This window comes from Lepidothrix coronata, unplaced genomic scaffold (genome assembly GCF_001604755.1).
Source record: "Lepidothrix coronata isolate B3197 unplaced genomic scaffold, Lepidothrix_coronata-1.0 Scaffold26, whole genome shotgun sequence".
NCBI classification, from domain to species: Eukaryota; Metazoa; Chordata; class Aves; order Passeriformes; family Pipridae; genus Lepidothrix; species Lepidothrix coronata.
Window position 1 is genome coordinate 393374 of NW_016690206.1, and position 72089 is coordinate 465462.

The following is a 72089-nucleotide window of genomic DNA, read 5'->3' on the forward strand; positions in this document are numbered from 1 at the left end:
GATCATTAGGTAAAATCATGTTGGACTAGGTAAACTAATCAAATACGATTTGAAATATTCTTTGTTGAACAGCTTAACTCCATTGGTGATTTTGCTGATTTGTTATGATGCTGATTTTTACTGTCAGAAAGAGGATGTGGAAAGTTTGGGATTAGGTTTGATGGTAAACACTAAGTAATTTGATTGTCTTCTGAAAAGCCATTCAGTTTGTGGCATTAAAAATGGGAAAAAAATAGCTCATTTTGTTTTACTGTAATATATGCTAGTTTAGGAAGGCTTCAGAATGTAAAAGTTTTTGCTTAGCTACTACATTTACAGAAGCATTTGCAGTATCTCTGCCTCTCTAAATCAGGAGACAGGGATAAAAGGCAAAGTGTAACTTCTGCTTAACTGATCTTTTGACCTCAAATTGTCAGACATCTGGTTGCATGTGTTAGTTGAGTGCATTCTAGCAGGAACCAAAAAAGAAATAAATTTTGGTTGAAACTTATTAAAACTTTGCTATTTAACTGCTTATCTGTGGAGAGGGAGGCAAAGAAGATGAGAGAAGCAATGCATAAATTAGGAGTAAATTAGGAGTAAATTAGGAGTTAACCAGGTGATTGCTTTCTAAGTTTAAAACCATTTGGGAGTGCAAAAGCAAATTATAAGGAAGGGAATAACCTACAGTGAGCAATTTACTCAGAGAAAAAGGACTAACAGGATATAGACGTCAAAGGAAGCCAAAATTAAAAAAAGAACTTAATTAAACCGAGTTCCATAGTACTCTTTTATTGCTATTTGTATTGAAAATAAATATACTGGCTGCTTTTAAGAAGCATGTGAAAATCTAGCTGTTTTTTCTGTTAAGTTTTCAGACTGAATTAACTTAATAAGGCTGTAAAGTGGTGGACAATAAGGTATGAATTCCATACAGTGTAGTGCTAATTAAGTACTTTGTTGGTTGCATGGCCAGAACAGCTACCACTGCTGTGGTGAACCTAAACAGGGAGAGCAAGGTATTTCATTGCCATGAGCATGGTATTTGTTTAGTGTTGTTTCCCCATGGATTAGAAAAGTTGATAATGTGTTAAGATGTTCAGACATAATTTAATTACAGAGTTGCAAATTGTACTTCTCCATTAAATCATCATCAAGTCCGAGAAATCAATTTTTTTTTTAATGAAATGGTTTGGTGACAGCTGTGAAGAGACTGATATTATTTCAACATTAGAATTAGAAACACAATCTCCAGAGACACTATTATCAGCAACAAAATATAGTTGTTTTATAAACTGCTTTTCACAAAGAATTCTCAAATAATAATAATAAAATAATGTAATATGTATAAAGTAATTATAATAGGATAAAATATCAAATGCGATAGACCTGGAAAACTATTAAACATGAATGGGCAACTCTTTGCAATAACTATGTGGTCACCACGATTTTTCACTATGACTTCACACCTACACGTAGAAATTGTTTTACTTATTCACCAGATAACAAAAACAAATATTATATTGACTCTCAACAATTTAATTAAGGGGGAATGTATATATCCTGTCAAGTTCTTCTGGATTCTCTAACTGACCAAGTAAGAAAATGAGACTAGCAGGTATAGAACATGTCTCAAAGCACACTCTTTCTATTTACACTTGGACATATATAGGAGTCTAAATTGCACTTGAGATGTAAATAAGACTTTTTGTCAGTGATGGTCTTAATACTTGAATTAGTTCTGGCATCTGAATAAACAGAACTGCTAATCTTAGACAGCAGATTATGTTAATCTCATAGCCACATAAATCATGTAATGAAATCAATGGTTCAATAAAATAAGGTAGAAAAAAATAAAGGAAATTAGAGACCATTCTCTGAAGCAGCTTACTACTTTTAAAATCCAGCACTGGTCAAACTTTTTAATGTTTAATACATTACATCTAACAGTAGAACATGTTGAACTTGCATAAAAATATAACAATTAAAGGAATTATTCTTTTTCTGTTACATATTTGTCATAATTTTTGAGATGTTGACCTGTTCTTTTTTCTACCTTTTATTTCTAACTTGAACACCTATGTAACGTGTGACTTAATTATCAGGAATTCAATTTTCTTCTCTCTCTGATTTGAAGAGTTTGCTTCCAAAGGTTTTTGTAAGTGACCATTGTGTGTAAATGTTACTACACACAACCTAGTATTTCCCATGCTGAATGTAAAAATTTAGCAGCAGTTATTGCTATTAGCTGAGCTACTGAGGCATAATAAAAATGAAAGAAGTACTCGTAATATCAATAATAAAAGATAAGACCTTTTCTTTGAAAAGTAAATTATATGCGAGAGAAAAGACAGTTTAGCTACTAGTGACTGTACCACAGTTAGGTACAACAGAGCACTTACGTGACAAGTGACCTCTGTTGTGTAAACTCATGTATGACCTTTAATTCTGATGCTATAAACTTAGAGAATCTCAGGTAAGACCACACTAGTGGCTCTCTGAGTGTGGTCTTACCTGAGATTAGCAATAGCAATGGTCACTCTGCTCTACTTGAAGCTGAGGGAGAACAAATTTTGGAATATATGTTGTTTAATTTTGGTTTCATAAATTAATGATGAATAGGTAGAAGTAACTAGAGGATTTCTAATCTGAGTAAGCGGAGAATGTGTGTGTGTGCATGTGAAGATATACGAACATCATATTTATGCTCTGGTGTGGAACAACAAAACCTTGAATAAATAGTTTAGTACAAAAATCCTCTTAGTAAATAAATTTATTTTTTAAAAAAGCTATAAATTTTCTACAGATTTAATTTTCTACTTTAACTTAAAGGTCATATGAAAGCACAGGTTAAAATGAAGCTTTTCATAGAAACTTCTAAAAATTTGTCTTAGAGGAGATGCCCGTGAATACCTGCAACCTTGGGATGTATAAACTGGATTTCTTTCCAAGGAAACTAAACTACAAGCTCCAGGTGGGCTTCAATTGCACTTCAAATACTGGTGGAAATGTGAGTGTTCAGCCCAAAAACCGGTCCTGCAGGCAACATTTAACAATTTTGTTTATTGTCCAGCAGAGTAAAATCCGGTTAAAAGTGAAAACCTTCATACTTCATGCAGTCAATATGTTGAAGTTTCAGAACTATGTGTTTTGATCTACTAATTAACTACTATTGTGCCATATTATTTGCTTCTGTAGACATCTCTTGCACACAAAAAACATCTTATTCGTTTTTTTGATTTAAAGGATGAAAAACACTCTGCTACACACCTTTTTGCTATTTGTAACATTTACTATCTTTTTCTTAGAAAAGACACATTAAGTCTAATTTCCTGGGGGATGGGGTATAATAATTATTCACACATAAAATGTCTTTTCCTAAAGGAATTATACATAGGTTTTGGTTTTTTTTTTTGTGTAAAGTTATTCCATAATTACTTGGTTTCATTTATAGGTCCCAAAATATTCATGGCAAAATAACTCTAAAGGGTTGTTGAGTGAATTCCCAATAGTATGCTTCTGGAATATATTATTTTCTGAAAAGTAGTTTTTGTGCCAAACTACTGGAGGGAGGGAGACCCAGGCCATAAATCCCCCAAAACATTTGCTTTAAATTTAATAAACTGATATAAGAGTAAATTCTATTGCTGTATCCTGTAGCTAGCTACCTAAATCTCCTAATTCTGCAAAGCTGTGCTACCTTTTGAGCCTTTGGTTCATTCCTAGCCAGGAGCACTGAGAAAAGTCTTTTCTTTGACAGAAGTGGTAGAATGCTAGCTCTTGGACACCACAGAATTGTAAATCCTTTCTAACCATATCATCTCAGTGTGACAGAATAGCTAATACTTCTGATGTCATAGATTAGCTGTAGGCCACCAGCAATCCAAAAGTTCTCTTATTTCTCATCTGAAACTTAAACATGATTTTTCCAGCATTACTTGAAAGTATTTGAGATTTTTTATTTCAAATACCAAAAGTTTACCATTTCAAAAAAAAAAAATCAATACTCATTGTGATGATTATTATCAAAACCTGAATACATGAAAAAAATTGACTTTTTGAACAAGACCATCAATGATACAATCAAAAGTAAAATATGACATAAAGAGATGAAGGCAAAGGATGTACAGAATAGTTGCTAAAGTCTACATTAGTTGAAAAACAAGATTTGTCAAGAAAAACTGTGCACCTGATAATTCGTATGTCTGCATCTCAATGAATTAGTGTATCACAGGATTTCTGGGAGAAAACTTGGTTCATTCTTTCACCATATTCTTGAAATAACTGTTCATCAGAGTGTACTACCACTTTTGGCAAAGAAAATAAACTTTTCTTTCGGCTCAAAGTGCTAGATCAGCTTTGAGGAATTAGGAACCAGAACAGAAATCCAGCTCTTGTGGATGTTTACTTATCCATTTCCCCCTTCAAAACCCATCTACCTTTAGGGAGCTAGTTTAGGATACAGATGTAAGAATTGGCTTTATATATTTACTTCAAACAATGTATTTTAAACCCCACCTTTCCTGGTATAAAACTCAACCACCTAATAGTCAAAACATGTGAAGAAGAAATTAGCTACTGTATCTAGTTTGAACTAGGAACTGCTAGAATAAGTTATGGATCTGGTAAACTGGTATTATAATTCTCCAATTAAGCGCTTGATTATATCAAACCTTTGTAAACCTCTCCTAGATTTTAAAAATTGCTGATGCTTAGTATATTTTTGGTACTATGGAAACTGAAGTAGTTGATTACTACAGATAATCCACCATAATTATTTTTATCACAAGAAATAATCAGTCCTGGAACAAAATTACAATGAATTTCCTGTAAGTAAATGATGTACCCTACTAAAATACAACTGTTATTTGTTAGCTGCACTAATTTTCTGAATTTTTTAAAGTTAGTACTCATCTATGAACTTTCTTAATTTTCCTAGAAATATATCACGCTTTCATGATGAAAACTGAGCTGAGATTTAAACCCTCTTTAATTCACTTTCACATGAGAAGCTATTTCAGAGAATTCAGGTAGGAACTGAAAATCCCTGGTGTCACAAAGGAGACAGCCAACTTCTTATTTAGGTTAAAAAAAAAAAAATCAACATATAACTTTTCGAGGCAAGACTACCATCTTGTGGCCTTTGTGTACAATGACTAGCTGAAGGCACAGATTTTACTAAAAGATATTCACAGGAAGAAATAACACTCATTTCTACTTCTATTTGTTGCTAACAGTGTAAGTCTTTGTGCAGGTAAAGCTTATATATCTTTCAATGGAAGTTGTTTTGAATCAAACAAAGACTTATTTGACTTTATATATGACTGGCATAACAGATGCAGAATAATATTCAAAAGCACAACACAAATGCTTTGTATAAATCAGTGCTGATAAAGATGTGTCCTGTTAAAGGAGAATTACAAACCAACACAACTGTGCTACAGTCTCAGTTTGACACACATGAGGTAACTGGACTCTGCTTTTTTTTCCTGCCAAATAAAGACCAGGGGAAATATGCAGCTGTTTGTCCTCATGAATGCTGAAATTTGTTTGGGATGGACTGCTATGGCTATCTAAGGTGGCTGATTTAAGGTGTTTACAACTTGTTTTTACTGGATTTATATGTATTTAATGTGTTATTAGAATATAACTTTCATTTAAAGTGAAACTTCTGTCTATGGTATTTCATCTGTATTGTGCATGAGACACCTGCCTTCTTACTACAAATGAGATCAAAATTTAGTGTTATTTAATGAAAACTTGGGAAAAAACTGTCTTGATCACACACAGAAAAATGCTTAGATTTATGCTTTACAGGGCAACTACTGCTTTACTAGATAACATTCACTACAGTCTTACGAACTATATGCATGCAGCTGATACATTTTACCATGTCATGTGTCTGAAAACTAATATTTGCAGGGCTTACTTCTAATTAATAGCTTATTAGAAGATATGCACATTTTTTAATCTTACAAAAATGGGTATTGCTCTGCTATCACAGCATATACTGTTTTCTGAGTTGAATGGCCTTTCAAGAGAGGAAGTTCAAGCTTCTTGCTCACCTCAGCTCTGCTACCAAGTGCAGGCACCTGGGCGGTCCAAGGGCAGATTGTTCCAGCAACAGCTGAGGGAAAAGGAACCTTTGTGGCCCTTGGGCTTTTCCCTGTCTTTTGTCATGTGGTCAATAGGAGATCCAGCTGGTCCTTTGTGTTCTATTGGTTACAGATGTCACCTGGCATCTTTTCTGGCTTCTTGTGGCTTTAGTGTGAAGCTATGGGAAGAGTCTGGCTATCCTCTCGAGGATGGTGAAACACAGTTGAAGAGAGCAGGATGTGGCTCCACTGGCCTTTCTTCTCCAGAGACACTCAAGTTAGTTGTGCAGATTTTCCTTGCATATTCTGTGTTCTTTCTGCCTGCTCACCTGGGCCTCTTAGGCATTTGCTGTAGCTTGCTAAGGTCCTTGTTGGTGTGGTGAGTACTAAACTGGACCACTCCTGCTGTGGTCCGACAAATGTTAGAATTGTCTTTGCCCATACTGCTGGCTTGAGTCTGATTACCAGTATGGAGGGAATGGTGAGTAATGGAACCAGTGTGGAACACCTGCCTGAGAAAAAAGTGCTTTGAAAAAGATGGGTCCAGGCTGTAAGGAGCCTCCAATAGCTATTGGAGACTCTATCAAAGTCTTATTAAACTCCAGATAATGAACTTCTACTGCTTTCATTCCACTGAATGACTCATTTCATAGTAGAAAGTTATCAGGCTGACCAGGCAAAGTATATTGACAGTTTTTTTAACATTTACTTTACAGTACACTAGAAAACCAGAGCTGGTATAAAGATCTTGTACTTGATCCAGATTCTAATAGTAACAAAAACTGTTCAACTTTTGGCTGCTGTTTACACTTTTCGTCTTGCTTTTCTACACTGAACCAAAGAAATATGGGAGAACTTCCTGAAAAATAATTATCACCAGTTTTCTGTCTGTCTTATTTATGAAGAGAATTGTAATCTTTAGTATGACTGTGTATCTTTTTTTTTTTCCCAAAGGTTTTACTGCTGCTCAGTGCTTGACATGACTGATTCAAAAAACATCTGTGGACAGCCTGCCATATACTTCAGTCTTTCACTATGATTTAAAAATGTAAGGTAATGTATAGTACCAGAAACAAACAAATAATCCAACACTATTATTTTCTAAGGCTTAAAAAGCACTTTATGTATAACACAAGGGTAGGAAATGTATGCTTAGCCATGTCGCTGGAATATAAATGTTAATGAAATATGTAATTACAGTGTTAATGATCATTAATTCTCAGAGGCAAATGATTATTTGTGGAAATGCATTGTCACATTAAAAATTAACAAAACAAATTAGTTATAATTGCTGGAAAACTGGCATTACTTGTTCATAATACAGTAGAATCTGAGACTTCATATAGTTACCTTACTAGAACTAGAGAAAAAATTGCTTCTCTAAGTAAAATATGATGTCTATAAATCAAATAAATTGTTAACTACATTTTGTAGTTTTATTCTAGTCGAAAAATATTCTTGATCATCATGAGTATGTATTTTGATACCTTTCAAGACAAATCATAATTGTAATTTTTTTTAAAATAGGTTAAGCTAAAAATAAAAAACCCACAACAAAGCCATCAAAATAACCCACAGAAAAGAAATAATTAATTTTCTTCATAGATTTTTCATTAAATGCTTTACTGTGTGTTTTCTCTGTAGCTTTTTATCAGTAGTTATTTTTCTCCACTGAAATGTAGAACTGCCCTAGTCCCACATGATTTTATGTTGAATTCAGTAGTATCTATTTAACTGAATTTCCTCTACAGATACAGAGGAAACATCTTGGGTTATTGGAAATGCATGACTGTATGTGCTTTTTATAGAAATATACCATTTCCAAGCATTTAGCTATGTAAAGTGGATTTCAGCTTCTCTGGAGTACTTCTCATTTACCCCAGGGACTGTATCTTGCAGGAGTAGTACTGAGCAATACATCAAAAATATCTTTTTATATCTGTGCCAAACAGATCTTATTAAAATAAATAATTTACATGTTCTCATCACTCTTCTGGGAGCATGAACCCCCAACTGCACTAAAAAAAATAGCTTGAAAAGTCATTTAATACATCTAGGTATCCAGAAAAACATCTAAATTAACATCCTCTAAAATTGCAGTTGTTGGAAGACACACTTGGTGGACTATTTTTCATGTACCCTTCCTAAATCCGAGAAGTAAAGGTTACACACTTAAACACACATAATTTTTGGAAGTGTTCATCTGACTAAAACATTACCCTTTCCAATAAAAATGCTTTATATCAGAAAATCATAGAGTCAGGTTGGAAGGGACCTCTGCTGAAAATAGGGTCAACTAGATCGAGTTGTGCAGGACTGTGTCTAGTTGGGTTCTGAGTACCTCTGAGGATGGAGACTCTGCAGCTTCAGAGGACAACTGATTACAGTGTTTCATCACACTCATCATTAAAAGGCTTTTTCTTATGTTTAAAAAGAATTTTCCATATTTCAATTTGTACCCATTGTGTCCATCATCATTGCAGGAATAGAAATATTTTCTTCCATACAGATGTTTTTGGTTGGTTTTAAAGATGATAACTGTTGCAACCTACCTAATTTAGAGTGGACCACATGTTAATGAGTGAGCCCTGTATCTGTTCTGATTGATAAGACACATAGACATTTATACGCTAAGTTGTTAAAATGACACAAAGCAGTTATCATGCATTAGTTTTTCATTTCACCTTCACTCAGATTGGCTTTATCTTCAGCTTGTGTTCAGTAAAAATAAACCCGTCATGTCCACAATATTTAAATCTTTTTAAACCATCTGTTCTTCTCTGACAGAGACAGTAAGTCTATTGCAAATGTGTTATATATTATGGTACTTTCCCTGTTGTTCCTCCAATCTTTTCTTGTGCCTTCTAAAATTATTTCTCCCTTCTCATATCCTTCTAAAAATCCTTGTGCATAGAAAATATCACTGGTACACAAAAATAATAATTTTACATTTCTAGATACTTAAAGACTAGTGAAATTGAAAGCATTAACAGCAAGCCACAGAATCTTCTTAAAGGAAAATTTATTGATTTTTTTTCTTACAGAAGTCTTTTGATAGGTCCTGGTTATTTTTCCTACAACTGGTCTAAGAACATGCAAAGAGATTATCAATCTCCAGTAAGTAAAGTACTTCGCTGACTGTTCACAACATGACATCATTGAAAAATGTAATTTCTGAATCATATTTCAAAGTTAGTTAACTTATAATAGACTCACATTTCCAAATTAGCTATCACCCATTATTGTGTCTAAACAGGTCACAAATTGCCTTACAACCAGCACATCTTGTCTTTTAATGACCATTCTAATAAACTTTTCAGCTCTTCTGACTGTCAGCATACTAATCCATTGAATAGGACTAAGTTTTATTCCATTGATGAAGTCTTCAGAGTTAAAATGTCATATATGAAATTCCAGAAATACCATCAGAACTAATAAGCCAATGATAACATTGACCTGATCAATAGGGTGGAATTATTTTGTTTACTGTGATTAAAGCCAATATCAAAGCCAACTCTAGACTTTTTTGGTCTACTAAATTTTTTAATTTCTTGGTGTTCACTTAATTTGATGTGTTGAAAACACATCTATCCCATAAAATAGCATTTAAGTAGTACAGTGCATTTAGAAGGAAAAAGTAGAACTTTGGTTTTGGGGTTAAAATTCTTTGTTCTGTTTATTATCATAGAAGCAATTATTGTAGACTGTGCAATCACCATATGATGGAATTTTATCTATAGGGATGATGTAGAGTTTTGTTATCTCACAATAATTGTACTAGTCTTTTGCATCCCTGCTCAAGCTGTCCTTCCTATTAATTTCTATCCAAAAAGGTTGCTTCATCAGATGACTTCTGTCTCCAGATCTGATCATTTCACAGCTGCACTTGATTGATGTTCCTTTCCTATTCCAGGATTAAAACTTTCTAGAACTGTTTGCAAATAGTAGAGATGGGAAAGTAGTGGTAGAAGGGTTGAATTGACAGGTGGGCTAAAATATTTCTGTCGCTGCCTGGCGATCAGGATGCTTTGTGGTAACATGTATTCCTTTTTCATATCTCAAATTCATACATCAGTTCATCATTAGTACGTCCCTGTTTCCTAGTTGAAGCTGGATGAGTGGATGTAAATTTTGCTTCTCTTGTGTATCTTTCTGAACTGTAGATGTCACTCTAGGGCTGGCCAATTGTTGTGTGCTTTTTTCTTATCAAAGTAGATTATCAAGTGGAGGAGGAAAGTGCTGAAGATTTTACTTGTTTACACCTGAAATATTTATATATTTGTATGTTAATGTGAACATACAGGAATTGCAGTAAAACTCTTGCACTGAATTATGAGTTATGGAACCCAGAAAAAACATCAGTTTTTCAGTATATTATCTGACTGAATATCTTAAGTATTTTTCAGGAAATATAGTTCTGATGAATGCTAATTTTATTGCATTCAGGAGACTTCTAAAAGCCAGATAGATGGTTTAAAAATTTTATTTTGTTTTAATCCCTAACAAAAAGAATAATATTGACTCTATATGCATTTAGACAGGTACTTTATGACAACTATCATGTGAAGTGTCTAAAGTTGAAAGCCATCTGGTAATCTGTTAGGCTGGCTGGATGTCAGCCTTTGCATTCACTTATGCTCAGATTCAGTACTGTGTTTACACTAAATTTAAAAATTAGAGGTCCCAAGAAAGTCAATTGCATTTGATAAATTCAGAATCTTCTTGTGGACAAAACTGGGATCCAACCGACGTGGGGAGCCAGCAATGTACTGTTAGTAAATTAACATGGTAACAGTCTGATGAAAATACAGACAGAATTTTTATTAGTCCAGTTAAAATAACACTAACACATGACAAAGTATTACAGACAGGCAGGTCCTGACCCGAGTTGTTAGGGCAGTATAGAGCCTTGTGCTTCCCTCTAGTGGCAGCAGATTTTAATTTACGGAACTATAGATGAAATGTGCAAAAAGTCATCATGACGGCAATAGCTGGCGTTGTGCTCAGCACCTGGCTGCATCGTAATTTAGACAGTAACTTCTGTAGCAATCTGCTTCACTGCTTGAAGGAGGAACTGACTCCAGAGGGGATTTCAAAATCTTAAAGGACTGCTTCTCCGAACCGCTCCTGGAGAAGCACCTTTCTCAGCTCACTGCACAACAGGTCACGGCCCCGAGGGCACTGCCAGCCTTCCCTGTGCCTGCCCAGCCCCCCGGGCTCTCCTCACCCTGCCCACAGCTCAGGGCCCCACGACAGCTCCCTGGGGCTGTGAGCCCCCTCCCAGGTGACCCTGAAGCAGCAGGGCCAGACTCCAACTCCTGCCCTGACCAACCATGGGCTCTGCTGAGGCAAGACCACCTACTGGCTTAAGTCTTGGCCCACCCGCAGCCTGTCCCTGTCCCCAGGGAGGTGCCCGATGCAAGGGCTGGGACCTGGTGCCCCTGGCTGCCCTGCTCCTGCTTGGGGATGGGACAGGCCCTGGCTGCCGGGCCATGCCATCACCCACCTAGGAGAGGCCCCGGAGAGCTGCTGGACCCAAGAGGGATCAAAAAAGGGCGTATATTCTAAGGTCCAAGATGAGATGGGGCCTGAGTCATGGACAGTGGTGGAATGATGCCCTGGGACAGGCCAAACAAGAATAGAAGGTCTTGGTAGTGCCCTCAAGAGCCTGACTAAACTACCCTGGAAACGCCAGCTATTTAAATACGATGTTAAAACTTGGGTGTTGAGGATACTAATGCTGTTGCTTTCAGGTGTGACTATGCTGTGTCTTAAATTATTAAAATTGCCATCGATGAATTTTAGGATGCATTTGCTTTTATTTTATTCCTCTAAAATTTTGTCTAGGAGTGAGTAATGTTCAGCAGTATAAATCCCTGCAGAAGATCTGTGGTTTTATGGGTACAGTGTTCCCCACTCTACACTATTCACTTTCTCATTCCCATACCTAGAATTGCTTTCTGAAATCTGCCAAGAGCTTCAGGTGCACTGTTAAATGGATTTCAAGGCATTTGAGAAGATAAGAATTCATAACAAGTTTTGAACTCTAAAAAAGGTAAAACAAAATTTGAAACCTCTACTTAAACTGGAAGAAATGAGAGCTTTGACGGGCAGGTGACATGACCTTTTCTTAAATAAATTTTTGGACAAATGGGATCATGAAAGGATGCAAAATATTAGAAAAGCATTTTTTTTTTTAGAATTCTTTATACTAATACATTGGAATACTTATTGTAATCACCCTAGTGCTGGATTAATATGGTAGAATTGAAGTTTCTAACTTTTGTGTAGCCAAGCGGATGACTTTTCTAGAAAGAAAATATGCTTTTGGAAAATAACTGATATGAAATATACATATGTGGAAAATGAGTGAAGGTACTCTCCCATTTGAGTACACGTTTACGGACATTATTTATCTGAGACAATTAGCACTGATTTCTAATGAGGCAGATAAAATAGCGGCCTGAAGGAGACCTGCCATATTACTTTTCCTGGTCTAAGTGCCCTGAATATTACTTGTTCAATTGCCGTATGAATTCAACAACTTTCTCTTTTGCCTCTAAATCAGAAGACGTGGTAGATATGACTTCATTTCTTTAACAATACTTCTGAAAGAAAATCAGTGTATTTAATTATTTACTTCATATCATTTGCACAGTGGCATACTTTTTTTTTCCTCCCACACTGGTCATTCTCCTTATAGCCAGCATCAACTCATTTCTTCTCAGTGCCTCTGTCGAATATAATCAGATTTTTAAACAGTCATTTGAATCCTTAAAAAACTGGTTCTACAACTCCATATGCTGAATCATTGCCTTAATTTTTTTCCAGTACATCTTCAAAACTTCTGTACTTTTTGAAAGTGATTGCTTTCACATTCAGCTTTTTGAATAGGAAAACGGAGGGGAAAACTGCTGCAAACCAGAAAACTGTCTTTCTCAGAATAGTCTGCAAATAGAAACTCTTTATTCAACCCATATTTGCTCCTTCGTGGTCAGGACCCATAAGGAATTGTTGAGGGCCCTTGGTTTGACTGCCTGTGCTCCAGACCATCTGTGATCCAGCCCAGCTCTGGGACTTTGGGCCTGCTGCTGGAGAGGCCTGCTGCCATGAGAAACAGGTGCCTGGCTCAAATAAATCTTACTCTATTCTCAGATGATCATACTGTATACTTTCTCTGGATGTTCTAATTTTTCTGACCTTTGGCTTTTTTTAGACCAAGAAGACAAATCATAAAATGAACTCTATGGTTTTGTTTCAATGTGAAATCTTTTACTAGAATGTAAAGGTTTCATGAAAAAAAAAAAATTCTACTTAATTTTTTAAACTTTTAAAAGTCGTAGTCTGTGTTAAATTGCTTTTCAATGTAACTTTAAATATATCTCCATCAGAGACTTTTCCTGACAGTTTATCAAATCAATGTGTTAGGTAAAATATTTGCATATAAATTTTTTGCAATGTTGCAGCTTTTTACTGTGTCCAGTGAAATTCTGCATTAATATGATTCTTTCTGAGTGTAGGCATTTGTACATATACATATACATATTAACTACTCATTGTGGTGACTCTTGAACTGATATGACAATGTAAACCATGAGAAGTCTTTACATAATTTTATTAAGTTATGTGTAGAGACACCTTTTCTGAATAAAGAAATCAGAATGGCATTTAAAAGCAGTGATGTTCATGACATATATGCATCAGTCTTCCATATATTATCTACAAGTACAGTAAGATGCTTAGTTTCCCTTAAGGACAGAAACAAAATGTCTGAAAAATCTCAAAATAACACAGTTGTATTGAAAAAAAGGTTATAATACTTTGTCATATTCACACTAGAACTGTTGAATGTTTTAAGTACCTAATTGGCTGACAACATTTATTTCTTCAAGAACAATTTAAAAATAAGGACTATTTAGTTTTGTGGCCTAAAAAAGTTCTATAGTTTTTACATTAAGCATTGGGTGATCAAATATCAAACAGTGTTGTTCTACTATTGAATGATGATATTTAATTGTGGGGATGGAGGTTCCCACAGTTCTCTGGATTTAATTGCAAATTTTGATGTTTTTTTTTCTTCACCCCTTAAAACTTCAATTGAAATAAAAATAGGATTTTACAAAAGTGCAGAATCAAGCTTTGTTTAGGGCAGGATTGTCTTAGCTTAGTGATATCAGCTCCAAGAGGTATGTTTGCCTGCCCCCATAATATGGGTCTTGAATGTAACAAGCTTTATGACAGGACACTTATAGAGCAGAAAGTTTCCTATCATGGGGTCATCATGAATATCAAGAAATACTCAAATGAAACAGAAGTTGTTTATCAGGTTGGAGGGGTTTTTTTGAGAACTTTGGAAAACTTGACTAGGCTTTTCTATTACAAGAGTCATGTAAGTATCATGAAAGGTAACCCTTTGTCATAAACTAAACTACAACTTTTGAAGCAAACGGTACTAAGGATACTAGATAGTAACATTATTTGGTGTAAAGATTTGATGCAAGCTTTTTCCCTTGGATTGACATTTAAGTCACTTAAGCAGTGCTGTGTTGTTTATTTTTAGACAAAGTTGAAGATTTATTACTGTGAGAAAACAAATGAAGGAGTAGCATGCACAAAAGTCAATAATTTAGGAGATACGGTGTTAAGACCACAGCAAGTAGAATTAACCTGTGACATTGTAGCTGCAGTAAACAAACTGCAGCAATCAATAATGACATTAATCAGCTTCAGATAAGTAAACAAACAGATTTGTGTCAGATTTCAGGTCAAAACCCGGTCAAAGGATTCCTCATCCAGCGGATGAACAAATGTGTTGGTGTTCAATCAAATCCAGACTGAGCAATTGATGAGATTAATCCATGTGCACTTAAAAGATGGGTAGAGAGTTCTTCAGCATGGAAACATGCACCTCATATCTAAGTTGACTTTACTAGAAGTACAGGACTAAGTATGGATGTTGTGCTCTGAACTGGTAAGGTCCATGGTTATGGAAGCCTCTGTGGTTTCAAAGGAGAAAAAAGTATAGTGTGTCAGCCATGTTTCTCCCTTCCCTCTTCTCCATTCATTTCATGGTACATAGGAACAGAAAGAGTGAAGAGAAAGCCCAGGACATTGGTTATGAATGTGACTGTGCATATGTAAAGATCAATGGGGAAGATAAGGTAACTCTCACTTAATAACTTTGAAATGGTATTCTGTAGTACTTGAAACTATAGTTGCCCTGCCAGCCTGTTGAAACCACCACAGATATTCCAAGATGCACTTTTCAATAAGCATATTTTTGTTTCCTGCCCCCCTTCATTCTACTCCTGTAGTATTAGTGAGAATGTAACTGGAGAATACTACTGCAAGCAACTGAAAATTGCTATCGGCCTTTCAGCTTTGTATTTGTACTGTGAAATAAGTCAAGCTTTCTTTAGATGCCACATAATTAATACCAGTGGGTTGTCTTTTCATACTGGCATTTCTTTACTTCTCCTACCTAAAGATTAGAAAGTGTTTCTGCTTTTATCTCTGCTATTCTGGAAAAGTCACAATCCAAAAGCAGAGATTTAATTGACAAATATACAGTAATGCTATTTCAATATTATCAGTGAGTCTTATATAATTTTCAGTCTGGGAAGAAAAGTACAGATAGGAGTTTTAGCTTTGTCTTTGCTTCTCACTGTCTTGCTCTATTTTTAATTTGCAATAAATTAAAATAATTTTCCCCAAGTTGAGTCTGTTTTGCTCATGACAGTAAGAGTGTCAAACACACGTGTCAAAGCAAGAATATAAGAACAGGGTAAGCATGTGTGATACATACCAGAGTATGCATCCTTGTGTTTAGTAGCCCTCAATGAACAAATCCTTGGAGGAAAAATCAAATTACTTTTTCAATCCTTACAAGCATTTGTTGTCTTCAGTCCCCTTTGGCTGTTTTCCAGATTACTTATCCATCATCTGAAGACTTTTGTTTGTAACTGCCATCCATTAGTTTCATCTGATATCACCTAATTCTTTTTGCTGTAAGAGACAGTGACAAATGGATTTCTACTTTTTTTCACTGTCCCTCATGACCATGAAGACCTCTTTCATATCTCCTTTAGTCATCTGTTCCTCCATTTCCACTGTTCAGTGCACAGAAACCATTTCAAGTCCCTCTTGTAATCCTTTCTCTGTACATCTTCAGAAATTCCTTTGAATCCTTTTTCAGATGGAGGGGTTCAGTACCCATAACTGCACACTGTAACCAGGATACTACTGAACCATGGATTCATAGTGTGCCACAAATCCCCTTTTTTTCCTTTTTCTTTCTCAAGTTTCTAGCTTTAAATTGCTTATATTTGATAGCTTTTGAGTAGTGAGTAAACATTTTATATCTATCTATTATAGTTCCAGGTTTTCATCTGAGCTGTCAGTCATATGTAACATTTTCCAATGTACAGCATTTTACATTTGTTTACAATTAATTTTATCTGTAAGTATTAGAACTTCTGAAATTCTTCTCTTGGTCTTGATTTAGTAGCTTAGCATCAATAACAAAACTTGTCACTTTATTATTCACCCCTTTTGGCATTATATTACACCGTATGGGTTTCCTCAGAGATCCTTCTGATGAGATGCTACTGTTATCTCCCTCCACTGGAAAAATGTCATGTCCCATTTTTTCAATGTTTTGATTAATTATTCATCCATTCTGCACCATGACACTGCCTACATAGGTCTTTATGGCATAAAAGTACTGTGAGCAAGTAAATTTTCACAGTCTGCAGAATGGAGTAAGTCGTGTTACAACTCTTGTCTAAGCTGGGCTAAGAAGTTGTGCTCTCCAAAACCTAACAGAGTTTCTGTTTTAAAGAACAGAAATCTGTTTTGACATCATGCTATTCAGCTGATGCACTGACTGTGGTCTATTAACTAGTTGAAGTGCCCCATGTTTTCAGATGTGTAGGAAAATATTTTCTGTAGCACTATAAGTAAGATCTGTTAATCCATTGTTTCTGAAAAAACAGAAAGAATTAACATTTTTTTTTCTTTATTCTAAGATTTAAACTGTTAATCTGGCTGTTTCTAGAAGGAAGGGTGTATTAAAATGAAGAATTTTCTAGACTGTGTATGTAGTTGTGTAGCAGTAAAGTTAACAGGAAAATAGAACAGGAAGAAGATAACAGTCTTTCTCAACAGTAGCTAATGTATGTGACAGGAGGCTAATGTTTCAGTCAATTTTTGGCATGAGATCATTTTTAAATAGATTACCAAGCATAGTTACTGAGGGACAGTAATGTCTCAGTTGCCATGCAACTATGTACATTGCAGGAGAAAAGAACAGATGTTCGTCCTCTTATGCAAAAAATATAGTTAATGAAGAACATGTTTCATGAGAAAAATGTTGAAACATGTAATTACTAATGAAGGCATAAATAACTATACCATGGCCTTTTTGTGTCACTTGTATTTAAGTTAAAATCTTAAACAAAACATAACACAGTTATGTGTTACAATACGTAATTGTGCAGTACAATATGTGTTACAATACCTAAAAGGTTATCCAGTTCATGAAACAGAAAAGCAACAAAAATATAAACTTTCTGTTCAGAAAGTGTACTGCTATGTTGTTGACATTTGATATTATGAGATATTACACAAGTTGAAGTTTGCTATGGACCTGTAAGAATATGAAATTAGTGAGTTGAATCTGGCCGGTCAACGCCTTGTGTTCATCCAGAAAAAAATTGTCAGACTAAAAAAGTCTGTAAAACAATGTATCACTGTGCCATTGCCAGCAGTTGTCATGTGTGATGGTATCTTTTTTGTACTTCAATATGAACTTAATTTTGTGGGCCCCAAAAAACTGAAGATATTTAATATTTGATTTTTAGTAGGAATATGCTATGCTAGAATGTAATTTCCTAATTTTAGGTCCAGGAAAGTTTACCAGGATCAATCTCTTCAAGTGAGTTAATACCTTAACAGACGCCATTTTGCAATGCAAAGGTGTGGCAGATGAGTTTCTTTTGCTAGTTTTGGAATCACATGCAATATACTTTAGGTATACTGCAATATATTCAAAAAATAAAAATCTGTGCAAAGGATGAGCATTCCACAGATAGACTTTGTTGTGAAGCAGAGAGAAGATGAATTCAGGATTGGTTTTTTTTCTTTGTCTTTTTTAAAAAGATATCAACCTTTTAACACCACATTCAAAGCCTACTATTCATCTCACCTAAAATTTTGACAACTATTCTAAAATTTAATAACGAGTTATTGAAATGCCTAAATCGTCCTTTAGGTGAGAAGAAATGGCAACTTCAGACAGAGAATTTTTCTACTTATCCTGAACATCAAATGTCTCTGAGAAATAGTTTTCTTGGCTGTAAAAGGGCTTTTTACATAGCTAGTTTCAAATGGATTCCTAAACTTCAGATAGTTGGAACAGGTAAAATCTATTTTGAGCTTTGCTATTTTCACAGCTCTAACTGTTGTTTATGTAGATATGTGTTAGAAACCATGTGGGATAGTTCAAAATTTTGTTTGAAGATAGATAAATAAAAGCACAGTTCACATGTCCAGGGAACAGAATATGACTCTCACTTGAGAATTGCTTATATTTCATCCAACTGCCTCTTTGGAAAAAATGTACTATTTCTTTTGTTGCAGAAAAAAATTACAAAGAAATATGAAGATATGAATGTTTATGATCTGAAAGATTTCCTTAGGGTCTGTCTATGGTTAAAATACATATGTCTTAAAGCACTTTTTTTTACTTGCCATTCTTTCTGTGAGATTTATGTGAATCTTTTGTCGTGCGTGCTTCACTGGTTGCACCTTTAGCAGAGCCACGTGTCAGTAGGGAGGAATGTATAAGTAAAAAAAGTGTTCTTGCATGTTTTTCATACATGAAAGTTGAATATGGCTGGAAAAGTTGGTCATTTCTTGGACCCTTGGTAACTAGTCTTTTTTTTCTTTAATGGTATATCTGAGATTTTTCTTCCACAGTTTAGATAAATAAATAGTGTAGCCTTACCAAAGTATTATTAACAAAATTAGCTTCACAGTATATCTTTCAAATATGTTTGGGGTTCTTGTTTGTTTAGAAAGACAGTTTTAATGTCTTCCTTTTTTTAAGGAAGTGATGTGACATTTTTGTACAACAATTTTAATATTAGTCATTATTCTTAGAGATTATATGAAAGAATGAAATGTCAGTGTTTTTATTTAAATAGTTAATAATTTGGAAAGTATAAATCTCACAGACATTTATGGTCTAGAACTGGTTTAGAATCTGATTGTTAAATCTTCAGTCTGTACCTTTATTTTCCAGGTTGATTGCCTTTCATATACCACACATATTTTTGCCAGTACACTTAATTTTTAATCCTCGAACTTTATTTTCCTTCCAGAGGAAAATATTTAAGGGGTGTTAAAAGTTAATTGAACTAGTGGATTTTTAGGATATAAGATTTATGAAAACATTGAATTTTTTTCCCTACGTTTTCTTGTGTCTTGTTGGCTTTTTTTATATCTCAGGGATACCATCACTATCTTTGACTTCTAGCCAGTGAAAGTCCCTTACAGTTTCTGAGCATCCATTGAAAAAGTCAGAATATATCTGGATATGCTTAATTACTTTATATAAACACAAGTCTTTAATTAAGTTAAAAGCTAAAATAAAAGCAGTTTTAAAAACATCTGATTTTCTTTTCTGTTAAAAAATAAAGATTATGTTTAAAGCAGAAAGCAGGTTATGCTTAAAGCAGTATTTTTTTCTTTGTTAACTGTAGTTTAACATGAATATTTATTCATGTTAACAAAGAGATGTAAGAAGGTCCCTACAACGGAATTGCAGATAATAGAACATAATTATATGTTTATGTAGTCAATTATAATGTTGCTTCTATCAAGCTGCACAGAACGGGAAAAAAAAGACTTGTTATATGCCATACCTGATGAACATGACTGTCTCACTGTATTTGTTAGAGAGAAATGCAACTGTACTGAGTAACTTTGCTTGTGTAAAAATTGTGTTGAAAAAACAGAATAAGGTATTGTAACAATAAACTCCAAGGGAAAAAGAAAATCTTTCTCCTCTAAGTAGTAATCTGGAAATTTTCCACAATGATTGGATGTCTTGGTGAAAGATTTAATTGGCTTGGCTTTTATTTCTTTCACAGAATAGAGCTGAAATTGTAGCATGGCTTTGCATAATGTTTTAATGTATGTCAAATATGCTACAGAAATCATGCTTATATTTTTGTATGACATTCAGTATCAGGTTTTGTCATTGCTGAAGGAAGGGCAGTTTTCTAGGAGTATACTAGAATAAGTATATGATAGCTCTGGAAGAGCAGTCAATCTGAAGTATCTTCCGAGTTCTGTTTTGTAATCACAAGACCACCCGGATGCCCCTATCAAAGGCTGACAGGTATCCTTGATTCAGAAAGTTTCATATTTTTTATTCTGTCTATATCTTGAAACTAATTTGTTATGTGTGTGAAAATATAAGTGTGAGAGAATCAAGGAATGTAAATATTTAGTATTTAATTTAAGAGGAAACAGCTGCAGGGTCGATTACTTTCAGAGAAATGCCATCAGAAATGACTAAATATTTTTGAAATAAATCATCAAAAGTAATACATTAGTATTCATGTTGTTTCTGAACAAGTAAACATTAGCCCGCAGTGACTGAAGTAAACAAGTTGCATTACCCAACTAATTTTTGTAACAATATTAAAATTTTGTCATTAAAATCATGTCTCATGTTTATTCCTGGTGACACAACTTAGTCTATTCATGCATCATACATAATTAATTTGAAATTGAAAAATATTTTTATACATAAATTGTATAAAGAAATTCTTAATAATACTGCAGAACTTTTCATGTTCTATTAGACATAGTAAAATATTAATACTCTGCTAGATAGAGTTATAATCATGACTTTATTAAATAAATATGATATCTTATTAGAAATTGCTTTCATTTACCCTTGGGGTTGCAGTTTCTTATTTGTCTTTTATAATAAGAAGGCATGGCATAACAGATCATCTAAGAACTCTGTGTTGTTGCAGAACTGCCAAATAAAAAGTAATTTAAGGTACCAGCAGTAAAAGAATAAGGATTTATCACCTTATTCCAACACTGTGATACTTTACAGCAGTATAACATGTAACATTTCCTTTCCACTTAAGAATATACCAATTAGTATACCCTTAATCCAGAGAAAACAAACTTAAAACTCTGACAGATTTCTAATGTTAATTTTCTTAGTAAAAAATGTTAGAGGGACAGTTGTCTTGTGCTTCCCATTTAACACTTTTCTTATGTTTTGGAATTTGAGAATTTGTGGTTGACATACTAAAGAAAGAATTAAACAGAAGAATCTGAGACTGACTTAATTAACATTTTTCTATTACAAAGTGATTTCCCATGGTCAGATGGGGTAGAAGAAGGTTGATATCCATTCTCATAGTTTTCTGCATGACAGAAGTCAAGCTACATTTGTAGATAAGTCAAAATGATGACCCATTGAATGTCAATATCAGCCTCATAACAGAACTTCCAGCAAAGATTTCATACAACTTTTCTGTGGTTCAGCTATACTTGCCACTGTCAGTAACCTTTAATTATTCTTTATCTTACAGAACCATGTAGAAGTTTTACTTCAATGCCAAGCCTCCCTCTGCCAACACATAGGAATCAATAACACTTGCCTCACAAAGTAAACTTTCAGAGGAAAGGAAAAGGTAGAAAAAATGAAAAATCAGTGACCCTGAAGTCATATTATTACATCCTGGAATAGTACATTTTGCTGCTACATAAAAAACTATTTTTAATCTTTTAATCCATGAAAAACAATAGCTATTAAAACACCTATAAATTAATTAAAGACTAGTTAGACTATTAAAGGCTAGTTAGGCTGTCAGAATTCCTTTGAATTACAATTTACAAGAAGTGTGTGTCAGGTATGGTTTGGCATCTGATTTGCCCATAGTGTACCAGAAGGTAAAGCTTATGTTCAGGATGTGTAACTTTGAGACAAGTAATTTTTAATTTTCTAGTGCAAATGGAAAAAAATATCTTCTATTAAAATGGATTTTTCAGTCTTGTACTGTTCAGTGCAGTATTTGTGTCATGAAATGCATTCTTGGTTAAAATATGAAATAGGAAAATCATGTTTCTGAGGAAAGAAATGTCTTACTCATGGTATACTACATTTCTCTTTTCCACATGACTCTGCGTTTGTAAACTGAATTTATGAACTTGCATCAATGTAGGCTGAATTCTCTGATATTTACAGTACCCTAAAAATTCCACTTCAGCAATTGAGTCATGAATCTTTCACATTTTGTATAAGTTAGTCATCAGTGTCTCAATTTCTTGATTGATGGTTCAATATTCTATTATATGTTATATTAAGCTTATAAATGGGATCTTAGATCACTGTGTACAGATCATAATATAAGTTCTTCAATTTTGATTACAGCAGGCAGAAAATGCTACATAAATCATTTCAAACCCTGTAAATCAAATTATATTTTCCCTTTTGAACTGTAAACAAAAATCCATCACCATAAAAACCTCAAGTCTTTTAGTTACTCTGGTGTAAACTGGACTATGTCCAATAACTATAGACTTTACACATAGCAGCATCAGCTTATAAATTTAGCACATCCTAGTTTTTAGAGGAAAGCAAAAAAATATATATATTTATACAGAGAAAGCAATACTTGGGAGAAAAAAAATGTAGTTTCTTTGGGGTCGGACAGAGACGGTCTCAAATGTGGGACCTTGACTTGTTTTTTTGTGTTTGGGGTAGGGGTCCACACCGACTATTTTCAATCATCTTCTTGTCATTCTTGTCGTTGTATGTGGTTTCCAGGAAAATTTGATGTATTACTTTCCCCAAGACTAAGGTTAGGACAAGTATACATATTTACCCAGATTCTTCTTGATTTTCTTGAAGATGAGCATAATTCATTCTTCCCAATCCTGAGGAAACTTTCCTTTTGAACAAGACTTCACAATGGTATCACCCAGCGCTTCTAACCACCTTGGGTACAAACCAGTGGATCTCATGGGCTTGTAGGTGTTCAGTTTGTTTACGTGCTCCCTATTTCATTCTTCTGCTGTGAGTTGTGTTTCTCCTATGCCACACTGACTTGAGGCTGAGGCCTGGGAGCCTGAGGAGAGGTTTATCACTAAAGACAAAGAGGAAGAACCTAGAAAGAACCTGTTCTATTTCTGTGGCCTTAGTCATAAAGTTATCTATCTGTAGGAACATATTTTTACAGTCTGTCTTTGACTTGGCAAAGTGATGATAGAGGTTCTTCTTATCAATCACTTCCACTGCCAAATTCAACTACAGTTAAGCTCTACCTTTCGTTATTCCTTCTCTTCATGCTTGGGTGATGTTTCTATATTCTTGGAAGAACCATCTTAGTTTGGGTACAGTTTTCATAAGAACTTTCCATTTGCAAAAAACCCCAATATATTTTATAATTACTTTAATAACTCTTCTATTACAAAATGTTGCAAACTGATGATATTATTATTGATTATTCTTGATGCAATGAATCAAAACCAAGGATCTCCTAACTGAGTCATCTAATCTTGGAGACTTTGCATGTATAATGAGACCTGTGCTTTGTTGATAAAAGATAGATGTGTAAAATCTATCATAAACATTTTGTTCACATGTGTTTCCCTTCATCATGTCACAAAGATTGTACAGTTTCAAGTGGATTTAAGCAACATACATAATTAACAAAATACATGAACTGAATAGACAGTATGCAAGTAAGATTTAAAAACTGGTTACCAGTAAAGTTCAAGTGTATAAATAGAGATTGTATGTTTAGAATACCAGTATTTGGCTCGTTTCAGTAAATCTTGCACAGAGCAATGATTGCACTCTTGTTTCTGTCAGTGGGCCTGATTCTACATTCACTAGTGTCATTTAATACCCTACTTTGTATGTAGCCTCTTGTGAAATTAAATCTGTGTAATTATTCAGTGTAAGTAAAGGTAATGAATTTGAGCCCAGTGGGATAGTCTCAAGAGACAACCTATAATTTGTTGACGTATTGACACTGTTATTGTTTGCTTACTTCCATCTGTTTCTCAGTTCAACAAAAACTCTCTTTATGAAGCTTTTACATGTTTCACTCTGCTAAATTCATGAAAATCAGATTCAAAACATGGCTGAATCAAGCAATAGGAATGAGAGCAAATGATAAAAGAAGAATGAAGGCAGTGTTTCCACTACAGGCATTGATGGTTAATAAATATCTACGGTATTTTCAACAATAACCACAGAACTTGTGCTCATGATTTTAGATTCTCTATAGACTCAAAATGGAATCCGTTTTTTGCTGCTACTCATATTTCTGGATGTGCTGGTTTTGCCTGGGGTACAGTTAATTTCCTTCATAGTAGGTAGTATGGGGCCATGTTTTGTATTTGTGCTGGAAATAGCATTGATAACACAAGATGTTTTCTTTATTGATGAGCAGTGATTACACAGCATCAAGGCCTTTTCTGCTCCTCATAATGCCATGACAGTAAGGAGGCTGAGGGTGCGCAAGCTGTTGGGAGGGATCACAGCCAGGACAGCTGACCTAAACTGACCAAACATACCATGCAACATCATACTCTGCATATAAATCCCAGGGAATAAAAAGGAAGAGGAGGATGTTTGGAGTGATGGCATTTGTCTTCCCAAATCACTGTTATGTGTGATGGAGCCCTGCTTTCCTAGGGGTGACTGAACACCTGCCTGACCATGAAAGTGAATTTTTTGTTTTACTTTGCATGTGTGCATGGCTTTTGCTTTACCTATTAGTCTGGTTTTGTCTCAGCCCATGAATTTTTTTATTTTTCTGATTTTCTCACCCATCCCATCAGGAAAGGTGAGTGATTGGCTGTGTGGTGTTTAGTTACCAGCTGGGATTAAACCACAATACTGGTACTGTTCTCAACTAGTTATCATATAATGAAGTTTGAAACTGTCAGACAAGTTTATACTGGGTGTTCATAAGGATACCTTAAAACCATGTATTGCAAGAATGAAACCCACTTCGCCTCTATTCTTTTAAAATACTACAGATAATTTAATGAAGGGTCAGAAAAGATACATTGTTCAACAGGAATACTTTAAAATTAAGTGGAAGAAATTCACACATTTTAGGTCATGAAATACCAAACTGAAGTAAATTAGACCCAGTCTGTAATTCTCTAAACAGAACACACTCACTTCTGCAGTTTGATACGCAAAGCCAGCAGAATGAAATAAACTGCAAGTTCAGAAAAGGAAGACAATGTACATATTCATAACACATAAAGTTAACGTGTATTATCAAGAACTGTAATACATGCTTTATTTCAACTGTTGAAGCCTGCAGGAGGATATCTGATCTTGAAAAATACAGTTGATGGTGGGAAGAATTGCAGTGCAGATTGTCACACTTGTTGCTTTTGTCTCAACCATTTTGATACTAGCCATGATTCTGAATTCCCCATATAGCATATAATCCTTCTGTATAATTGCTTATCCTTTTGCAGGCTCATAACTTGTTTGGGTGTTAGGTGGGAGCAAGGGGGAAGAGATGGTAGAGGAGGAAGGAAACTGGTACTGATGGTATTCTTATCATTATCTGTATGCAACCTTTCCTGTACCATTGATAGTGCTCTACAGTTCAGCAAACCTACTCATTAAGATTGCATCTAAAAACTGTATTGTGAAAACAGACCGAGGTCTGTGTATTGGTAATAGAGAAACCGCATATTTAGTAAGACAATAATTATATAACTCACCAAGGTTGGTTGACAAGTATAATTTAATATAAATTTTTACATATACTTTATAGTTATATTCTGAACTTTAAAAAACTATTTATTTAATATGGACTGTAGCCCTTTTGTTTATAAAAATGCATATAAATTATTCATGAAACATAAATGAAATACCTTTAAATAGTGCTTACTCTGCTTTTGTAATTTTTTGTATCAGTGAAATTTTTTTCAACTCTATAAACATTATAAGAAATAGCAGAAGAGTATAAGATATGCACTTTATGAGATTTCTACAACACAAAATACCAGGAAGAAAAGCTATACACTTTTGAGTAGAGGTTAGGTTAGGTCCATCATTCAATTACAAGTTCAGAAAGCAGTGAACAAGAAAAGGTCAAAAAAATACCTCAGAAAAAAATAATTATTTGCTCTAAAGGGTGCATTGGCTTTTGTAGTTGCAGTTGTTTTCAGAATGTCACTTGTCCTTCTGCAAAAGATGCCTCTGGAGCAAGATAAACCTATTGCCACACTACCAGGCCTCTGAAATCTCTTATTCTCTTAATCCCTCTCTGGAGGTGTCTTCCCAGCACTTGATTTATCTCCCTCAGCCTTATTTCTGTCAGGAATCCCAACTGGAAGACCTGTTGGCCACAGCAAATTCATCTACTGCTAGCACTGCAGTGAGATAGTAGGAGATAGTGTGAGGTCCTGGGGAAAAAGGTTTTTTCCCCTGGTGACATTTAAGGCGGTGGGGACACAGTCCTGGGAAGAATTCCAGAAAATGAACTTTTGCACAATGTAACAGGTGTGCTAAAACTTTCCATGATGTCACAGCCTTATGCCTGGATAATGTTCATACCTCTTTTCACACTTATTATAAATTGAAAAAATACTTTATAAAGATGCTTTATTGCCACTCTGTCTCCGGCATGTGACTATTTGGAGAAAAAATATGGCAGTTCTCATTTTATAGAATATAATGCAGCACTTCAAAACTAATTGTCTTCATTATTGCCAAGCAATCAAAAAAAAACATTTTAACTAAGGAAAACAAACTGTTATGCTACCTTCAAAATCCTGTGTTTAGATTTTTTCTTCTCTGTGAGATTTTTTATAAGATGTTTTAATACATCTCCAAATGATGATGTGAGATAATTTAATTTAAAATTCTAAATACTTACTCATAGCTGTGATGCCCAAAAAGGAGTCCAGTATGAAAGAGATGATGTCGTGAGTTCAAAAAAAGGCATTGATGACACAGACAAAAGTATATCTGAAGTATATAAACCAAATTGATTACTAACATGCTGCAATTATGTGAAATTTATGCTTTCAAGACAATTTCACATGAAGGTAATGATATATTAGAGATAACTACAAAACAATAGCAATAATACATAAACAGCTATGCACCACTTCAGAAATAAAATAAGATGTGGGAGAACATTGATATAATACTTTTGCAATAGTTCTCAAGTGTGTTTCAGACAACACACTGTCTTCTGTTCATCTTTCCATGGGTTATGCAAAATAAATTTAAGAGAGGATAAAAACATATTTCCTTGACCTTGACAGAAAGGATTTGAATTCTTTTCTGGAGTCATCTTTTCAGTAGTCTTTACAGGATATATTTATGTTTCATTTTTTCCCCTGAGTGGAATAAAAACATTAAAGTTTACTTTCACTTATAGTATTCCCTTCTTCTTTTGTTTCTAAAAGTTTGTTTTTGTACAGAAGTAGAGCTTCCAGTAGATAAGCACTGATTTCTTTTGTATTTTCTCTAAGGAATAATAACTGTCCACAAAATTGATTACTTTAAAATATTCTTAATTTCTTATTGTTAAAATATTTTTTTCTTTTATTCCTAATTCTTTCCTCATTTGGGAGGGGAAGAGGGTGTTATGAGGTAGATATTCTACTCAGGTTAACTTTAACTCTCTTCTTGTACTGTTTGTTTGCTTTAAGAAATACCATTCAAGGTGTCATATATCCCTGTTGGTTTTGTGTGCTAGAAATCTCTGTTTGAACAAAATTTCTGAGGAATATCATAAGAATCCCGCTTGGAAGAGTGAGTCTTGAGGACCTGAACAGAACTGTAAAAGGAAATAAGTATTACCTAGTGTTCCTAATGAACACTATGATCTGAAATAAATATGTTAATTTTGGATAAGTTAAAATACAGAGATTCTAAATAATATCTCCATGAAAATAGGCTTAATAGAAGCAATACTTTCTGCAAAAGTCTTCTGGGAAACCTCTTACTTTGTTCTAATTATCACATGTAGTTAACTTAATAATTGCTCTGAAACTATATATTTCAAAATAATAAAAATAAAAGATTTCTGATTGCACAGTGCATCAAAAGCAGTGCTTTAGATAGTATTTAATTTAGTAATATCCAGATATTTCACATAAAGGTAAGAGATATTTTTTTTCTTTTTTAATCTGGAAACAAAAAGATTCTGGCATTTTATTGTTCTGAGAAGGAAAGAATGCAAAAACATTAAAGTTTTATATTTGGACTATCATACAAATGTTTCAGTATGCTGCAAGAATTGTTGCACTAATTTCTGCAACATTATATTTGTCTTAATTTCCCTCATAATCTCCTGAAAGCATAAGCGTGGCTTATTAAGCTCCATCTGCCATTCTTGTCCTTATTATTTCAGAAAGATGGTCTCAGTACACTTTTCTGGATCTTCATGACATTGCACACCGAAATGTCAATTCCTGCCTGAAACCATAAAGAAAACCCAAATCTGTGGGCAGCTTGTGAGAGTTGACAATCTCACCATTTCACGTTTATGAAGAAGAGAGGTAATTTGTTGTTTTGGCTTTGTTTGGTTTGTTTGTTTGTTTGTTTTTAATTGAAACGAAAATCCACGTTGTGACTATTCTGTTCACACTCGCTTCATAACTGGGTAGAGCAGAGCTGGATGGGTAGCATGGATCTTTCCTTTCAAGTACTTATTGAGCATTTCAACAAGAAATACAACCAGCTTCACATGTGTGTAGCTTCACATGTGTCAATAGATAAGGGAAATTAATTCAGATGCACATTTTGACAGAGATCTCAGCACAGCAGTATGTGCTAAACAGTGTCAAAAATGTAGCCAGCAGTGCCTGCACATGTTCGTATCTACCCTGCCACAGCCAGTGGGTCAAATCAGTCCCACATGTGAGGAACTTCTGGTTTATGTGACCAGATTTTATTCACATTTTCAGAGGAATCCTTCATCTCTGTGAGCTGCTGAGTGTTTTCATTCTCTATTTTGGTCATTAGGCTGGGTGACATAACTGATTTAAATTGCCACTAGAATGTCACTGCAGTTAAGAGAGAATTTTTTTCCTCATATAGAATATATTCAACCTTCAAATTTATTTCTCTATTTATTTGTATCTTGATTGTCAAACCACTTGATAGAGGATCCATATAAGAAGAACTCTATGAAAAATTTATAGATATTATTTGGTTTACAATTTGCATGCCTGATAAACAGAGTGTGTTCAAATAATCTTCTTTACATCTTTTCCTTTTTGAACCTGCTTGTCTGTCACAGCCAAAGTTTGGAACTACTAGTGAGTAGATATTTGAAGACTTAGTGTACAATCGACATTCAATATACACATCTGAGAGACAAAACTGAAACTCTTTTTCTATTTTAGCAAAAGATGGGATAACAATCAGAGCTGGTATTACTGGAGGGCAAAGTGTCAGGAAAGCAATCAGCAGATAAGCAGATAAAATGGTGGTGGAATGGTATCACATATCAGATGAGGCTGTGAAGTAATGATCAAACAAGGCTAGAGAAAGATGGAATGGATGTGGAGAATACTTCTGTCACTGGCTCCCTCAAACACCCCATAGTACTTGATATGAATCTGCTGAAGAAAAACAATTGGACAGTATCATAGGAAACATGACACTTGCCACAAAAAAAAGCTTTAGAAGCACATTATGATATTACAGAATGTATTGTCTCATTTGCCAAGATTATCTTCATTAGGTGAATGTAACGTTATTTGAACTATTTGTTGGTCTCAGAAGTTTGAGACTAACATGCATTACATGACCCAGATGATTAGTACCAAAAAAGGATCTTAGAAAAGGCAATCTTGCAATTATTAAATAAACTAAAAAATAATTTTAAAAAGCTTGAATTAGTTTGAAAATTCACATTATTTTCTTAGTGAAGTATTTAATGAAACCAGATGATTTTGTGTTAACAAGAGATTGATAAATTATTTCTACAGATTTGTTTTCAACAGTTTCCTACAGTCTGCAGTATTTAGCTATTTTGGTGTGAATTTTATTTATCTTACAGGTATGCAAGTCTGGAATAATTCCGATGATTTTTTTTGAGTGACTGCATACAGTGAATAGGCCTTGCCTACTCTTTTCAAAATTAAGGTAAGTGGCTGAACTGCAATGAAATATTCTGTTTTTCTTTTCTTCACAGTTTTTGAATATACAGTGGTTTATAACATAAGATCTCAGGTGAAACAATTTATAGGTTTTAGAAATCAGATCTATTGTACAATTATTTTCTTAGATCATGTATTTATTTTAGTGTTTTGGCTGGATAGATTTTCTACAGTAGTAGTCCACATATGGAGAATTGTATTAGAGCAGGTTTCTTTTTGTTTTTTTTAATAAATGCACAGTATCATGATGAAATGAGTACTGTATAATTCATATAAGTGCTTTAAAAAGACATAAATAAAGAAATAATATACTGTAGTTCCTGTATAATGGAATATCTATTGGGAAAAAAAATTGCTTGGGAGTTAAGTTCCAAAAGTTAGTAATCTACCCCATAATTTATACAGCTCAGAGTCTTCAAAAACGATGTGTGTTTAATCATTAAGACTATGTATTCACCATTTTCAAGGTAACTCAAAATTAACTTTTTTATAAGAAAATACTTAAAGGGGTTTATAAGAAAATACTTAAAATAATATTAAAGCAATGACATTACCACTTATATCCATTAGTTTAGGGTTTAAAGCAATAATCCAGAATATGAAGAGATCTGCGTATTCTGTCTAATGCATGTACTCAATGCCATTATGTCCCATTCTGGGAATGGGAGCTCTGTTAAGAGCTAACTTGGAATAATTAACTGTAAAGAGATATAAAACATTGTTTTCTAAATAGTTAACACTCTCAGTGGGTACACGAAATGCCCAATTTCCAGATCTTGTTCCAAGTAATGTTTCCTGATTGAAGATATCAGTAGGAAAGATTAATGATCTCCTGGCAGGTATTGCATTTTTCTGGGAGCTGGCACTGTAACTTCAAGCTGTCAGAAGAGAGCATTCAAGTGGAGACTTTAATACCCTGGCTAGAGATCCTGCCCAGCATTTATTATGTGAACAAAAAGAGAAGAGACACTTTCTTCTTACCTGAAAAGATAGTTCGTACCCTCCTATTTTTCCACTGAAAGGTATATCTCAAGTCAAATTTTGTTCTAGGGAGGAAAGCCTATAGTATATAAGAAAAAAATATTTAATATCTGACAAACAAACTTTATGAATTTAAACTAATGTAACAGTTTGTCACATTTTGGCTTGAATTATTGCTGGCAATTGTTTATTAACTGATGATTATTTTTAGTAGCATAAATACTTTATGTATTTATTAGAACAAAATGTGACATTTCCTGCTGTTTCTTCTTCAGCAATAACACAACAGCCTTTTGAAGGAATGACTGTAGCTTGAAAGGGTAGGGTAGAGAAGGAGCTGACTCAGGCTTAGTGTGTTTCCTCCATACTTGGTATGTGTCTTGCAGCTCTTTTGTTGAAAAGGGGCCTGAGGAAGTTAGTTGGAGTAATCTGTGAAATACAAAATAGAGGTTTATCTTAAAATAAGTAGTGTTACTACTCACTAAACCTGGTTTTCCTCAGAAAAATGCTGGAAGGCAGTAACAACTTATTTCATTGCTAAAAGATGCACTTGAAGTCTATTGTAAATATAGGAGAGTACAAATCAATGTATCTGATAATCTAGAAAAGCATCTTTGATGTTTAATTTGTCATTGGTAAGAGTAGGTATTATTTATATGCAGACAGGGTAAAGTGTTCTGTAATAAATATCTGAAAATATATTCACCTTCACAGCAGTTCACAGACATAGAGAAGTAATCTGTATAGTGTACCTGGAGCTGACAAGAAGGGCATTTTAAAACATGAAAACAGTCATGGTAACCTCAGCCCTGTTACTGACTCTTCACTTTGATATATGAGTTAGCCAGAAGTCCTTTTCCCGGAAAAAAAATAGCTCCTATCATAATATTTGGGATATCAGTTTTATTCAGCATGATTAGATAGCTTTCCAGACTTATTTAGGATCATGTACCTCTTTTTTCCATTCAAAAAGATCTGCACTAAAATTTTTTAATGAAAACTTCCTGTATTAGATATTCTTTCCCTGACTGTGTAAATCAGAGCACACGTTCCTTTATTTGGGGTAATTTTTACTTAAAAAATAATACTCATGAAAAGGTGACACTATAGACTAAATAATTTGTGCTGTGCTGGATGCCACACTGTTCTGTACTGAAGGTGGACTGAAGTAAGGAATCTTCGGGAATGTTCAGATTCGGAAGGCAACTTAACAATGTTCAATTTCAGATTTTCCTGTCTCAGAAATGGAAAAACAGTTGCCTTGAACAGACTGTAAGCAGGAATATCTCTCTGTTTCCAGTACTTCTCTTGTTTTGATTTTTCTACTAGAGGAATCATCTTCCCAGCATGAAGATATTATTTTGAGGCATGTGCCAAAGCCTCAGGAGTAAGGCTGGTCTTGAGGAAAGGAACGGATTTTCATCCCTCCTTGATCTCTCACCAAGGTCAATTTGCCACCAGTCTCAAGATCTACCACCACTCTTTGCTATTGGACACCCTTTGAAGGATAACTGGAGATATCTGTATGGTTTTTGCTCTCATCCTCTAGGCTGTGAAATACTGTTCAAAATCTCACTAGATTTTGAAATGGAAGGTCTAAGTACTTAGCTTCTTATGATAAAAAATTTTAATTAGCAGGTCAGTATTGCTTTCAATGGGCTGTGTGCAACTGCGCCCTTAGAAGCAAGTCCTCAGCTTCTGTTGCCTGGGAAAGAAATACTTACATATTCAAAATAACAGGTATTCAAAACTTCAAATATTTATTATTTTGTTATGTCCACAGGAGTATTTTAAATAAGCTTCTGTTCTGTCGTTTCTAAATTTTATTGTAGAGGAGTCGGTGCTTTCAGTGGAAAGTAAATAAAGACTGACAGCACTTCTAGTGTTCAGAAAAAAAAAAAGCAAGCTGTTCAAGGATGTGTAAAAATGCAGATTGACATAAATTGAGTCAATATTACAGAAACCATTCATGCAAAGCAGACAATAATGTCATGATAAACAATAGAGTGAATATAGGGAAATGACTGTTTTATTGATAGTGAGTCACATCATTCTTTTTTAACTGCTTGAACATTAGTGTATATTTGATTAAACATGGGAATTTTGGACATTATTTCAAAACAAAACCACTTCCTGTAGAATAAGCAAAAAATTAAAACCAAAGAGTGTCTTCTAGATTGAACAGTTTGAAGTATGACAAAGATAAATTATCTTGATCCTTAGAGTAATAGAAATTGATTTGTAGCGTGCCAGAATGTCTGATATTTTATTCTGCTTATCAGGTAAGGAGGAAAGATACCTGGATTGAAGATGAGGGTAGGAGCTCAAATCACAAAATTTATAGCTGGTTGGAGCTGAAGTATTTCTCTAGGCTTTCACCTTTTGCTCTATAAGTCTCTGCAGTCAGCAAAATGACTCTGTGCTTCTTGACATTAAATTTCACTGTCAGTTTTATTGCCAAGTGTCTTCCATTGTACCCCTTGTGGTGCTGTGCTTGCTTTCAGTGTCTTAGCAGATCCTTCCACTTTCCACTTGTCCTCATTAAGGCTAATGCACTTATTTCACAGTTGCCACTAAAAGATATGGAAGGTATGGAAAGACTTTCTAACTTAAGGATCACAGAAATTCTCTGTAAACATTACTGTGCTCTTTTACCTTGTTTTCTAAAGATTCCGAAAACAGGTTTGAATAAGCCAGTTTTAAAATGTCTCAGAAGTCTGGGTTTTGTCCTGTTCAGAGAGCTATACTTCTCAGGATTCTGCAAGCAATAAGAATTTTTTTTTTCTTTGTATTTTGCATAGTTTGTTTCCACCAGTGTATTTGATACCTTCCTTAATGGTGCTTGTAGAACCCATTAACCCTTCACAATTGGTGCAGTTTGGGCTCTCAAGTAACCTTTGTAATATCAACGTATTTTGTTACTTTGTAGTTCTCTCTTATTTCCCAAATCATTTCTATGTAGAACAGCACAGGCTGTTGATATTTTAATGATACCAATATCTGATTATATTCTGTTGCAAAACCAGACCACTTTATTCCTACTATTTTGTATCTGTTAGGTTCTCTTTCAAAGCAATTCTCTTCCATCGTCTCAGCTTATCTTCCTATAAATATTTTGTAAAGTATTCCATTTTTATTCCACCACTAACCTCATCTTCTGTGATGAAATAATTGAAATAGTTTCTTATTGGTGGGAGTTTTTATTTCCTACTGGTAGTTTAAGTTTATCTTAAACTCCTGATGAACGTCCAGGTTATAAAACACATTGCTGTGATAGAGTTTAGGTTTTTATGACTAATCAAGTAAGATTCCTATGTTCGAAGTCAAACTATAATTAGGTAGTAAGAATGACTGCACGTGTCCAAGCACTTTCTGTGTTCTCATCACATGAAAACTCTTTAATCACAATTGACAGTTGATGAGACATTCAGTCTTTCACCACTGAAAGACCACTGAAAGACTGAGTTGCATCCTACCTAATGTAATCTAATTACTTTATACAGATTTTACATGAGAAAAAGCACTACAAGGCAATCACAGATGAAACCTCTATGCCTGGTTTGAAATTCCTTCCATCTGGATCTCAGTTTATATGTAATCTCAAATGTACTTCAAAAAATTTAAATCCTGTCCTGTATCAGATTTCACATCTCTTTTTTAAAAAATTAGGGGAAATGTGGAAGGGTATGGAGAATATTTTTGTTCATAGCTTAAAGATAAGAAAACTTATGTTTTCTTATAGTTGCTCTGTCCAATATCAGTGACTGGATCTATGGGAACCCAGGCTTCTAGCTCTCAGAGAAAAGTTTTAGCTATTTTAAAAATACTGCTTATGTCATTTAGCACAAAGATGCCAGATTTATATACCATCACACATTTCAAAAGTGTAATGAGGGCAGAATTGTTTCTCTCACTGATAAAATATTAATATTGAAAACTGAGGTTACTCAGGAAATCATAAAAAGACAGTTCACTTGGAAAGCCATCTCAGACACATTCCACATCCCCCCTCTCCTACTGATTACATTAGTAACACATCATTCAGTGCATTAAGCATTACATTTAATAAACAGCAATGAAAATATTACTTCCTATATAGAACTTCAGAGGCAGTGGTGTAAGAAAAACATTGTTAGAAAACTTCCTGAATTTTTTGCCCTCTGCCTTCCTCAAGTGTATAAAAAAACAAGGTGTGTTTTGTTTTTTGCATCCCCAAATAAATTCTTCTCTTGTGCTGATGAGAAAGTAAAAGAAATTAATTGCTGAAAAAATCTCAGGCTACATCAATCAGCTTTTTTTTTCTGGAGGGTGTGATGGCAAATGTGTAATATGCGTGATGGAAAAGATGGCTTATCTTTTTTTCCTCCTAGTGCTTCCAAACTCATATCCAGAGGCCTGACATCCTGTCATCCTGCCTGACAATGCAGGAAGCTCCTAAAAAGAATTAGTAACCAGAGAGGGAGCTCCTCATACCTGATTGCTATGGGTGGAAAAGACCATTCAGTACATCTCAGCCTAGGACTGTGTCAGGTCCTTTTGCTAGAGTCCCTAGTTTGGCATTCATTGTATTTTTGTTATTGACTGAAGTAATTTACTACAGTTTTATGGTATACTGACCTTCCAAAGGTTGTCCAGCATACCAATAATGCACATAACAGGAATCTGTCTTTGTGGACCTTATGAAAAATAAAGGAGGAACTCAGGCACATACACTCTTCATGTTTAGATTAGGTAGAGGAAGTCATGGAATCGACACATAAATATCAAACCTGCTCTGAGTGGCCCAAACCATATTTTCACTGCTGCACTGAGAATTCCTGCTGAAAACATGTTTTCCTTTATTCCCTACCTCAACCACAAACCCCATATTTATGTCTGTATAGTCTAAGTACTATGAAAAGACAAAACTGCAGGGGAAACACCTGTGTATAAAAAGCATATAATTCTTAGCTGTGAAAGGTAGCAGGTGCAATTGTGTGTTTGTGTGTAAGGTTCTGGAGTGACTGATTCCCACTGTCCCAAGCAAAAAACTATCCTAGGACTGACAGATGTGACATAATCTGTACCGTGTTTTATTTTTCCTCATTTTATTTTGCAGTAACTTTGATAGTAGTATATTTTTTGTATACATCTATGCTCCAGATAGCTTTGCTACCAATGTAAATGCCATTTTTTTTCCATTAAGGCCATTATACTGCAGAGTTTCTTAAGGTATGGAGTTGTATTAAAGTATGTAGGAATACCTTCCTCGGATATTACATTGCATGAAATGATATGAGAATGTCTCTGATTTCATGAAGTTTCTGGTTATTGGGCCAAATAATGATTATGCAATTTGTGTTTTGACAAGAATCACTGTAAGAGAAAAAAATGAGGTAAGAGTACTTACTTGTCAGCAGATAAAGGCAGAATAAAATCAGCTTGTCAGATTCCATAGTTGCATCACACAAATTTCTTAATTTTTCCCTGTACTTCACCCAGCCTAAGTGAACCCTTGTATTCTCCCCAGATCACCAGCCTCTCCCACTGCTTGTACCCATACCTGACCAGAAGTAACAGTAGAGGATCAACTTCCCTCATTTCCTTCCAGTAATGCTTCCAACACTATCACGTTCCTGCATGTTCATGAACTGCAGTTCAATGACTTAAAAATGGTATTTTTAGTCAAGTTATTCCAAAATCACTAAACTCTGTAAGCTATTATAGAACAGAGTTGCTTGAATATTTGCTGGGCAAGGATGGTAACGGCTATTCATACCACTTTTCAGCAGTTTAGGAGCACCAAAATATGAAGCTTATTGGAAATATGTGGAGTTTTTATCCTCCAGGCAGAAGACGCATTTTATAGTCCTTGTTTGAAACTTTACCTGCTGTTATCCTTTCACTGTCTTGTTGTGATGACAGATACTTCTAGTAACCATTTCAATTCAAGTATTATAATGCTAAAGCTTCAGCTAATAACTCTTAAGGGTAACAGAATCCCCCTCGTAGGCCAAAACATGGCTAGGCTTTGCGAACGAAGATTTGGGGCCAAACAAAGATCTATCTAAACCAATACCACATTTCATGTCAATAGCATTTAGGCATTTTTTGATATTCTACCCAGCCTGCAGCATAACACAGCTCAAGAATAGGTGTTGTCTTGTGTATTTTTCTTCATATGAAAGGAACTAGCAAAATATGAAATTAATGTTTAAAGGTAATTGTTTTTATGAAGCTTTACTTTTTTCTAATATTTGCTCTAGAAAGAAATATGTGAAAAATCATTCCTACCTATCAAAATCAAAATTGTTAAAACCTAGACTTGGCGCAAATCTTAAAGTTGTAAGCCATCTAAGCAGGTTTTTTGCTAAATATATGAATGATTACTTTTGTCTTTTTGGGTTATTAGGATATTGTTGAAACACGATGAAATTACTGATTTAATTCTCTCTATATTGCTACATATGAAGTTTTATTAAGTTACTGAAAAAAAATAATATTAATGGTTATATGTTCTAGCAAAGATCATCTTTCCCTTTTTAAAAGTGGATTAGGGGAAAATAATTCTGATTCTTGTTTAGCTCTGTTACGTGCAACTAATATGAAATAAATTTAATCCATCTCTGTTTCAGGCATTAATTTTGTGACCAGTGATTCACAACAAGCTTTATTCTCTTGAAAATTACATTAAAAACTGTGATTATGACCTCACAAAAAATAAAAAAAATGACTAATCTTGAGTTATTTCTAAGAGGAAAAACCCAAGTTTGTGTTTCTAAAGAAAAAGTGCATTGGGAAAACAGGAATAGAAGAGGATGGCAAAATGAAACTCCTGGGCTTCATAAATCTGTTTCTGTGTGTCACTACTTTATTTGAAATATATCAGGGAGAAGACCTTTGGTAAGTAACTTCTCCTCACACTTCTTTACGAAAAGAAATACTGATATTGAACTAAATACTGAACTAAATGACCATGATTATTATCTATAACAGCCTCTTTCCTGTAAATTTAGATATCTACCAAAAATACTATATGAAATAAGAGTAAATGTCCAAAAGTCAAATATGGTTCATTATCATAAGAGAAACTTACAAAGTAAACGTAAAAGCTATATACTATCAAACTGCAATGCCCACAAATAATACATCCATGTTTGTGAGAAAAGAGAGTATTTTCTGTTTGCTGACTGAGAAAGGAGATATTTACAAAGACTTTTAATTTGTTGCTTTTCTATCTGCAGAGTGATTGTAGTGTGGAAATGGATTTTCTGTTATATTAAACATAAAGGAATAGTTCAGGGGGGGTTTCTATTAAGAATAAATTGCTTTTGTTGTTTATTAATTTAGAAATGTTTATAAACTAATGGGCCTTATTAGACTCAGAAAAAATTCATTGTATTGACAAAATATTTAAATGGCTTGAGACAAACTTGCAATTTTGTCACCACTGCAAATAACAGAAATGTACTAAAATAATTTCCATTCTTTACATCAGAAATATCAGTTAATATAGTCAGATATGCTGTAATTAAGTGCCAGTGAACATGAATAGTCTTTTACTATAGGCAGATGTAAAATGACTACTCCAAATAACATATTCCTTTTTATTTTTCTAAGTTGTAGGTAATTGGTTCATTTTTTGGTTGTTGCATGCATTCTTAAAAGTCCAGAGGAAAACAAAACTACTCATATCTGCTGATATGTCCCCTTTTTTATATGCTTATTTTTATATTTTAGACATTGAAAAAAAATTTAAGTCATCTCATGGTTTCCTCCTGAATATGTATAATTCTTGCACATATTACATTTCACTTCTCCTAAAAGATTTAAAAAAACCAAAAAACCAAAAAAAACCCCTACCAAAAAAACCCAACAAACCAAAGTTCAAGTTTTGGGAAGAAGGGACTGGAAAAATTGCAAATATCCTTCAAATCTCATTCTTTATAGAAGTATCCAATAGTGAACATATTTGCAAAAAAGCAAAAAAGGATTGGTTTCACCATAGACTTAAGTTGTGACATATATACAGAGAGAGATATAGATATATATCTCAGATATATAGATAGATTATATACTCAGATATAGATATATCTCAGTATATATGTCAGATACTCAAGAAAGTCAAGAAAGATCTTAGCGAACCAAGTCTTAGTAAGTAGATTTGTATAAAAGTAGAAGAAAATGTTCCTCTGTTTTGGTTTTTTTTTTGACTTTGTGCAATTCTTCTTTTTCACTCCCATTTTCAGTGGTTAGTTAATTTTTATAAAAGTTTTAAAACTCAACAAATTGCCATTTTTTAAAATAATCATGAATGCTACCCACTACCATATTCAAGCACTACAGCTGCATTAATAGATAGCAAAAATAGAAAGCAAAATCCACGTGCTAAGAATAACATTCCTAAGTATTCAGAAGGAAAAATTCTATGAAATGTGATGTTCTCTGAAAAATCTAACTTTATTGTCCTTTGGTTATCTCATACAGCTCAGTCTGATGCAAGACTCCTGAATTAGGACCAGGTTTGGAACTAAAGAGGCCTTGTGTCATTATGACACACTCAGCCTCTTAACTCAGCGCTGAGCGCATCAATATTGGCTTCAGCAACTGCACACTTCTTATTTGTACTGTATAGTCCTATCAGATCACCTCTATTGTATTTGGTTCTGTCACCGGGATCTGACAGCCTCCTAATCTCTGAGGAAACTGCCCACTCCTAGTTATTCAGTTATATTAACTCAAGAATAAAATTATAAGTAACTAATTCACAAATATAAGATAAATTTGCATAGCTGAATACTGGACCAGAAGAAATTTAAGGGAAGGACAAGAAAAGCCTTATGGTCCCACAGTGTAATTGCTCATTAATACCCAGCAGCAAACTGGTAAGTCCCAAAGAAGTATCCCCATTCCTCAGTTAGATGTAAGCAGAGTTATTTTTGCATGACCATTTTCCTCCTGTGTTGGTTCATTGCCATTGGTAAATTTGTTTCTTTTTTTTGTGTGTGTGTGAGAAATACTTGGTCGCCTAGTCTATATTTTGCTCTGGCCTGGTTGGATTTAGGTGGAGTTCAGGGACAGGCAAGGGAGAAAAGTTTCAGGGATTCAAAAATGTGTTTGTTCTGCTATGGTTCTGTCAAGGGGCATCAACATGTTGTCTTAATGGAAGTTCTGTGGCACTTTTCTGTTGCACTTAAAATGCAGCTAAACTAAAATATGTTCTGTAGATAAACAAAAACAGTTTCATGGTATATCTAATAATTAATAGACTTAGTTATAAAGCCTAATACATAAAGGAACAGTATATGGATAAAGAAGCAGAGAGGTTGAACAATAGCAGAATTGTTTTTTTTTTGTTTCACTACAAGGACTTCTCAAGGCTGACGTAGCTTGCTGCACTTTAGCAGAGCTGAAGCCCTTCAAATACAAACCTTGTTATGACACTTGCTTTGTGCTTCCCTGATCCCATTCTGCTACCTGCCTTACCTGAGGGGAAGGTTTTCTCCTGCCTTCTCAAAGGGCTCCTATTGCTCCTAAAACTTCATACCTCCAAGCTGTTTAGGTGAAGAGGTTTCTAATAGGCAGCCTGTTACTAAGTAATGCCACGGGTACAGTGGAGCAGCAACTCTTTCTGCTTCTTTAAATTTAACAAAACTTTAGAGATTGATTGCACTTTGATGTTGTTGGCTATGTTCTTTTTCTAGTCTGTTTTATTTAGTAGACTTTTAATAAAAATAATTAAAGACATTATTCAGTTTAGTAATGTAATCTGTCATGCAGCTTTGCATTGATTGCAAAAGTATACAGTTTAGTCAGCTGTATAATCAAGATCTAGCATCAAGTGAAATGTGCAGCAAAGATACAGATCAAAAACAGATGTGAGGAGGAAAACAATGAGGGAATAGCAAGGTAAAGTCACACCCTATTTTGTGAAAATAGAAATTTTGTCTATGTAAGAAACTGAAAGAATGGAACTAGAAGAACTGTAGAGTAAAATGGATGGGAACAGAGGCAGGGAGGTAAGAAAGGAGAAATTTCCAGGCATAGAAACCAAGGGGTGCAATAGATAAGAATAAAAGAAAATCAAGACTACTCTTCTGTTTAATCACAGTTATGCTTAAAACAATGATTAATCTCTCATGACTTTGTAAGTAAACTACAGAGCCCTGTGTTAATTTAATACTGCACACAGCCACTCCCTTTCTTTCCTTATGCTCACATGCAGCCAAAGTGGGGTAGATGCAGCAGTGAGGGGCAGGCTCAAATTCTCTGATTGTTCATGGTGAGCAGTGTACAAAAGGACAACAGCAGTGCAGTGACACACAAAAGAGGTAACCTAGATATAGAACAATGCATTATCTTCCTTTAGGCAACTTTCAGGTGTCTGTGTTACGTTTGAAGTTCACCAGTCAACTCAGTTTAGGACTTCACTGTGTAGTGTCTGTTCTGGGAATTGCAGCTCCTATGCCCTACAGATGCTTATGCGGTCACTAATGTACAGGAAGGAATCTTTTATATTTTCCTAGTCATTGTATTCTGGTAAAAGAAAGTGATCTGTGTTCACTGTAAGAGTGAAGCAAATACAACTGTTATAATTTCTACATTATTCCTTCCTTTTCAGTCTTTTAATTGTTCATATGATAGTTGGGGAGAGGGAAGGAAATCGAGTAGTTCTCTGTTGTTCTGTGATTTCTGCTCCATGGCACCAAATCAGACAACTGTTATATATTTTATTACAATATTGTGATGGTATAGTGCTTTCTGGGGTGGAATCAAGATCACTGTTTCTTCTCCTTAAAGATGTTAGTCAGCTTTGAGGAGGAAGTGGAGAAAAACATAATTATCTTGTTAAAATTCTGCAACAGGAATTAAAAGACAAATGACTATCAGAGTATTAATAAGCTCTGAGTTACTCTATCTGTAAGTTACATGTACTGTAACTAATCCCAGCATGGAGCTTGTAATTTCAGGATAAAAACATAACTCACCCTTGGGTTTGTCTGTTTTCAAACTGTCTCATTTATGCTATTAAATACAGTGTGTGCACTTTAGACAGACAATTAATTTTTAAAAAACATTATCTTGGAGTGAAAAAATGTCTCCTGTAATTCTTCTGCCTTCAGTATTTCTTCTGAAAATGCCAGTGCAATTTAAAATATTTTTAAAATAATTATAATCCTTGGTTTTGGAGCATGTAAAACAAATGAGATTCCTAGATTAAACTTTTCAGTAGTGCTTGACAAATTAGATTTTAAATGTGGTTCATTTACAAATGCCTGTTCAGTTTGAATTATTTATTATGGTGAGAGGAACATTTATATTCATATACTGAAGAAATAAAAGCTGGCTTAATATGTCAATTACTAATAAAGTATTTACAGAAAATATTCAAAATATACTGATAACGTAGAGTTTTAACATGACTGTTAAAACACGTCTCTGGGAAATAAGAGAAAGGTCTGTTGAACTAAGAAATTAATTTATTGTAATAATAAGAATCTGACAAATGCAAAGAAACTGTACCTAAACTATTTCCCCCCATCTCATTGAACAATTCTTCAGTGTCAGTACAACACATATTGCAGCATGCAGTCATTTTCAGGCTGGCAGTTTTACAAAAATTAGCAAGCATTGGGTTTTCTGCAATGTTGTTATATTTATTGAGACTCAGTTCCAGCTGGGGTCTGAGTGGGCACTTTCTATTGTTAGATCTATGGCCTTTTGGGAATATTTCTTAAAAGAAAATTAAATGCTAAAAAAGTGATATGGCAGAAATGTAATTCTGTTGTTGCAGTTTCTCAGGAGAGGTGTTGGGGTTTTTTGTCTGTAGTCCTTAATAAATTCCAACAGAAAGACTATAAACAATGGTCTCTAGCATAATTTTGAACTAGCCTGTTTAATACAAGATTGATATTCTTATAATAATCTCCACATTGGAGATATTAATTGTTTATTTAAGCATTTATTTCAAACTCCTACTATCACCTGGGGAAGAGGGAGAGTGAATATAACAATATTTTCTAGTCTTTTGTTTGTTTCTAAATCTTCCTTTAGACAGATTTTCTTTAATAAATACCAGATCTTATTTCTCAAGATAATTCGGATGAAAATCTAACATATATTAAAACTCTAAATTGATAAAAAATTATGAATATGACCTCATTTTGATTTTTCCTGATAATATTGGTAATTAAACTTTTCCTATACTTACTCTTCTTCACCATTAGGCATGAAACAGAATTCCCTGTGAATACTTACAAACTTTAGAATTTGTTTTCAATGAGAAATTACAAACAAAAGTTTATTCAGAAAATTAAATTTATTGTTCCAAACAAAGAAGCAAGCAAACTGATTTAATATCAACTAACTCTTATCATCATGATGATTTTTTTTCTAGAAAATAAAAGGTGCATAACTTTCAGCAAAAAATATAACTGGGGAAATATGCAACGTTCAGTGCACAATTCATTAAAAGGAAAAAGGAAGAATTTAGAACAATTTGTTTATTGCAATAAAGGTGTGTAGTGAAAGACAAATGTAAGCTGAATTATTGATAGTAATATGACTGAATTCCTCTTAATGTGATATATATTTACATCTTAACCTGCTTTGACCTTGGCTTGCATATATCACAGTTGAATTTAATTGATATATGTCAATAAGTTTATTAAATATAAGATCAATTACTTTCTTATTTTTTAAAATTTTCATGTAACTGTCAGTGTCATTTGTAAGTGATTTATTATTCCTCCTTTCCCCTCAAAGTAATTTAGGGTTAATAATCAGTAAGTTAAGGTTAATATCTGTGAATCTTATAATGTACGATTAATGATATGAAGTTGACATTTTGAACAAAGTCCTCTCAGATCATGAGAGAAGCAGATACTTGTGAATTCAAGATCCTTGCTATTTATTAGAACAGACAGTGACATTACAAGATGGGTGCCTACTAAATGTGTTTCAGGGAGGATAATAATCTCTGCTTAGTCCACAGGGGCAAATACCAAAGAGTCATCAGAACAGGTGCTGAGGAAACATTAGTCACCTAGGAGGAATTCTTCAACTAAATCCCAGTCAAATTTCTGAACAACTTCTTCAAGATATCATTCTCTGGTGGACAAAATTATAAGGACAGTAATAAAAAGTGATCACACAGCTAGAAAACCACGTCAATGATTATTAAGTTCTATCCTAAAATAATACAGGGTAAAAACAGGCACCTATTCATCACAAAGTGCTGGATGAAAATGTTAGTTCATGAAGATGTTCTTTTTCTTACAGAGTCACACACAGAACCCAAAATCTTGCTGAATTGAAAAGAAAGCCCAAGCCACATTACAATTATATAAGAAAAGATTCAGGACAACAGCTCAAGATTTGAAGGACTGGGAACATGTGATCATGCTTTTATGTCAAGCTGAATAGTACCATAGCAAAAGAAAAACTTCAATAGGAATTTACAAAGCGAAAGAACATAACAAAAACTAAAAGCAAAAGTACAATGAAAAGTTGACCAGAGGAACAAATTTACAGAAAAAGGAAGATAATGAAACAGAAATGATAACTGGAGAAGAATGGTCAGTGAAAAACTCATTTTCTGTCCTCTTGAAAAGATGAGAGTTCCAGCTTGTGAACTATTCTGTTGTACACCAGTAAAAATAAATAGTGCTATTTAGTCATGAAAAGTGGAATTGAACCTGTTACTTCCCTTCAAACTTTATCAAGAAAAATAAATGCTGTGAGGAAAAATTTTATTTAGAGTATACAAAAGCTGGGGAAATAACAGCTTGAGCTATATAATGAAAATAATTCTTTAAAAAATGAGCTACCTCTCCCCCTTAATCACAATGTACAAATTTGGTTAAAATTCATCTCTATGGGTAGCTAAGTGTTTCCTTTTTGAGGTCTATGAAATATACTGTGGAATATGTGACAACCCAGTAACGTACTCTGAAAGAATATATGAGGATTAAACTGAAGTTATAGAGGAAGACACATGGTTTTTGGTAACAATTTACCTCTTGGTAGTCCAGAAATTCAAGCATTCCTGTTAAAAAAAAAAGTACAGCATACTTTCACATATTGTACTTCATGAGTTACCTAATAGGGAAAGAGTTATCTTAACTAGTTTTTCCCTGACATTATCCACTGGATTGACTTTTTTCAAATAGATCCTGATATTAGTTGGATATAAGATAACAAGATCTTGATATAAGCAAGAAATCCCAATATTAGCTAAAATAAGAAAAGGCACTATTAACCATCATGACTAGTTTTGAGAAATTTTAATGCTCCCACATTAAATTCTGAATTTAAAAAGGTAAGTCATCACACAATTTTATGTTTTTAGGCTGTGCAATACTTCCTTTTAGTTTTGCAGTTGTTTTATTCCCAAACAGCATGTAGACACAGACAAAAAAGTAAATATAAGTAATTGAACATATTGACAGCTATTAAATGGTAATTATATCTCACTAGAGCATGGCTGTTTGGTAGCTGCAGAACACAAAACATAAGCCTGATAGTCAAAGAAACACTTTTGCTGTTTGGTGCTCTTGCCTGCCTTTCATACTGTTCCATTTTCTGTCCTGTTGCTTGAGCATAATTTCCTATCAATTTCCATAAACAAATAGAGTTTTTAAAGCCACTTCAAAGTTATCTAATAATTTAATTTGTAATTGCAAGATCTTTGCTTCAGTGGATCTATTGCATCAATCAGCACTGAAGCAATTACTTAATTTGCAGTTATACATTAAATTACATAATATTTACAAAATTAACATTCATAAACAAAAAATTATAACTTCACGAGAAACACTGTAATTCTGACAATGATAAGGAGTGCAAATATTTCCTCTTGAAAAATGCCAAGTACACGACAGTAAAATGCTTATAGGCCTGGAGGTGCAATGGCTGTCTGAATCCAACTTATTTACCATCAATGTGATCAATACTTTAACTGAATTAAATTAGATAACACTGTGTTAATGAATGACCTTTACCTTGTCTGTCTTTTCATCCAGCAGTTAATGATAAATTGAAATACATACTCTGAATAAAAAGAAATTAAATTGAATAGTAAAAGCTATAGGCTTTTACTCCAAGCTTGCCAGATAGCTATGGACTTCATAGCTAAGGGCTATGAAGCATGCTTCAAATTGGTCTTCTCTCTGCTGGTACAGGGTGTTTTTTGAGTTTACTGCAGAGGATTTCATTACCCAGCAAATGATTCACCTTAAGGGTGAATATTCAGAACAGCTTCATTTCTGTTTTTGTATACCTGCAATTCAGATAGGTGTTCATTAGAAATACAGTTTACTGTAATCATATCCATCTTTTTTCATTACTTTTATTAGTTACAAAACATAGACTGTTGCTCAGGGCCATTGCAGACAGCAGAAAAAGTTGTATCATTTCTTCTCTGAAGAGTATGTGGTCATTTTATCTGTCCAGTTGATGTCTTTCTGGTAACAGGAGATAAGTACTGGAAACTTTTGAATTGTTGAGAATTTAATCAAGAAATTATATTTAGTCAATATATAATTTTCACAAAAATCAAACCATAATTAAGTAGCAGTAACATTATGGTATTCCATCTATGAAAAATCACTGAAAATAATCCTCAATTGTAAATTCATTTGCTTACATGAGTTCTGTAGAAGTTTTCTCAGTTTGTCTAAGAGGAATTACAATATAAGATAAAGGCCAGAACATAAGATTGGACTTGTGGTGTCTGGAACTGAATTTGTAGTTTGCTAGAAGCAAGTCACATATAGCAAGAAAGATCAGTGCTCTTTTAAAAATTGTTTTCTATTATACAGGATAAGGATACAGATTTTCTACTGGCTTTGACAGAATGAATAATATCCACTGTAGACAGACACAGCAAGATGCATTTTGGCTGATATTATTTTACCAAAGTGTGCTCCTTTAAAGCAAATCAAAACTCTGAAGTAAAATGAGACTCCCACTTTAGCAGAGTGACTGAAATGTTCTGTCTAACAGTGGAATCATCATCATAATAAAAAGCATAGTTCATTTTGTCTTGCAGAATTGACTTTCTCAACTTTTTGTGTTTTTTACCTTGGAAAATCAGGTCTTTTTTCCACACACTGACTTATTTTTCCTTTTGCTCTAAAATGTATTTTTGAAAGACGACCCAAAATTTGTTCTGAATGCAAACACGTCAGATGCCTAAGCTATCCCAGTTTTAGGTAATGTCTTCCATAAACTTATGCAACATTCATCAAGAACATGCTTTAAGTTCACAAGGAGTTGATCTTTTAAATAATCTTTTGAAATAAACTGAAATCCCTGTTTTATATAATGGGAAAATAGGTCCAAATAGTCACGTTACTTGTATGGTTGCTAATCAGTGCAAAGAAATGGCATCTTCAGATTCTCTGCTTTACTATCATAATCTTACCATCCTTCCATTTTGGAATAACTATAAAAATGCCTCATACATTTCTGTCACACATTTTTAAAAGTCAGATTTCCAACATTTTATGGTAGCATCGTACTTAGGGAAAAGGATCGATAACATTTCCTTTTTTCCACTCTTTTGCTGCTGAAAGGCGATTGTCATTAGTGAAAAGGTCTGCAAACATGAAAAAATTTCTTTGATGGACAAAATGACTCATAAAACTTCAATGATTATTTCATTAAGAATTTGTATAATCCCACATATGTTGGAATTAACATAATGATATGGACCCAAATTTATTGGTTTTAATAGACAAAAAGCTGCAAAACTCTTCAGTGAAAAAAAGGTTTGATCACAAGACCAATGAGGAGATTACACAGCCAGAAACTCTTTCTTGAAATATGGCCAAAATTTCCTTTCTTAAAACTGTCTGGTTGGAATATTCATAGTATCTAGATCAAGGTCTTGCTAATCAAATAATCATTATTTTAAGATTTAGTCTGAGTATAAGGTAATGTTCCGTTGGACTCTTCTGTTAGCTAAATCTAATGACATTAAGTTGTGCTTTAAGAAGGAAAGATAGTAACTTACTTGAGCACGTGGACAGGATAAGACAGTGAGTCCAAGGATATGCTTCTTAAGTAAAATTATTTTAGGCAAATTATGACCTTAATTCAGATTTAAAATGAGGAAATTTTAATTTAATAAATATATTTAATTTTATGTTGAATTTGCATTTATTTTTGAGAGAGATCATCAACTTATTGTGTACAACAGTTTTAGTTGATACATGCAAATTATATGGGGCCTCTGGTGGTCTAGTGGTTAGGGTGCAGGACTCTCACCGCTGTGACCCGGGTTCGATTCCCAGCCCCCCCGGGCAGATGGAGCTCGTCAGCCCTGTGTGGCAATCCATCTAAGAGAAGGTCACTCTAAACAAACCTACGTCCTGGGGACCTCACTGCCACTGTCCAAGCTTGCTTGGCCCCGGCAGATGAACCTCAGGATTAAAGGGTGGGCTCAGTTCAGCGCACGCTGGGTCTCACCTAAAAAATCCACTGCGCAGGCTCGAAGGGTCAATGACCTTTCCCAAATCTTCGCTCGCGAAGACTGGCCATTATTATTATTATTATTATTATATGCCTGACACAATATATAATGTAGCACTGAGACTGCTTTTCCTCTGTTAAATTGGTTTATATTGCTTCAGCAGAGCTCAAAATTATTAGAAGGAGACAACTGTAAGAAACACAAGAAAATGAAATTTATTAACCTAGATAGAAAAAATGTAAGAACAAGGATTACAACACATAAAAATTATGAGTAATTTTAGGAAATACGTGGAGTAATAATTACTTTTTTCCTCATATTTATTGATGAGATGAAACATAGTTTCTTTCTTTTAAGCAAGATAATTATGGCTGGGCTTCGCGAACTAAGATTTGGGAAGGGTTCTACCCATGTTTGTTACAAGCGCGCTGATGGCTAAAAAGGCCAATATGAGATAGACACATCCTATTGCAAAAGGCACAGCAGAAAGAATCCTTAAGGTGGTATATTCTGCAAGGCATGATTCTTTCTGCGTTGTTCTGCAAGGCACAATTCTTTCTGCATTGTAAGCAAGATAAAGAATAACCCAGATTTGACATATTTACTAGTTCTCCAAAAGCTCTAGTTTTTTAACCTCTTCAGAGATCAATCAGGACAGCCAAATCATTAGTGTGTTCTTGTTAACAAATGTTACTGTCTCTTCTATGGCATTTCACTCAGCCTTTAATTAGCTAAAACATGTAACTGAGCTCCAACAATTATCGCCACATTAATCTGAGTTAATTTCTGAGCAGAAATAGCTGTCTGGAGCCCTGTATCAGATTATATGTTGTAGCATTATCTGCAATACATTTTCTCATGAAGTAGCAGTGAGCCAGGCTGACTAATAAAAAGGAAAAAAAATTATAGCTCTTGCTGTCATTTGGACAATAATTATATTATTCCTATCAGAGTCTCTGTTTCCTTTCTTAAAATTAATTAATTTATCATTCTATAGTTAGTAAAATGTTTAAGGAGGATTCAATACAGTTTAAGAAACTGAAAACAGTAGTCAGTGGTCAGTTTTAGACACACAGCAATCACAACAAAAAAAGGAATACATTTTTGTGCACCCTGAAATGTAAATTTAAGTTTGTATTGGATTTGCATGTCAGTCCCATGGTGGTTGGGGAATTACAGGGATGGTTTCTGTAAAAATCTGCCAGAAGCTTCGTCTGTGTACAACAGAGCCAGTGCCAGCTGGCTCCAAGACAGACCCACCACTGTTCAAGGCCAAGCCCAACAACAGTGGTAGCGCCTCTGGGATAAGGTATTCAAGAAGTGGTAAAAAAACCCCAAACACCACAGGTGCAGATTGAGAGAGAAATGAGAATATGTGAGAGAAAGGGCCTTGCAGGCACCAAGGTCAGTGAAGAAGGAGAAGAAGGAGGAGGAAGTGTTTCAGGCACCAGAGCAGAGATTACCTGGAAGCTTGTGGTACAGACCATGGTGAAGCAGCTAAGACAACCGCTCATTACACAGTGTGATGCTGGAACTGCCAATAAATGCATAGTTGTTTGCCATTGTTCATTTAATGTGTTTTTAAAGCTTCAGAGTTGACTTAAAACCTTTGTGCCAGACAAGTGCAGCAAGCAAATTATTAATTGTCAGGGAAGGATCCATTGAAAAATTCTCCTCTGTGAATTGTCCAACTGTTAAGTGAAGGATTATCACTTCTTACATGATGCTCACTCTCAGAGCTCAGACGTGCTATATGGATCAAGCTGACAACTTTCTGCAAGTTGTGAGCATCACCAGTTGAATCATTTTGCTTCTGTAGTTCTGTCCTGCTTGTATACTTTCAGGCTCAGCACCCACAAATAGTCCATTGTCATATCACTGGAAGTATTTCATCTCTTGACAAACTATTTTTCATCTGGACTAGTGACCTCTGTAAGCTTGCATTGATCTCCTGGAAGGAGAAATATAGTATGCCCAGTGAAGAAAAGAGAAATTAGGCAATGAAAGACAGAAGAATACCAACCAGGTTGCAAATCTTCTAATGTTTAATGACTTTGACCTGCTTTGTTATCAGTGACTTTACCAGGGACTTTTGTGTGCTGCAGATAATTATGCCGACTTTTTTTTTCCCCCTAAAACTGTTGTCTAATTATGTTCCAGAATCAAACAGTTTAAAACATCTGAATATGCAAACACCACATTTAGTTTCTCTATGGAAGGTTACCATAAGCCTTTAAAATATAGAATTTTTTCACTGCTTCAGAAACTGAAAGATGAATGATATAAAGTGACTTGTCAGATTTAAATAAATGGTCAGAGAAAGGAGTTAAGAGTTCATGTCTCACTACTTTTAGTCTAGTATTCTTTCTATTGAATCCTCCTTTTTGCCAGCTTTTAAAATAATTATGTCATAGATATTGGAATTAATGAATTGGGGGCCACCATAATGTGTATGGAATTGTGGACCGATAATAATTCCCAGGAATTTTGTGTGGTTTTTAATCTAGAATGTTTCACTAAACAATGGATTACAGTGCACAAGCAGAGTTCATCTGAAGCAAGCTACTTGTGTGCACTCTGTGCATCAATTATTAGCAACTTTGTTAGAAAGTACAGCACAAAGGAATCGGTGAGATACTAATGATGCCTAAATATTCTTAGCAGTTAGACATGTAAATAAACCAATTACTGATGGAGCTAAGAAAGTCTGTACTTATTCTTTTCTGCCATAGTGAAAAAAGTCTAAAATATTTCATATAATTTAATACTTAGCTTATATTGCCTTACAATTCTTTCAAAGCAAGTAAAATCCCACTAGATGGATGAAAAAGGGTGGGGATTTTTTTCCGCTACATGACAGAAAACAGGAATTGCATGTCTGTGTTAAGAATGTATGATACCAGCATGAAGTTATATGAAAACTTATATTTTGAATGGATTTACCCTATCACTGGCAATTTTTGAAACACTTTGGTTGCATTTGATAAATATTAGGTTATATGTCATGTTTATGCTTTTCTCTCACAAAATACTAGAGAGATGTAAGAAAAGAGACAAACAGATTGAACATTTAGTTTCAGAAACTCTGTTGCTACGTGTTTTTGAAATGATAAAATTTTGCGTCTCAGAAACATTGTCAGGAAACTGTCGCAAAGGCAATATACGCAGGCTGGTTTCTTCTATAACTTTTTTTTCCTGCATATGAACTTACTAGCATGGGCCTTAAGAATAATTCAGGAGTTGGAAATCCACAGAGTGTTTGAGCTAAAAATATCAGTCTGTTTCAAACCATGTCCCTAAGTGCCACATCTTTTAAATATCTCCAAGGATGGTTACTCCACCAATTCTTGGGCAGCCTTTTCCCACGCTCAACAAGCCATTTGATGAAGAATTTTTTCCTAATATCCAACCTTAACCTCGCCTGGCACAACATGAGACTGTTTCCTCTCCTTCTATCACTTGTTACCTAGGAGAAGAGGTTGAGTACCACCTTGCTACAACCTCCTGTTGGGAAGTTGTAGAGAGTGATAAGGTCATCCCTAAGCCTTCTTTTCTCTGGACTAACAAACTCCAGCTCCCTCAGCTGCTCCTCATTGTGTTTCAGTTTCATGTTCAAGGCCAGGTTGGATGGGGCTTTGAGCAACCTGTTCTAGTGAAAAGTGCCCCTGCCTATGGTAAGGGGTGATCTCTAGGTGATCTCTAAGGTCCCTTCTAACCCAAGCCATTCTATGATTTAATGATTCTATGGTTCTAATCTATGAGCCTATCTTCATGAGCTGAAAATATAAAAAAGGGAGATAGAGATACTTCGAATACAACCATTTTTCAGATCTATGAGTTTTCACACAGTAACTGAAGGAAGTAGGGAACTACACAGAGTCTAATGGAATGTGACAACTGGTCTGCTTCTAATGGGCTCATAAAAATCCTGAAATGCATATTCCATTAATTTCTGGTTTATCTACCAATTTCCAGGAACAAAGACAAATGGCATAATAATTAAATAATGCTGTAATGCAACAAAGCTATGACTAGACCAGATGAGCAACCAACTATTAGTGCAACATATGTGTTCAAATAAAAATTGTCATGTTTAAGAAAGCAGTTGAGTTTCATAAGAAATATTTAGCGTGTCTGCATGGACATGGATTGAAGAGTTCATGCTTGGTCTTGATCTTGGTAGCTATTATGGGTGCCAAGTTTTATCTCAGTCTTTACATCTGCATATTTGAAATGTGATTTCTCTCCCTCAGGAAGGCAAGAATTTTCCTCTATTGCAGTTAGAAGCTTTTGAGACCAACAGCTCTGTCTGAGGTTAGAAGAAGTACCAGACTTCACTCACTTTTACTGCATAGTATAATTGAGTAACCTTGATTTTTTCATCTCTCTGAACCTTATGCATAGGTTCAGATTCAGTACAGGAAAATCTACAGAAATTTAATGTGCTTAAAGGTATGCCGACAGCCTTCTCAGTTTATTAGCTTGAGAGCTAGTGAATTATGATTATTTTCCAAGAAATTACTTTGTAACTGGTTATTATTTTTGTATCCTGAGAGATAGTATATCAATACCATGCAGTTCTTTCTTATCTTTCTCATCTTTCATGATGAGAAAGTTCAAAAGTTAGTTCAAAAGAAACTCTTCAGTGTAGCCCAGACTTTCACATTCTTTCAAAGGGTTAAGCTGTACAGATAACTTTATAAAAATATAAACCTGTGATGACTTTCTACTCTCATAAACCACAGTTCTTGAACTGATTCTTTTAAGTCACTAATCCCTGAAGGCCAGGCCAAAGACAGAGCAAGGAGTACCTCTACACTGCTATCAGAGTAAGTCCATGAACAAGGTTCAAGGTCTAATTATCTACCTGTCATAGTATTACTTGCAGCAGTGCCCTTGGCAGTAGTCCAGGGACACACAGGTGTGACCTATTCATGAACTGACACAATAACAAGAGTTTAAGTGATTTGGAGGGGCTGGAAAATTCATGCAGCCTGCAGCTTTCCCCTCTGCCCTTGCCATGATGATTTTGTGTAGAGAAGACAGCTGAAGACACTTACCGCGGGTGCTGTTTTTGACACTGGCCATTGCAGAAGTATGAGGAAGCAGCACATAAGATTAATTCAAGTTGCCAAGAAAGGACACAATGTTTTCTTTGGCCATGAACAGTGTTTTAGGGACTGGCTGGACAGTAGAGAGCTTCCTGTATTCTTTTTCTGTCTGGCACATTACAGATGAAGATAATGAACCCTGTCAGATAAATCTCTGCAATTTCAGACGTTTCACACTCCCCCTCCAAGATACATCAAGAAAGACGAGGATCTGATTTACTTACACCTTCACATTCACATCTGTTTCATAGATGACCACTTATTTTTCTACTTTGTACCATAAGTGCTGCAGCAATTTTTTTTTTTCAGCAATTGTACATAAAGCAAACTCCATGGAAGGGGTGTGTTCCATTCATGCATGTAATGTATAAAACATTATACCTGGTTTTATGAATGACATGGATGTTTATGCATTATCATATCCATTATATGATAATGATATTTAAATAATAGTATTTTTAAAAAATAACACCCCATACACATATTTCTACATGAACTAAGCATACTTTAAGAAATATCTAAATTAACAAAGTAGATAAACATAACAGCCTTGATTCCCATGGGAGTGATGAAGCAGCAAATCAAAACCATTTCTAGGCACACAAAGGACATTAAATTTACCAAGACTAGTCAGCATAGATTCATCAAGGAGAAGTCATGAAAATACTGATCTGGCAGATGATGGGAGAGCAATGAGTATTGTCTATCTGGCCTTCAGTAAGGCTTTGGACACTCTCTCCTATAGGAGCCTAATAAAAAAGTGTGATGAATACGGGCTGGATGAGCAGACAATGAGTGACGTGGATTGAAAACTAGTTAAACAGCTGGATTCAGAGGGTGGTGATCAGTGTACAAAGTCTGATTGGAGATCAATAACTAGAAGTTTACCACAGATCTCAATACTAGGTCCATTTCGGTTCAACATCTTCATTAATGATCTGGATGATGGTGCAGAGTGTAACTTCAGCCAGCTTGTTGATGACACACAGCTGTGAGGAGTGGCTGACAGGCCATCTAGAAGGATCTGGACAGGCTGGAGAAATTAGCTGGCAGGTACCTTATGGAGGTGCCTGGGGAGGAACAATTCCATGCTCTGGTATATGCTGGGGGATGCCCAGCTGGAAAGTAGCTCTGCAGAGGAGCATATAGGGGTCATTATGAACACCAAGTTGAACATGAAACCAACAATGTGTCCTAGATGCAAAGGTGGCTAGTGGTATCCTGGGCTGCATTAGGAAGACTGTTGCCAGCAGGCTGAGGGAGGTAATACTTCTTCTAGATCCTTTTCTCTTCTAGGTACTTCTCTACACAGCACTGGTAAGGCCACACCTGAAATGCTGTGTCCAGTTCTGGGCTCCTCAGAGAGACATGAACATACTGGAGAGAGTCTAGTAAGGGTCTATTAAGATGTCGAAGGGATTGGAGAAGTTTGGGAAAGCCTGGAGAAAAGGCTCTTGGGGGAATCCTATAAATTTATTTAAATACCTGATGGGAGAGTGTACAGAAGATGGAGCCAAGCTGTTTTCAGCACTGAAAGATCAAGAGGCAATAGGCACAAACAGAAACATGGCAGGTTCCCTCAACAACAGGAAACACTTTTTCTGATGGAGGAGAAAAACAGGAGACTGCCTTAACACTGGCACAGATGGCCTAGAGAAGTTTTTGATGATATTCAAAAGCCATCTGAACATAATCCTGGGCATATGTCTGAGTGGCCTTTATAAACAAGGGCACGGGACTAGGTGATGTCCAGAGGCCCTTTCCAATCTCATCCATTCCCTAATTAAAATACGTATTTAATTTGAACTTCATAAACCAGCACAAGAATACAGATCTGAATTATATTCAGTGAAGAATGTTGAATTTGAAGAGGTTGTTCTGATTAGACTCTAGGTAAAATATAATATCCCATTTTTGTGTTTATAGAGCAATACACCATAGAAATCATGACTTAGACCCCTAAAAATAGTTTAATAGTCTTAAACTGTGCTCTGCAGATAGCTCTGTGAAGATCCTGACAAAACTAATAGTTCTTCACATGCAGAGTACGACCAGAGCTGTATTTCACAAGTACAGTACTACTCCTGCCCACAGCAGAAATTGTGGGTGTTCATATAGCATTTTTATATCTCCAGATATTAGACACCTTGTCTCAATCAATTAAATTCCAAAAAAAAAAAAAAAAGCTTTGCCCAAATTCCATGCTAAATCTGTCTATTGGCCCTTTCTGACCTGATTACAGCATGTACGGTGCTACAGGATACCGTGGGACACTCATCTTCAGAGTTAGTGATGAGCTACAGAAGCCATGTCTTCACTAGATTTTCCCTGAATCACTCATAATTTATTTCACCAATGGGGTATCCTACTTTTAAATGTAAAAATATTTAAATATAAGAATAATCAAATGCTGTGGTCTTCTGTGTCTCCAAATGATTGTAGCTTTCTTTTTTTCTTCCATTACACACATATTTTTAAGTAATTGCCAATCAAGATAGGGGTAACTCTGATTCACTATACGTTAGTAATTATAGATACAAGTTTGTTGATGTATTTCCATATGTCTTATGATTCATCTTATGTTTCTGATCATGACATGTACGTCACTTTTTTAGTCAAAGTACTCTTCCTGGTTTTGATTTTTGATAGTCACATATTTTAGGTCAAAAGCCAGTTTTCTGTAAAGTCTTATGAGTGATGAAATAAAAAGAAGCTAAAGTAACTATTATTGTTCATAGGCATCTAGAAAGTGGAATACGTGATTTTCTTAACTTTAATAGAAAGAGAGAAGTGAATCCTATGGTTTAAAAACTGGAATAACAACTAAAGATTTGTGAAATAATGTAGTGTGCGTTAAGCAGCTACATATACATGAGTTTACCAAACTTCTTTGCATTTATTTTTTAATAATTGGAAGTTCAGAAATTTATTAGAGTTACCATATTCAAATAAAAATGAAATGTATAAAATCCTTTAATTTTACATTTTTCAGAATCTGGTCAAAGTATTCAGTAGAAATATACTTTTATATTATGTAATCTAAATTTTTCCTCTGATGTTTGCCATCAATACTCTTCTAGTATATTCTTCCCCTCCATCCTGCATGTTTCTGCTATTGCTCATGAAATGTTTATAATTATCATGTTCCTTTTATATCAAAACAAGCCCAATTGTTCCCAAAGAACTAAAAAAATCACAATAAACAATAAAATATTCTGGTTTATGGTAACTTTGACTTGGAGAATTATGTAAATCAGTGTTACTTGAGGATTCTGATATTTTCGTAATATTGAAAAATTTATTCTTGTTTATCCATTTTTAATAAAATTACTATGCTTATTATTGTTCATTTGTGCAGTAGTAAAGACTGAAATCCAAACCTAAATATCTGGGAGATATACATATATTCCTTTGTTGGAAGATCCTTTCCCGATTCTATCTTGTTAATTTTTGCCCCTATTCTGTGCTTCCACTTGTTTAAATAAAATTGACTAAAACTACTGTCAGAAGATTTGGATGAGTAAAAGAATAATTTAAGCAAAAAAGCGCTTTTAATCATGGCACATGCATAACTGGGGAGTCAATATTATTGTTGCAGAAAAATCACGTTAGAGCCAGGAGAATTTTAGTTGTTTTTATAATTGGATCACAAATGTTATAGGTTATATACGCAGAGAGAGAGAGAGATATTTCTTGTCAAAGTATAATTGCTAATTCACATCATATTATGTGTCTGTCTAAAATGCATTTCTTCAGGCATTGTCATACCCAGCCATGGGGAAGTGAGAATGTTGTCTTTTTTTTTTTTATTAACGTTTTATGTGCCCTTTTTTTAAACTGTGTAATATTATACTGCCTGGCTGGCTAGTATTAAATCAAACAACTTTGTCCGAGAAAAACTAACAAAAAGAAATAATGAGTGGGATATTAAGCCTTACAGAGACAGTGTAGAGAACAAATAATTGGTGAATGTACTTTCTGCCTTCAGCCAAATGGTCTAGGTTTACTCATTATAGGAATGAATGTAGGATCAGTCTAAAACCACAAAGATCCTAGAGCTGGGAAGACACTCATCATCAATCTAGTTAAAACACAACCACACAGCTCTGGAAGTAGGATATTCCCAGGACCAATAGCAGGATGCCCAGGGCAGACAGAAAAAAATATGTCAAAGAGCAAGGTATTCCTAAGTTGTTCTAAAAGGTCCATACACACACACACACACAAAGGAAGCGTAATGTTCTAATAACCTTGTCAGAGGCATGAATTCCTGCCCTGACCCATGCCAGGGCTGTCACCAGAGGGCCATCAGCCACACAGCCTGAGAGTGACACGCTTCACTTTACTCAACTTGTGGCATCTCTCCAGAGCAACTTTCAAACTGAGAAGGGTTGCTGTTTGTGCAGATATGAGATTATGGAATACAGGCAAAGAACATTTTTTGATTTTACCACATCTTGGGATGTTTAGGGGAGAAACCAAAGGTAGGGAAGAAAGGCGTCAAGGTGACTTGGGGAGGAAAAGGAGGGGGAAAAAAGAGCCTTAAAGGGATAAGTGAGACCAGCCATATGTATACAAATGGTTGATCACTACGCTTGTCTGGCCATGACCTGCATATAATCAGCACATTCTATCCTATTAAGCATATTTTATAAATTTTCCTGAGTGACAGGACTCTTTTATCTGTGTGAATGTATGTGTATTGAGGTCTACGTACCAGTGGCAAATGGGACCACATGTCACAGGGGTCCATGAGTTTATGGAGCCAGCCACTGAATAGGCTGGAGTATGCATGTGCGTGCGTGCATGTGGGTGTGTATGCATGTCAGTGTGTGATTGGTAGCCAGTATTAAGCTGCACTAAACTGGTGAATAGGGTAAGAAGCTTGAGTGCCAACTACTGGAAAGGCTGTAAGCCTGGTATTGATACTGTAGAGACAAGAGGGATTGCAGGTCAACTGCTGGAGGGACTGGGAGGCAAAAGCAGCTACTGTAGAGACCACTACTTTGAGACCAGTTCAGTGAAGTAGAGCCATAGATCTGGACCAGCTACTGGATAGACTCATCTGCATGTGTTTGATTGTCCATGAGGCAACTAGGAGACAGGGGATGCAGGGGCCATTAGCTGGATAGACCTACTATCTAATGCCGGTTGCTGTAGAGCTCCATAGTGCATGGCTGGAGAGTAGCCAGGCAGAAAGGGACCTGGGAGTCTGGATTGACAGGAAGCTGAACATGAGCCAGCAGTGTGCCCAGGCGGCCAAGAAGGCCAATGACATCCTGGTCTGTATCAGGAATAGTGTGGCCAACAGGTCCAGGGAAGTGATTCTGCCCCTGTACTCAGTGCTGGTGAGGCCACACCTGGAGTACTGTGTCCAGTTCTGGGCCCCTCAGTTCAGGAAGGATATTGAGGTGCTGGAGCAGGTCCAGAGAAGAGCAACAAGGCTGATGAAGGGACTAGAACACAAGTCCTATGAGGAGAGGCTGAGGGAGCTGAGGCTGTTCAGCCTGGAGAAGAGGAGGCTCAGGGGAGACCTCATCACTCTCTCCAGCTCCCTGAAAGGAGGTTGTAGCCAGGTGGGGGTTGGTCTCTTCTCCCAGGCAATCAGCAGTAGGACAAGAGGGCATTGTCTCAAGTTGTGCCAGGGGAGGTTTAGGTTAGATATTAGGAAGCAATTCTTTACAGAGAGGGTAATCAGGCATTGGAATGGGCTGCCCAGGGAGGTGGTGGGTTCACCATCCCTGGAGGTTTTTAAGATGAGGCTGGATGTGGCCCTTAGTGCCATGGTCTAGTAACAGTGGTGTTAGTGGATCAAAGGTTGGACTTGATGATCTCAGAGGTCCCTTCCAACCCAGCTGATTCTGTGATTCTATGATTCTATGTGTCTATGTGAGTGAGAGGAAGTCTGAGAATCAGTAGCTGGATTGGGACTGTAGAGTTTGCGCACCCAAATGCCATCACCTGGGAGGTCAGAGGCTGCAGTTACTGGATGAGGTCATTTGTGTTGTTTGTGCTTGTGTGAATGCTGTGTTTCCTGCCTGTGCTGATCTCTGTGCATATATGTATATATGATATGGGTGGTTGTGGCTGTGAGGGTGTGCATCTGTGTGTCTGTGAATGCATGTCTGTTGGGACCTGGGAACAGGGAACTGTGGCAGTCTTGCATCTATTGGACTACTGCATTTAGCAGCTGTTAGGGGGCGTAAGGTCCATTTTAGTTTAATCCACTTTAAAAAATATATCTCTTTGGGCAAAGTAATCTGGGAGGATGTGGGTGCTGCCTGGCTGCTAACTTGCTATTTAAATCACTTTGTCTTAAGAGTTCAGATATACATTTGTGTCATGCTGTGACCAAAGAGATGTGCTGTCTTAAGAGGCTACACTCCTAATCCAGACATAAAGCAACTAGAACAAGAGAAAGTTCACGTGAGGCTTGCGTGGATTGGAACATATTGTCATCTTTCTCTATTTGCCTCTCTAGTCATGCCGATAAAGGTGTTTAAGACTGAAGGGCAAGATCTTTCCTGAAAAAAACCCAGAATATCAATATGGTCAGTGAACAACTGACTACAGTTCAGAGATGTGTTCTTTGGTGAGGTGGAGAACTTCAAGTGTGTAACTTGAAGGGTGCTCTTGAGAAGTGCTAAAAAAATTACAAAATTTATACACATTTATATATCTGTATAACAGTATGGTGAGCTTTCTTCTATTCATATCATTGAGGGTTCTTTTGATATAGGACACAGCATATTCATTGCTGAAATAATAATGCATCTTCATAACAAATAGTATATTGAGCCATTTCAAATCCCACTAAGATCATCACTCTATGGGTTATAACACAGTGCTTCACTGCTAGCTTTCAGTCACTGAGATCTGCTGATTCTGCTGGAGATTAAGTCTTACTCAGTATCAATTTGTCTAAAAGATCTGCTGAAATAGCACATTATCTCAGATTGGAATTTGGATACAAATTCACCAGATATATTTATGAGTTTATTACTTAATTGATAACACATAAATAATAAATACAAGGAGGTAATTCATTGATGGCTTATACTTGCCAAATACCTTTACAAACTGAAAAAATCTGAAACTATCTATTAAATATTTCATCACTTATATGTATTCTCTGGGCTAGGTGTGAAAGTACCCCATTTTCTAACCAACTCCCTATACTGACCTTTCTTGGAAGAAGGATCATGGGATGATTTCATGAATTGTGTGCTTGTTATTAGTGACACATTGCATTTCACTATTGGTTTTGATGGTGTCCAGGACCACTTGGACGCTTTCTGATGGTGTCCTTATGTTGAATATACTGCAACAGGTATTAGCAGGCAAGTTGAGAGGATTAAGAAGTGAATGTCTTGATGTAACAAAACACTGCTAGAGCTGTGTTCTAGTTGGGTCATTATGATATATTATCACTTAATTTGGCTAAATGTTCAGATTCAGAAAAAAATGCTTGTGTGTTTATTCTAAAGGTCTGAGTAGCCTTCCTTTACAGTATGGAAAATGCTGGAAGAGAAAGTATGGAAGAGAAAACTCCTTATGAAGAACCCATTATTTTCTGAAGATATTGATTCTACAATCTGACGTCAAATCTTTGCTCTATATTTAAGAGATTTTATTGAAGTCTACAAATTAAAAAGTCCTCAAAAATTTACATTGTCCTCAAGCTTCAAGATATGATTCTACTGTTTTTCTTTAGAGTCATGTTCAAGACAGTTTATGGACTGTATCTTTGAACTTCAGTATAAGAGCCATGTGTGACAGTTTCTCCGGAGTCAGAGGAAGGATATTGATTAATGATCAGGGCAAGAGACTTCTATGCAAGAGAGAATTATGGAAAGAATACTTCAGTTTGAAAAAGAAATAACTGAGATGAATCTTGGAAATATATATAGATATAATGAGAGATGGGGAGAAAAGTGTACAGGTTTTTATTGCTTTTTCCTCTTTTAAGAGAAAAATTAGGTAGAATTAAATGAAGTTATAAATTAGCAAGTTCAGAATAAAGGAAAAGTGGTAGGCTTTTCCACAAACTTTAAGTCAGTCATGGAAATCATTGAAGCAGGATGCTATCAATGTTGCAGTCTTCACGGAGTTTAAAAGGATCCTGAATAAGTTTATGAACAAAAAATCCAATCAAAATTACTCAGTGCTTAGAAACTATATCTGCTTTAGGGAGCACCCAGGGAACAAATGTCTGAAGGTTAGAACAGTGTACATACATAAATACACCTATAAATATGTTAGTATTTTTATACCTATGTGAGTATTCTTATACTCCACAAGCTTACATTTTTAATTGCAGCCTTGGCCTGACCCTCTGCAAGGATAATTTCTTTGACTGATGTATTCCTACAACCTTATTGCCTCAAGGATTAATACAGGGTGTCCTTGTTTATTCTCTTACCTATTAGAGGATACAGATAGCAAAAGAAATACTCTCCCTTTGCTTGCAAAGTATCAGGTTGTATACATGTGTTAGTTTCTTTGCATCTATCTAATGGATACAGACTTCAGCACAACCCTACTTTGCATACTCTTTGCATGAAATATAGGAATCTTAGAAGCATTTGAAGATAGGATCAGATCACAGCGTTCTGTCCTTTCATATTACAGAAAAACCCTACAATTCACTTAATAAACTTAAGAACTTAATAATAAAATCATTCTTCCATGTTAGAGCTAGACCACTCTTCCACCTCTGTCACTTATACAGGCAGACTGCTCCACAACTGTTTTCTGTGCCACTAGGTTCTTGTATAGTTTCTTTCCTTTCTAGTAGCTATATTCTGCTGTGTTTAGGCGGAAGAGTATTCCCTCTTAACTTTTTTGTGCTAATTTTCTTCATTTCATTCCATAAACTGAATCCTCTATTCTCCACATGCAGAGAGCAGTTGTCTCTTCCTCCCTTCCTATTTAAATTCATCCTCTTGAACCCAGTTTATCAAAATTGATCACAGTTCATTTTAGGGTAATAGCAATATCTTGTAATTTTCGCATTTAATACCACTATACCTGTCCATATACTTCTGACATACTTCAGGACCAGGATCATTTCAAATTTTCAGTACCATATTTTACTGATGGCTCATATTCATCCATTTTGGGTACTTAACACTCCTGATCTTTCCCTTCCCTTGGTTGTAGTGGAAAATCTTACTTTATAACAGAAAAGCTCAATATCAAGCTCTAAATGCATGACCTGGCACCTTTTTCTCTACTGTAATTTTGTCATACTACCTTTCTCCCTGTTCCTTGCAATTGTACCCTCTCATCTGATGTTTCCTTCAAGTGTTTTGCTCTTTATCAAATCCTAAATTTCAATATATATATATATATAAAGAAAATTCTAATGCTTTATTTAAGTTTTCCTTAAAGCAGTCAATGCTTTCTCTGCTCTAGTCAGTAAATATATTACATAGCTCATCATCAAAGCAAGGATGCATCCACCATTCATGTGTATTAGATAGGTTAAAAGTGTGTAAGTGTATATATATACATATATGTATGTTCCAGCTTTTTGTTCTTCAGCTGATCCCATAAGATGAATAAAATGACCATTTTGCTTCATCTCAGCAGAGATATGATGGAATCATCTACTGCTATCTTTTCCCTTTTTAATTGAAGCCTACATAAATCTTTGTAAAAGCAATTAACAAAGACTATATTTACCATGCATTATTTGACATTCATGAGTTTGCCAAAATCTTTTTGTATACAAACAAGATTTAAGGTTGAAACAAATAGCTTATTTTTTGCAACACCCAAATGCAGTCATGCAGTGAATCAGAAAAACTCCCATTACTGAAAGTAAATTAACAGCATTTACACTGTTCTTAAAAGAGATGTTTAATTTGTTAGAGGTTTTGTGTTGCTTTTCTCACTTGGCACATGAAGTGTTAGAAGAGAATGTTGTTCGAACAAAATTGAATTTGCTCTGTTTGTATTGGAAAGTGTCTAGTTTTGAAATGAATACACGTAATGGAACTAGACAGGAAAATGTACGTATTTTTCTCTTTAGGGAATACTGCTCAGAGTTTTACATAATTGCTTCTGTCTGCTATTCTTTATTTACTTCTATCTCTCACCATATAAGAAAAAGATAGTTTTGCAGTCTCAACTGACAGAATATCACATCATGTGAACTCATAAATCTTTTTGCCTGTTATAATATAATAAGACAAAGGAGAAAAAAGATTGACATTGCATTGTACATGGCTGTTCTCAGTGTAAGTTCCAATAAGATTGAACTGCATGTCCACAGCACCAAATACTGGTCAATATATTTAAATAATGTTGAGCTGCAAGGTGGATTCCTATAATGAGGCCAATTGAATTAATCACCACATTTTTTTTTCTTACTCATCCATACTTAAGTTCTTCTATATTTTAACAATAAGGATCTGGTATTACAGAAATGATAGAAGTTGCTTTACTCTCTTCATCACTCCAGAAAGACTTGTCCATTCTCATAGGGGGTTGTTAGTGCTTTGAGGGTAATAGTGCATCCATTTTGAACCCATTTTTTTTCTAACTGGCTGTCAGATTCCACTTTCCTCGACCTTGCAGAAACTTTAAGCTCAAGCCCCTCTCCTTGCCCTTCATCAGTCAAATGTCACCTTTAATTTATTCTGACATTCGAGCCTTTTGTTTGAAAAGCTGTGATCACACAAAAAATATTACCTTAGTTGTTTTGGACATGATTCACTATCTCTTCAAAGATAATAGAGAATAAAAATATTACTGTGAACTTTTGCAAAACACCTCTTTTAAACTCTGCTCTCAGTACTTACCAAATCAAAGTTTATATGGAAAATTTATACTTCAGTGTACAAATCACCTTGCACTTTAACTGGACAACTAATTAAATCATAAGTGGAAAAGAGAGCTACATGATCTGCAAAGCTAAAAAAAATAATTGACTCTTTATGACCGTCATCTTTCATTTTATGTAGGTAGTTGTTCATTATAATGTTAACCAGACCAGAAGATCAGTGCTACTTGAAGCATAACTTTAAACAAAAAATATAGTTCTTCTACAAATTTTATATCTTCTCTCCAAAACAACCTGCTAAAAAAAAAAAAAGTTGAAAAATGTAAATACCAAGTTTAGGCAGGTTTAATTTATTAAATCATCCAATGTCATCTTGAACGTATGTGGCATGCATAACAACACAGCCTAACTGGAGAACAAACATAAAAAAAAAGTGATATTTTATGTATTTTTCTGCTGCTATGAAAAGGTGGAATACTAATCGAAGGCCTGTATTTTTTCCTACTGCATTTTAATGCCATTCTTTTTTCTCTATGATTTTTTCGTAAGATGATCTACAAATAAAAGAAAATTATGTTTGCAAGTTAAGTGCTCTGGGCCCTTGCTAAATTCTTTAGGTTTTCTTTCTATTTCTTGGTTTTTATTTTATGTATTTACTCTTTTAAATTATGAAATTATCTCATTGTTCTGCCCTCTTTTTGTTTTACAGCAGGTAGCACACTGAGAGATTAGAAAACAACCAGGTAGGTGGATACTTTCATGAGTTCTGCATGTACTCTGTTGTATACTCTAGTACTGCTCCTAGTTATTCTGGAATTAGAGACTGCAACAGTATATCATACTAGCTGAGTTACATAAACACAGTCTTTAGTAACAAAACTTTTGTTTCTCTCTATCTGCTAATTCCTCTTCTATCTGAAGAAGTCTTTCTGGCTTCTGCTAATATCCTGTCTCTTACTTGTCGTTGTGGAAGAAACAACGCACTTAAGAAAGATGCCACAATATACTTTACTAATAAAGTTATTATAAAATGCAATGGTAAAGGTTACTGTGGTTTAACAAGATTTCATGGCAAGGTACACTTGTTTATTTACTGAATAGATAACAGAGTCAAATCAAACTCTCAGGGAGATCCTCTCTTTGAGTCACAATACTCAGAAAAAACCCACTTGACTTCTAAATTCCTTCTCATAGAGAAGCCTCGGTGCAGGTGGATCTATACTTGATCCCAGACTCGATCAATGTTTTCTGTCTAAAGGAGTACATATGCACAATCAATCCTTTGTATCACTTAGCTAAAATTTTAAGGATTATCATGCCGTAATAACTTACTGAGAATGTATTGTGTCTCGAGGAGTAACCTTGAGAGATGTCCCTACTCAAGGGGAGATCCTGGTGTGCAGTCATTGCTGTGTAAAAGAGCTTAGCAGGTTCTGGACTGTCTACTACTTATGGAGTAAGGTGATTAGCTTGTAGTCATATATGCATGCCAACAAGATGTGTGGGACACCCTTCCAGACAGTCCTTGGGTACTGTGTTTCTATTTATCCCCCAAAGTCCAGAGTAGGCTGGGTGCAGCCATCATCCACTGCAGTGGTTGTAATGGCTTGCAGCTGGTTGTGATGGCTGTGTGTGGAAGCAACACCCCCACAGTCCAAGACAGCGACATCCATTTGTTTTTCTTATTGCTTCCCTATTCCTAGCATTTATTTTCACCTTGTCCCTAACTTTGAAAGGTGGAAAGCACACAGCTAGACATTGATTGTCACCTTTTAATTCTGACCCACTTGTTCTCACCTGGAACTCTCACGCTGCACCAATTTCATTGTTACAGTATAAATTATTTTTAATAGTAATCTTTACTTCAAAACTGTGCTATCTGAAAGTAATTACAGGTAATTCAAAGAAGGTAGGCACAGGGGGTTAAACTTAGGTAAAAGCCGAACTACTATCTGGTTGTTCACTATGCCTTCACCAGAAAGAGGGGATGAAATAGTTAAAACAGGAACAATAAAGCTCTTGGGTCGAGATAAAGACAGGAAGGTTCCTTACTGGGACTTGACTTGGGGAAAATTAATTTATTACCAATTAAAATAAATATTTACAGGTAGTGGGAAACAACACAACAGATATTACACATCAGACAAATAAAAACATATTTCTTCACCCCATTCCCAGGCTCAGCTTCATCTCTTCACTCCTGACTCCTCTACCTCCTCTCCCAAGAGGGACACAGGGGGGTGGGGAATGGGGAGCCTTCATAACAGCTCCTCTCTGGAGGTCCTTCCTCCTCACATTTTTCCCTGCTTCAACGTGGGTCTTTCCCAGGGGCTGCAGGGGAACACCTGCACCACCGGGGTCCCTGCTGGAGCCGCAGGGCCATCCCCGCCGGGGTCTGTCCTCCCCTCCTGCCCTTCTCCCTCTCTGCCCTCGAGGCTCGCAGGGCTGTTTCTCACCCCGTTCCCCTCCCTCAGCCCTGGCTGCCGGGCAGCGTTTTGCCCTCCCTTGCCCAGGCTTTCCCCGGGGTTCTCGTCCGCCCGCCCGTGGCTGAGGGGCTCAGCCGTGCCCTGCGCTGGGGCCGCTGGAGCCTCTGGAACCGGCGAGGTCCGGGCGAGGCAGCCCCACAGAAGGGCCACCTCACACCCCGGCAGAACTCCACCACCACCATTTGGGCTTGTAAACCCCGTACAGAAGGCAGAGGAGGAAGGAAGGCAACAACTGATTATATCAACACTTTTTTTTAACTAAATTGTACCTTTTTAATTTCAAAACATGAAATCTAACAGGCATGCACAGCTCCCTTAAGACAGTTTTGCGAGCATTTCAGTAGCTGACAAGCAAATATTCAGGAGAATTATCTACATAGGTCAAAAATAGTGTAGATTTTTTTCGCCTAGATAGCTAATAAAAATCAATACATCATGTCTGTTCTGTACTACAGAAAGGGGATCTCTGTCCTTTAAACCCTAACGATGATCAAAAAAAAGAAAGCTTGAAAAGTATGAAAAGGACAGGAGCAGAAGATTGACAAAAGGATATTTTATGACCTACCTAGCTGAATAATCTTCTTTGGATGAAATATCTTTCCAGATTAATACCACAAAAGAAAAATCCTTCCTAAGAAGAATCAAAGTTTTTTGCAGAATGTATGAGAAAAAGAATATTTTATTTGAAAATATATATATATACACAAAATAAGGGTCATTCATATTAAAAAGAAGCCTCAATGCCTATTCAGTGAGAAAATCTGTCTTTACGATATGTAAACATATAAGAATTCTTATTCTATTCTTGTTAAATCATAAACTTTAAGAGGAACAGTGTAAACAGAAACTTTACTTAACGTTCCTGTGCTTTTTTTTCAGCCTTCTATTTAATTTGAGTAACTGGCTCCTGATACCATTTGCTCCTAAAGTTTTTTTTGTTTCTTTTTGGCCTTTAAATGGTTTAATTTTGAACTTCATATGTTTCCCTTTAAATACATCTACTGTTGGGTTTCCAATGTATTCAAAAAAGATAATTTATCCACCTCCTTTCTTCTAAAAATTATTTTCTGAAGTACTTCCTGTGTTGGGATAATTTGAAAAGTGACTTTGCATAAATTATATGAAAATCATCTAGTCTTTCCTGAAGTCTGAATGTCTTTGAAACATGGGCCTTGCAAATTGGCACTATATGATAATTAGGGCATGAAGTTCTGCATTGTGTATAACTTGGCCACTTTTATCAACAAAAACTTTGAATGATTTATATCTAGTACTAGTAGCAGCTGGGAATTACATTCATTTATATTTGGAGGCAATTCCCAGCCAGTGCTAGTGCTAAAAGTGCTTCAGGCAGAGTGGGAGCTATTAAACTTAGTGGATTCTGTTTAAACAGTCAGATTTCAAGTTACACTGTTATCCTGAATTTCATTGAGGTAAATATTGAGCAAGGTTAAATTCTAGTAATGTTTGACAGGACCTACTGTGAATCAATTTTTCTCTTAATTAATTAAGATGACTATGACTGAGTTTGATTAATACAGATGAATTGAATTTCTTAAAGTCTTTCAGTGAGATCCATCATCACAGATTTTTAAAGATATTACAGAATAATTTTGCATAGATAAATAACAGGTTAAAAGACAGGAAGTAGAGAATACAAACATATGTTTGTTTGGTGTTTTAGAGTGGATGGAGACCACTAGGAAAATCCTGAAGGTGTCTGTGCTGGGACTAATGCTGTTTAATCTATTCAGATATAATGTGAAAAAAGAGGTTAAGAATGATATGGTACTAACATTACTAAGTTGTTTTGTTCAGTGTGGATAGAGGGACCAGCATGAAGAACTGCAGAAAGATCTTGCTAGATGGGATGACCAGAGATTGGAATAATATGGAATTGAATAGGGACAAAAGTAACCTGAAACTCTGCAGTCTATCCTAACCATGTACCTGAAATATGTTCTAAGCTGACAGTTATCAGTCAGAATGAAATCTGTGGGTTTTAAAAGATAACATCATGAAAATATCAGCTCGGTACTCATTATTGGTCAGAAAAAAAAAAATCAAATGTTCAGAGTTATTGGTATAGAAAGAGAAATTTGAGAGCAACATTGCGCTGTTACACTATCATATAAATCCATGCTATTACAATATTGTGAATTCAGTTTACTGTTCTGTCCATCCTCATTCTAAAAATAATATAATAGGACTAGAAAAGGTCAGTAAGTACAATCAAAGTACAAAGCTTCTGCATAAAAAATGACTAAGTAGATGAGTATTGCTCACCCTGGACAAGAGATGGAAACTATGACAGAGGTCTTTAAAAATATAAGTGGCACACGGAAGGCAAATTGGGCTTTACTGTTTGTTAAGTGAACTGGAGGCATCGAATCAAGCTGGCTGGAAGCAGCTTCAAAATACTTCACAGAACTATGGTTCTTCTGTCAAAAGATGTTAGAGTAGTGGAGCTCTGCCAGCAGGATGCTACAAATGGCACGGGTGGCCCAGGAAGCTTCACAGAAGAGAAGCCTGCAAGGAACTATGACATAGCAGAAATTCTTCCTCTTACATGGAAGGTTCCTCAGATAAAAATTGCTTAAGGACAGGAAGGTTCCCAAAGACTTTTGCCCTCTTATGTAACAATTTGTTTTGGAACACCATCAGTAACCAATTAGCAAGGAAACACCTTTATTTTTTGTGTCTTACAGTCTTAGAGGAATGTTATCTGTTGACATTTTGCCTCTGCAAGACTACTGCTTTTCCAGGTGTACAGGAAAGAGACTGATTATAGTAAATGTTTGTAGCAGCATGAAAATGTGAACTTTTCCATCTTATGAGTGAAAAGTTATTTTAAATTAAGTTTCTGAACCTAAATAAGGTGGCTCTTTTGAAGTTGTTATAGTTTAACCTTGGTACGCAACTCAGCACCCCATAGTCATGTGCTCACTTGTCCCCACAGCCCATTGGGATAAGAGAGAGAATTGGAAAGGTAAAAGTGAGAAAATGTGTGCACTGAGATAAAGTTAGTTTAATAGGGAAAGCGAAAGTAGTGCATGAAACAAAGAAAAATAAGGAATACATTTACTACTTCCCATCATCAGACAGTGGTTTAAACATTTTCAGGAAAGCAGGACTTCATGTGTAGTGGCTAGTTGGAAATACAAGTACCATAACTCTGGACATTCCCCTATTCCTCCTTCTTGTCCCAGTCTTTTATTGCTGGCCAGTTAAGATCAGGTGTTCTGTCTCTGTCTCATCCCACCTTCTTGTGCAACTGCAGCTTACTCGCTGGCAGGGCAGCTTTAGAAAAAAAAAAGGCCTTCATGCTGTACAAGCACTGCTTAGCAACAGATAAACCACTGATGTGTTATCAACACTGTTTTGGTCATAAATTCGTATACTGTATAAGATACTTTAAATAAATCTGACTATCCCAGACAAAACCAGTACAGAAGTTTAATTTATTTTTAACATTAACATCAATGTTGTCATGATTCTAAAATATTTACTTTAAATCAGTGTAATAAATTGTGAAAGACTCATAGAGAATGACCTATGATGGAAATACATCTGTAGAAATGCACTCTAGTTAACAATCTTAAGACTAGTGTAGATTCCTTTCTCTGTTGGATTCATTGACTATGGGAGTTTTCCTTTGGGGCAATTTAAAACTGAACTGTAACAGAAATATATTAATGCATTCATCCTCACATTTACTTCCACTAGATTTACTCAGGCAGCTTTTGCCTGCTAATACAATTTAGTAGAAAAAATTCTTTATGATAGCTTCAAAATCTTTTTTTAGTTAGTTGTGGTATGGAAGACTCTGTGGCTAAAATAAGTTTGTGATTTTTTTTGGCTACAAGAAAGCTTCATTTTGCCTTTTTGTGTTGGAGTGTCTGTTTAACTGATTGAATGATTTTAAGAAATTCTTAGAGAATCATCAGTCTTATGTGATAAAGGTGTTCTTTTTCTTTATTTTTTAATGACTTTTTCCAGAATGAGTTTGTGGGCTAGGGAAATATTAAGTGAGTTAGTCTTCTAAATTATTTCAAAAGTAACTCATATGCTTAAGCTGATTTAATTCCGAGTTGAACATCAGACTGCTGGCATCACGATGTGTCTGCATAATTACAAATATATTTATTGTTATGCTCTATGGTATCCTGACTGCTTCATCTATAATATATGCTGAGAACATTTTAAGCTATGAACACCAATAATTCAACACAAAGAAAACAAAATTTTCGTGAGGAAACCAAAATCTACTTGTATGTCGTAGTACCCACACAATTAGATCTACAGTTTTTGATCGACATCCAATCAAATAGGTATTAAAAGGCACCTGAACAGCAACAACAAAAAAAGGGTAGTTCCATATTGAAAAGGCTACCAAATTTCCATGCCTGATTGCATTATTTTTCACTTCATTTTAGGTACAGAAGATGCAGTGTTGATCAAGAAAATGCTCTGGAAAACTTTTACTGAAAGATACTTCTATAGGATATAAATTGATGAAGCGAGGTTGGGCTGTCAATAAACAAAGCTAAAATTCAATTCAGTCGTAATCACCAACTTTGTGTATAATACACCATATAATAGATGAATGATGAGGAATTGTCATGCAGATACAATTTTACTGCTCAGCTTGGAGAACGAAACAAAAGGAGACAATATTTTAAGTGGAAAATGCTCTCTGTTTTAAATGGAAAAGAAGATTGATTTTATTAGGCAGTTTAGTAATATACAATTTCAATATCTCTAAGCAGTGCAAACTAAGAAAGAAGTCTAATTTTGTTTCTATTTTAATCTGTTTTGATTTTTTTTAAAAGATATGCTGACTCTTTAAAGTTTGATACATTCTTCAGATAATGTAGGAGCCAAAACCCAGCTGTCAGCAGAAAGGAGCTTGGTGGGTCAATGCGGTAAACCTTGGGCAACAGAGGCTGAGAGAAATCCCTTAATCTAAAGGACTAGACATTCCTCACAAGACCT

The 72089-nt window shown here is 35.2% G+C and overlaps 3 long non-coding RNA genes across 5 annotated transcripts; 1 reads left to right on the plus strand and 2 right to left on the minus strand.

The window, feature by feature from the left end:
- The first annotated feature begins 9095 nt into the window (after nt 1-9095).
- Nucleotides 9096-38126, plus strand: LOC108494644. Its single transcript, XR_001873933.1, has 3 exons — nt 9096-9191; nt 28517-28664; nt 37868-38126. It is a non-coding gene; the product is annotated as an uncharacterized LOC108494644 (long non-coding RNA).
- LOC108494643 lies at nt 13722-25337 on the minus strand. Its single transcript, XR_001873932.1, has 3 exons — nt 25305-25337; nt 15880-16079; nt 13722-15070 (listed from the first exon to the last, which is right to left on the minus strand). It is a non-coding gene; the product is annotated as an uncharacterized LOC108494643 (long non-coding RNA).
- LOC108494642 lies at nt 27029-46376 on the minus strand. 3 transcript variants are annotated; one of them, XR_001873931.1, is made up of 6 exons: nt 46235-46376; nt 45251-45279; nt 35871-35929; nt 31960-32011; nt 31254-31332; nt 27029-27120 (listed from the first exon to the last, which is right to left on the minus strand). It is a non-coding gene; the product is annotated as an uncharacterized LOC108494642 (long non-coding RNA). The 3 variants fall into 3 exon arrangements; XR_001873929.1 differs by lacking the exon at nt 35871-35929 and adding an exon at nt 44278-44342; XR_001873930.1 differs by lacking the exon at nt 35871-35929.
- Nucleotides 46377-72089: the final 25713 nt, after the last annotated feature.